We start from the raw sequence: 72,089 nt of genomic DNA on the forward strand, positions 1-72,089 counted from the left end.
ATTGTAAAACTATTTTACATTGTAAAACTATTTTACATTGTAAAACTATTTTACATTGTAAAACTATTTTACATTGTAAAACTATTTTACATTGTAAAACTATTTTACATTGTAAAACTATTTTACATTGTAAAATTATTTTAAATTGTAAAACTATTTTACATTGTAAAACTATTTATCATTGTAAAATTATTTTACACTGTAAAACTATTTTGCATTGTAAAACTATTTTACATTTTAAAACTATTTTACATTGTAAAACTATTTTACATTTTAATACTATTTTTTTATTGTAAAACCATTTTTCATTGTAAAATTATTTTACATTGTAAAACTTTTTTACATTGTAAAACTACTTTACATTGTAAAACTATTTTAATTTGTAAAACTATTTTACATTGTAAAACAATTTTACATTGTAAAACTATTTTACATTGTAAAACTACTTTACATTGTAAAACTAATTTACATAAAAAAACTATTTTCTATTGTAAAACTATTTTACATTGTAAAACTATTTTTTATTGTAAAACTATTTTTTATTGTAAAACTATTTTATATTGTAAATCTATTTTACATTGTAAAACTAATTTTAATTTTTAAAATATTTTCATTGTAAAACTATTTTACATTATAAAAGTACATTACATTGTAAAACTATTTTACATTGTAGAACTGTTTTACATAATAAAACTATTTTAATTGTAAAACTATTTTTTATTGTAAAACTATTTTTATTGTATATCTATTTGACATTAAAATACTAATTTTAATTGTAAAACTATTTTACATTGTAAAACTATTTCACATTGTGAAACTATTTTACATTATAAAACTATTTTACATTGTAAAACTTTTTTACATTTTAAAACTATTTTACATTGTAAAACTTTTTTACATTGTAAAACTATTTTACATTGTAAAACCATTTTACATTGTATAACTACTTTACATTGTAAAACTATTTTACATTGTAAAACAACTTCACATTGTAAAACTATTTTTATTGTAAAACTATTTTACATTGTAAAACTATTTTACATTGTAAAACTATTTTTTATGGTAAAACTATTTTTTATTGTAAAACTATTTTTTATTGTAAATCTTTTTTACATTGTAAAACTAATTTACATTGTAAAACTGATTTATATTGTAAAACTATTTTACATTGTAAAAATACTTAACATTGTAAAACTATTTTACATTGTAAAACTATTTTACATTGTAAAACTATTTTATTGTAAAACTATTTTTCATTGTAAAACTATTTTTATTGTAAATGTATTTTACATTGTAATACTAATTTACATTGTAAAACTATTTTACATTGTAAAACTGTTTTACATTGTAAAACTATTTTACATTGTAAAACTATTTTACATTGTAAAACTATTTTACATCGGAAAACTAATTTACATTGTAAAACTATTTTAATTGTAAAACTATTTTTCATTGTAAAACTATTTTTATTGTAAATCTATTTTTTGTTGTAATACTAATTTACATTGTAAAACTATTTTACATTGTAAAACTGTTTTACATTGTAAAACTATTTTACATTGTAAAACTATTTTACATTGTAAAACTATTTTTTATGGTAAAACTATTTTTTATTGTAAAACTATTTTTTATTGTAAATCTTTTTTACATTGTAAAACTAATTTACATTGTAAAACTATTTTATATTGTAAAACTATTTTACATTGTAAAAATACTTAACATTGTAAAACTATTTTACATTGTAAAACTATTTTACATTGTAAAACTATTTTACATTGTAAAACTATTATAATTGTAAAACTATTTTTCATTGTAAAACTATTTTTATTGTAAATCTATTTTACATTGTAATACTAATTTACATTGTAAAACTATTTTACATTGTAAAACTGTTTTACATTGTAAAACTATTTTACATTGTAAAACTATTTTACATTGTAAAACTATTTTACATTGTAAAACTATTTTACATTGTAAAACTACTTATATTGTAAAACTATTTTACATTGTAAAACTATTTTACTCTGTAAAACTATTTTTTATTGTAAAACTATTTTACATTGTAAAAATACTTTACATTTTAAACTATTTTACATTGTAGAACTATATTACATTGTAAAACTATTTTTTATTGTAAAACTAATTTTTATTGTAAAACTATTTTTTATTGTAAATCTATTTTACAATGTAAAACTATTTTACATTGTAAAACTATTTTAAATTGTAAAACTATTTTACATTGTAAAGCTATTTTACATTGTAAAACTACTTAACATTGTAAAACTATTTTACATTGTAAAACTACTTTACATTGTAAAACTATTTTACATTAAAAAACTATTTTGTATTGTAAAACTAATTTACATTGTAAAACTAATTTACATTGTAAAAATATTTTACATTGTAAAACTATTTTACATTGTAAAACTAATTTACATTGTGAAACTATTTTACATTGTAAAACTATTTTTATTGTAAAACTATTTTTTATTGTATATCTGTTTTACATTGTAAAACTATTTTACATTGTAAAACTAATTTACATTGAAAAACTATGTTTACATTGTAAAACCATTTTACATTGTGAAACTATTTTACATTGTAAAACTATTTTGCATTGTAAAACTAATTTACATTGTAAAACTAATTTATATTGTAAAACTACTTTAAATTGTAAAACTATTTTGCATTGTAAAACTATTTTGCATTGTAAAACTAATTTACATTGTAGAACGAAATTACATTGTTAAACTATTTTACATTGTAAACCTATTTTACATTGTAAAACTATTCTACATTATAAAACTATATTACACTGTTAAACTATTTTACATAGTAAAACTATTTTTTATTGTAAAACTATTTTTCATTGTAAAACTATTTTTTGTGGTATATCTATTTTACATTGTAAAACTAATTTACATTGTAAAACTATTATACATTCTACAACTATTTTACATTGTAAAATTATTTTACATTGTAAAACTATTTTACATTGTTAAACTATTTTACATTGTAAAATAACTTTACATTGTAAAACTATTTTACATTGTAAAACTATTCTGCATTGTAAAACTAATTTACATTGTGGAACTAATTTACATTGTAAAATTATTTGTTATTGTAAAACTATTTTTTATTGTAAATCTATTTTACATTGTAATACTATTTTCATTGTAAAACTAGTTTACATTGTAAAACCATTTTACATTGTAAAATTATTTTACATTGTAAAACTATTTTACATTGTAAAACTATTTAACATTGTAAAACTATTTAACATTGTAAAACTATTTTACATTGTTAAACTATTTTACATTGTAAAACTACTTTACATTGTAAAACTATTTTGCATTGTAAAACTATTTTGCATTGTAAAACTAATTTACATTGTAGAACTAATTTACATTGTAAAACTATTTTACATTGTAAAACTATATAACATTGTAAAAATATTTTACATTGTAAAACTATTTTACATTGTAAAACTATTTTACATTGTAAAACTATTTTAAATTGTAAAACTATTTTACATTGTAAAGCTATTTTACATTGTAAAACTACTTAACATTGTAAAACTATTTTACATTGTAAAACTATATTGCATTGTAAAACTAATTTACATTATGGAACTAACTTACATTGTAAAACTACTCAACATTGTAAAATCATTTTACATTTTTAAACTATTTTACATTGTAAATCTATTTTACATTTTAAAACTATTTTACACTGTAAAACTATTTTTCATAGTAAAACTATTTTTAATTCAAAACTATTTTTTATTGTAAATCTGTTTTACATTGTAAAACTATTTTACATTGTAAAACTACTTTGCATTGTAAAACTATTTTACATTAAAAAACTATTTTGTATTGTAAAACTAATTTACATTGTAAAACTAATTTACATTGTAAAACTATTTTACATTGTAAAACTATTTTACATTGTAAAACTAATTTACATTGTAAAACTATTTTACATTGTAAAACTATTTTTATTGTAAAACTATTTTTTATTGTATATCTGTTTTACATTGTAAAACTATTTTACATTGTAAAACTAATTTACATTGAAAAACTATTTTACATTGTAAAACCATTTTACATTGTGAAACTATTTTACATTGTAAAACTATTTTGCATTGTAAAACTAATTTACATTGTAAAACTAATTTATATTGTAAAACTACTTTAAATTGTAAAACTATTTTGCATTGTAAAACTATTTTGCATTGTAAAACTAATTTACATTGTAGAACGAAATTACATTGTTAAACTATTTTACATTGTAAACCTATTTTACATTGTAAAACTATTCTACATTATAAAACTATATTACACTGTTAAACTATTTTACATAGTAAAACTATTTTTTATTGTAAAACTATTTTTCATTGTAAAACTATTTTTTGTGGTATATCTATTTTACATTGTAAAACTAATTTACATTGTAAAACTATTATACATTCTACAACTATTTTACATTGTAAAATTATTTTACATTGTAAAACTATTTTACATTGTTAAACTATTTTACATTGTAAAATAACTTTACATTGTAAAACTATTTTACATTGTAAAACTATTCTGCATTGTAAAACTAATTTACATTGTGGAACTAATTTACATTGTAAAATTATTTGTTATTGTAAAACTATTTTTTATCGTAAATCTATTTTACATTGTAATACTATTTTCATTGTAAAACTAGTTTACATTGTAAAACCATTTTACATTGTAAAATTATTTTACATTGTAAAACTATTTTACATTGTAAAACTATTTAACATTGTAAAACTATTTAACATTGTAAAACTATTTTACATTGTTAAACTATTTTACATTGTAAAACTACTTTACATTGTAAAACTATTTTGCATTGTAAAACTATTTTGCATTGTAAAACTAATTTACATTGTAGAACTAATTTACATTGTAAAACTATTTTACATTGTAAAACTATATAACATTGTAAAAATATTTTACATTGTAAAACTATTTTACATTGTAAAACTATTTTACATTGTAAAACTATTTTACATTGTAAAACTACTTTACATTGTAAAACTATTTTACATTGTAAAACTATTTTGCATTGTAAAACTAATTTTGATTGTAGAACTAATTTACATTGTAAAACTATTTTACATTGTAAAACTATTTTACATTGTAAAACTATTTTACATTGTAAAACTATTTTACATTGTAAAACTATTTTACATATTTTAAACTATTTTACATTGTAAAACTATTTTTTATTGTAAAACTATTTTTTATTGTAAAACTATTTTTTATTGTTAATCTATTTTACATTGTAAAGCTATTTTGCATTGTAAAACTATTATTTATTGTAAAACTAATTTACATTGTGGAACTAATTTACATTGTAAAACTATTTTACATTGTAAAACTATTTTACATTGTAAAACTATTTTACATTGTAAAACTATTTTACATTGTAAAACTATTTTACATTGTAGAACTATTTTACATTGTAAATTATTTTTTATTGTAAATAAATTTTTTATTGAAAACTTTTTTTTATTGTAAATCTATTTTACATCGTAAAACTAATTTACATTGTAAAACTATTTTACATTGTAAAACTATTTTACATATTGTAACAATACTTAAATCAGCTATACCACTTTTTTATTCACAGCCATCTAAACTATGCTAAATTTGATTTTGGTAGTGTTAGCAAAACTAAATTATAACCACTTTATTGTTAACAGAAACATGTTGCACGACATAATATTTTTCGTCGTCATTTTTATGATGATATTCTTCTTTTAAATGAAATAAATAGTCTTAATAAAGCAGCCTAATATTTTTAGTTTGTTGTGTTCTTACGTAAGTCTCGCACACAAACAATATCTTTTCACAATTTGAATTTTATAAAATTAAAGAATAAATCAATATGCGTAATAAAAACGTCATTCTTAAACCAGAATAAAAACTAAGTTTAGTCAAGGAATATGTTCAATTTACGTTCAATTTTGACACTTTTTATTTTTATTTTAGAAAGGCTCAAGGATTTTAAAAAACAATATAAAACTACACTTTTCAGCTTAAAAATTATTTTGAACTCAAAAAATATATTTTATATACATATATATATACATATATATATGTTTGTATATATATATATATATATATATATATTTATATATATATATAGTTATATATATATATATATATATATATAGATATATATATATAAGGTAAGTATGGGTATTAAGGCCCACCTAAAAAAATGAAAATGTAAAGAAATGCTGATTTTTTTTTGCTGCCAGTGATAAAACCAGATAACTCTAATATTTTAATGTCGAAAAAAAGTTTCACAATTTATTTTTCCCTAAGTTTGGATTAGTGGGCCTTATTACCCGCCGGGCCTTAATACCCACACTTACCTTATAGTTATATATATATATATATATATATATATATATATATATATATATATATATATATATATATATATATATATATCTATATATAGTTAAATATATATATACATATATATACATATATATATACATATATATATATATATATATATATATATATATATATTTCGTTAGATCGACTTAAAGTGGCCTTTTCATTAGTAAAAACTTAACTTAAAGTGGACTTTCACTTAAAGTGGACTTTTTTGAGTCCACTTTACGTTTTCGATTAGTTTTTAGACTAAGTTATAGCTGTTAAGAAGTTAATAGCAAGTTTTTCTAATCAGACTATTGATACTATAAAGGTTGGCGGATAGAGAGTTTTGATTTAAAAACATAATTTTCAGTTTAAGTGATTGTTATTTTGATCATGTATATTTCGTCACTGTACAAAACAGCACTTAAAGTGGATCTACATTTTGAGATTAGGTTTTGTGTATAAATCTTTACAATATTTAATCGAGTTTTTTTGTTCCATAAGACATCATACACCTAATACTAATAAAACTAAAATGAAATGTAAAATCTTTCTTTCTAATGATATAGCATAAAAAATGCATTTAATGAGGTCGCAAATGCACAGATTTTGATCCAAAAAAAAAATTTAATTATAAGTTTTAAATCAAATGATATTGTTTATCAAGGTAATGTAAAAGTTATTTTGCTGTAAGAAAGTAATAAAACAATTTGTAAACTTAAATTTAAAGCAATCCTTACACGTCTTTTTACAATTATTTTCAAATCCATTTAACGCAAACTTTTCAACATGTTTTGTATAAATCCACTTTAAGCGAAGTTTTAAACATGTTTTATATAAATCCACTTTAAGCGAAGTTTCAAACATATTTTAAATAAATCCACTTTAGGCGAACTTTCAAACGTTTTTTAAATAAATCAACTACTAGTTTATTTTTAAACATGTTTTAAGCAAACTTTCAAACATTTAATATATATTTTCACTTTAGGTAGATTTTTTCAACTAAAATCTACTTAAAGTGAAGTTTTAAACATGTTTTAGAAAACTGCTTTTAACAGCCTTAAAAAAGCTACAAACATATAACTTTTTTTTTGTGTGTAAAAGTATTCCAAAAACGTTGTTTAAAGTTTTACTAAAACCCTATTGAAAATTTAGTTCAACAAGAAATGTTATTAAAACAACTATTTTGTAACTCGAGTCTTGTGCTTTTAAGTATTTGAATTTGAACAAAAAGAACGAACAATGCAAAGGTATCATTGACGTTTTATCTAGTACTAAAATTAAAATTTTTTTACTATAAACAATTGCGAATTTTAAGGCTTTTTCTAAATAAATAAAGGAAAGTACCAATTCGTAGAGGTGTTATTGAATCTTAAACAGAGAGATTATAGTGAGAAAATTTAAAAACAAACGTTACTGCAAATGGTATCTTAATAAAAATTTTCCTTTTAATTTATTGGAAAAACTTACAAATGAAAATAAAAATATTATGCTTATGGGTGACTTCAACATTAATCTTCTTAATTATGAAAACTCGCCTGAAATATCATTTTTCATTAATAATATGTGCTCAAATACTTTTTTTCCTTACATTTCAATGCCAACGAGAGTCAATGTAAATTCAAAAACTTTTATAAGATAACATTTTCATTAGTTTTCAATCTAACAACATTATATCAGGTAACCTAATAATTTCCATCTCAGATTATTTAGCACAATTTGTACAAATCCCAAGTTTTCACTCCAAATATACAACAGATATACAGAAGGTGTTATCAATAGGTTCAACAATGATGCTTTTTTTAGATGATATTAGGAGTATTCCTTGTTCCCAATTAATGAAAGAAGAACACGACCCTAATCAATCTGTTAAATTATTCATGCAAATTTTTGAAAATATTCCTAATATACATGCGCCATTAAAACCTCTCACAAAAAGACAAATTAAATGTAAAAGTAAGCCGTGAATAACTCAAGGCATTTTGAAGTCAATTAAAATAAAAGATAAACTTTACACAAAATTTCTCATTCGTCAACTATAATAAATAAAAGTACATTTAATTTATTTAAAGCATACATAGAAATAAAAAAAAGCATTTACAATTAAAAACAATTTACACAGTATGAAAAATACATGGAAAGGAATAAGAGAAATAATTAATATTAACTATAGTTTCACACAAAATCAGTCTATTAAACTTATGATCAATAACAACCTAATTATCGATAATAAAACTCTTGCTAATTCATTTAATGATTGTTTTTAAATATAAAATCAGTGAATATTTCCGAAAAAATTGAACCTTCAAATAATAAATTTAACGATTTTTTTAAAATCCCAAACTTTAACTCATTTTTCCTTTCACCTGTAACTAAAGTAGAAATTGAAACAATTATTTCCGCAATGAATAATAGGAAAAGCATTGGCCCTAATAGTGTTCCGACTTCATTTCTTAAACTATCTTCAAAAATTATATCTGAACCAATCTCAACAATGGTTAATAACTCATTTAAAAAATGAATTTTTCGTGACGTTTTTAAGATTGCTAACATTATTTCAATTCACAAAAATGGGTCGAAGCTTGAACTATCTAAATACAGAACTATTTCTTTGTTATCCAACATTGGAAAAATATTTGAAAAAACTATACAACACAAAAGACTGAAAACTTTTTTGATACCTTTAATTGCTTTCATAATTACATTACGGATTTAGACGTAACCATTCTACTACAAATGCACTAATTGATTTTACAGAAACTTTAAGAAATAACCTGCAAAAAACATTCGACACAGTATATCCTGATTTTCTTCTTTCTTTGAAACAAAGCCCTTAAAATTATTCACTTTTAAAATTTCCTATTTGACAATGTTTCTCTGCTGTATAAATTATCAAAAGTTCTTAGGCTGAACGACAATATTACTTTTTGTAAATTATTTATTTGTATAGTATTATCCTCATGATAAACATCCGAATTTCTTCAAAACTTTTTCCTTCAAATATGTAACAAACATTCTCACTTCCTAAGATCTACTTCATGCGACAAGATCTTTGTAGAACATACTAGGACACTAAAATTTGGCAGCGAATCAATTAAACATCATGCACCAATACATGGAACAATCTTCCTCATTCTTTTAAAACTGATGAGATTGGAAAGAAGTGGGACACGTGAAATTTTTTTAGGGTATTTGCAATATCTTTTTTATTAGGTTAGGTTTCCAACCAATTATAACTAAGTATATAAACTTTTGCTTTTAGAGAAACCGTGCCATTGGGGTAAAGTGGGACAAGTGTGAGTATAAGTGGGACAAATAAATTTAAAACAACACTTTGACGCAAATATTAAATAGAAACTGATAATATCATAAAATCATCTAATCGACATAAAAATGTTCAAGAGCTTTCACCAATCGAAATAATTAAATGACGACGGGAAGAAGCAGCATAAATATTCCTTTTTTCTGCCCCACTTTACCCCGATATAAACACTTTTTAAAGGTACATTTCAAAATTAGGGCTTCTAGCACACGCAGGTAAACAAAGCAATTTCTGCTAAATAGAGGGGAAGAAATTTAATTGTTCACATTAAATAACAGTATTTAGGCACAACTCCTAATTAGAAATTTCAGGTTGTCCCACTTTTCCCCCGTCCCACTACTCCCCACTCTCCCCTATGTATGTATGTATGTATGTATGTATGTATGTATGTATGTATGTATGTATGTATGTATGTATGTATGTATGTATGTATGTATGTATGTATGTATGTATGTATGTATGTATGTATGTATGTATGTATGTATGTATGTATGTATGTATGTATATAAATGTATGTATGTATATATAAAAAAATGTATGTATGTATGTATGTATGTATGTATGTATGTATGTATGTATGTATGTATGTATGTATGTATGTATGTATGTATGTATGTATGTATGTATGTATGTATGTATGTATGTATGTATGTATGTATGTATGTATGTATGTATGTATGTATGTATGTATGTATGTATGTATGTATGTATGTATTTATTTATGTATGTATGTATGTATGTATGTATGTATGTATGTATTTATGTATGTATGTATTTATGTGTTCATGTATAAGTATATATATATATATATTTAAATATACCATTGTTATAATTATCAATGTTATATTTAAGGTTATTATTATTAATACCTTTATTTTTATTAATATCATTATTTTTATTAATACCATTATTTTTAATAATACCATTATTTTTATTGTTAATAATACTATTTTTATTATTATAGTTATGATTTTTAGAGTTGTTATTATTTTATTATTATGTTATTTTTCATTATTATTAGGTGTTTACGCATCATTAGTAATTATACTATTTGTAAACATCCTTGAATTGTAAAATCATGTAATTTAGAATATATCGATTGATTGATTTATTGATTTATATCTAGAAATCACCAATAATTGGCAAAGTATGTATCAAGCAACATCAAATTAATAAATTGTATTAAAAAAACACAAAAAACGCACACACAAAAAAAACAACAAAATTGACTATAAAAAAACAATTAAAGTAAGTAATTGATAACAGTTGCGTATTGAGATGGGGGTCAAAAGAACTTCTACCCAGGCCGCAAACAATTTATGGAGCGTCATAAAAAGAAAGAGCAAAAAAAAACTCGTTTTTTTTTAAAATGGCTTATTTTCTAATCAAAAAAATATATTTTACTATATAAAAATGCCTTTTTTCTATTTTGGTCGCAAGTCTTAATGATCCTCGCTTCGCCACTGATTTCTGCAATACGATTTGCGTGTGCGTTTCGTTTTATTTTTACTTTTTAAAGAAATGCTAAATTGTTTAAATTATTTATCCAAATACTATTTCGTCCTGCTTGTTTAAAAACTCACAATAATGAATCGCACAAGTTATAAAGAACAAAATTAAATAAGACTTCGTTTTTTGCTTTTTTCTTTTGTTTTTTTATCAAATTATGGAGGTAATTGGAAAAAAGGAGGTAATTGGAAAAAAAAGCTTATACAGAAATTTACTTCCTCTAAATCTTAAATTTAATAACAAACAAATTGTAAATAAATCCTTAGTCGCTGAAACACTTAACCAGTTTTTTGTAAATATAGGTCCTACTTTATCATCTAATATAGCAACTACTCAATCACACTTTAGTTCGTACTTAACCTCAACCAACCTTAATGTTATGTCTAATTATAAACTTACAGAAAAAGAATTATTAGACGCAGTCTCTTTATTAAAACCCAATAAAAGTTTAGGATTTGATGATATAAGTAGTAATGTCATTATCAAATCAATAAAACAAATTACAATTCCATTACTACATATTTTTAATTTATCTCTAAAACAAGGCGTTTTTCCAGATAACCTAAAAATTGCAAAAGTCATTCCAGTGTTAAAATCAGGTGATCCTTCCGATGTTACGAATTATAGACCAATCTCAATTCTTTCTTGTCTTTCTAAAATATTAGAGCGGGTTATGTATAATAGACTATATTCCTTTTTAAATGTTAATAATATTCTTTTTCATAAACAGTTTGGATTTAAATCTGGTCATTCAACTGATCATGCAATCACTCACCTTGTTCATGATATATTTAAAGGGTTTGATGAAGACAAATATACCCTAGGTGTATTTATCGATTTAAGTAAAGCTTTTGACACTGTCAATCATCAAATCCTTCTATCCAAACTGAAAAGTTATGGTATAATAAATACTAATTTGTCCTGGTTTGATAGTTACTTGACTAATAGAAAGCAGTTTATTTCATATGATAGCGGAAAAACAGAATATAAGTCAATCACCTGTGGTGTTCCTCAAGGATCAATTTTAGGACCTCTTTTATTTCTCGTTTATATTAACGACTTATATAAATTTTCTAACATTTTAAACTTAATTTTGTTTGCAGATGATACAAACTTGTTTTATTCTAGTAAAGATATCAGTAAATTATTTCAAACAGTAAACAAAGAACTTGAAAAATTAACCCAATGGTTCAAATCAAACAAACTATCTTTGAACATCAATAAATCCAAATACACTTTGTTCCATCGTCTTCATAAAAAACAAGATATTCCATTAAAACTTCCTGATCTTTTTATTGATAACGCATTATTAAAAAGAGAGCAATCAATAAAATTTTTAGGTGTGGTTCTGGATGAAAATTTAACCTGGAGGGACCACATAGGTCTAATTGAAAATAAAATATCAAAAAATATAGGTGTTATGTATAAAGCCAAGCAGTTTTTAAATCTATCTTGTTTAAAAAACTTATATTTTTCTTTAATTCATTGCTACTTAAATTATGCAAACGTTGCTTGGTGCAGCACAAACGCAACAAAAGTAAAAAAACTGTTTAGTAAACAAAAACAGGCTATAAGGATAATTACAAACGTAGACCGTTTCTCTCACACTCAAACATTATTTAATAAACTTAATATTCTAAATGTATATAAACTAAACCTTTACCATATTCTTATCTTCATGTTTAAACTTGATAAAAAAATATCACCAATGTTATTTAATTCACTATTTGAAAAAATAAACCACATATACCCTACCAGATTTTCAAAAAACAATTACATTCAATCCAAAACACATTATTCAGCAACCAAATTCTCAATTGCTAACCGAGGTCCTAAGCTGTGGAATACAATATTAAATAATGAGCTGAAATCTAATTATTCTTTAAACCAGTTTAAAACAAAACTTAAGCTATTACTGATGATACATGAAAATGAATTAAAGTTCTTCTAAAAAGCTTTTTAAACTAGCAAACAAAAACAAAAATTAACCTACTAATTACTCTTTAATATTATATTTAATATTCTTAACAATAGTCTGCTATTGTAAGTGTATTTCTTATCTTATAAGTTTTGAATTTACAAACGATTTTTTTAAGTTTTATTATTTGAAATACTAATTACTAAAAATATTGTAAAAGTTTATAATTTCAATTTTTATTAAAAAAAGTTATTGTAAATTCTTTTTGTAATAATAATACTTATATATCATCTTATTTTACTAATCAGTTCTTGAATATAAATACTCTTTGAATTACTAACTATTTTAAACGTTATATATTTTATTTTTTGCATTTTGTTAAAACATTTATTTGATGAATATGCATTTTTTTGGGGGGGGGGCTTAATGATAAGATGAATTTTGTCTTCTTCAAGCCCCAGTCATGTAAATATTTGTTTTTATAAATTACGAGTGTAAATTATTTTCAATCGGCAAATACAATTGTTTTGTTTCAAAAAATTATAATTGCTCTTTTTGTTTTAGACATTTGTTTGAAATTTTTTTAATTTATTTAAAAATAGAAATGAAAAAATCAAATTATGTAAAAACATTTTTCTTTTAAGATAAGTAACAGAGAATTACTCAAATTCTCTGTAGATAATTCTTAAAGCTCTCTTATGGATTCGATTTATGCGCTTATTTAGTATCTTACTGTGAAACATCCGTATAAATGGGAAGTATGAAGAATTTGAAGTTATAAATGCAGAAAGTATAAGTTTACATTGGTCGAAAGACATATATGATGCGATTCTTGAAAGTGCGTTTACTTTTCTGCTGGCATATTTGCATAAAGTGTTCATATGCTCTTCGAAAAAAAGTTTGTTGTTGAGTTTTATTTCAAGTAATTTAACATTTTCGGATGTTATATTACATTTTAAGATAAAATCTCAAAATATAACAAAACAAACATAATCTACTTTTTAAATTTTTCCCTGATCCACAGATTTTTTAAAATACTAACAAATGTTAAATTAAATAAAATGAATCAGCATAATAAGAACAGATATTTTTTGAATAAAATAACACTGCATTGCAAAATTTAAAAGAATTATTTAAGTTTAATTTAGATAACAATGGGTTTTGCAATGGGTTTTTTTAAAAATTATTTTATTTTTAAAACTATTTTATTTTTCCTGTCTTATTCAAGAGTATTTGTTTAATAAAAATAGAAAAAAGCATTAATAAAATTGGGGGAAAATGCTAAAGATCACAGATGGGGCAAAGTGTAAAAACTGACTGTAAACTGTTTAGAAAATATGATAAAAGTAGAATGGAAGTATATGTATGTTATTCGTATATATTTGATATGCTAACTTAAACTTAGTCGCAAGAGTTTGAAAAAAAAAAATTTTTTTTTACTATTTTAAATTCTTTCATACGCTGAGCTATAGGTTGAAAACTGAGTTATAAAAGTGTATTATAAGACTCTATCTTATCTACCCAAGACAGCTTGCTGAACAATTTCGAGACTTTTTGAATTTAATTATTTATTTTCACTGTCGAGCGCGCAAGCGCACAGCAGCAGTTCTAACATAAGTGCGAAACAGTTGCGAAAACTCTCATAAGTGCGAATCCGCATTAGTGCGAAATAGCCTAAGTGCTCCAATAAAATTTGCAAACATTGGCATAAGTGTGAACTTTCATAAGCGCAGAGCAGTTTTAAAAACAGGCATAGGTGCATACTGGCATAAGTGCTAATTGGCATAAGTGCACCGAAAGAATTTCTTTTAGCGCACTTATGCCAATTTTTTCGACGCAAATAAACCAGTTAACGCATATTGTAGAAAAAAATAATACAGTATTTATGAGTTTGTAAAAAGGTTAACACACCAAACTCAAAAAAATTTATTGCAAACAAAAACATGCTTGAAGGATAATATTTGTAACAAGGCTCGATGATAAGACAAGTCTGTCTTCTTCTTGCTCCGGCCAGGGTTTTCTATTATTGTAATTTCTTTTTTGTAATTTTTAACAAACGGCAAAATGAAAAAAGAAAAAGAAGATTTTTGGAGAGCAGTTGTAAAAGAATTCATTTTGTTTTGCTTGCATTTAATGTTAACTTGTTCATTTAAACCATTTATGTTATGTTTATGTTTGTTTTAGTCATACTTTTAAAATAAAAGTTTAGGGTAAAAAAAGGGGGAGAAATGGTCAGATAAGTATGTTTTTAAGGTACCTTTCTTTAAGTCAATGTTAAAAAATATTAGTTGTTAGGATGTTATTAATTAGAGTAGCTGATTTTGGTAGGGCAATTTATCAAAGGGATGGCTTCCATTTCAAAAATTCACTTACAAAACTTTTTAAACTTTACAATCCGTAGAACAGCGGAGGCAATTCATATTAAAGTCCCCTACAATAAAATTCTTTTTCTTTTCAAGGATGCCTTTTCAAAAAGATTTTGTTCAAAATACATCCTCATATTCCTGGCTTCGAATCAAAGCATTATTTTATTGAAATGAGAATTCTAATTATATATGAGTTAAATGTATTTAATATTTTATGCTTTGTATATATATGGATAAATAACTTATCCCTAGCCGTTTTCAAATTTCTTTTTACTTTTAAATCAGTAAATACATTTTGAGAAATATTAACTTTTTAAATGAACCTTTTTGTCAAACAAACTTTAATCAATTTTGTATTACCTATCGAGCACTTTTGGAATAAAACTATTTTGCCAAATTTTAATTTTGAAGTACCTATTACTTTTTGCCTTTTTAAAAATAAACTGAAAAACCTCATTCTTTCATTAGATAATAGATTGAGTTATTATTAGTTATAAAAATTAAAAATATATTTTGGTCTACTTTTTTATTGCTTATATATCTGTTTACGTTTATAGAAGTTTATTCCTACTTTTTTTATTTATTGTTCTTATACTTTTTAATTTATAAGTTAAAAATTATAAGTTTAATTTATAAGTTTATAAGTTATAAATTTATAAACTTATAAATTTATATTTATAATACTCCTGTATAAAATTCTGATGAGAAGATCCTCTTGATCTTGTTTCAGATACATAGACTATTTATCTTGCAATTTTGTAAAAGTTTATTTATATTTTGTTTATTTTCCTTGTTAAATGATTATTTAAGGTTCTGACCACAAGACCCTCGCGATCATCTTTCAGCTACCTTGTTTATATTTGTTCTATTTTCTATCATTGTAAGTTTATATTATTATTTTTATTATTGGTTATATAAAGCTGTACAATAACCAACAAATATGAAAAAAAAAATTTTTTTGGCCATTGATTGTTTAGAAATTCAAGAATTGAAATTTATTTGTCGACGTCAGAAATACTTTAATCATTCTTAATATTACGCGCAATACTTTTTTTTGCATAAATTAGAACTCCCGCGTTTATTGATCTCTTGAGAATCTCTCTTGAGAAATTAAATCAAAGTAAGTAAGATTTAAATACGAATATTTAAATCTTTTTTAGTTATTTAGTTAAACAAATGATATTAAAAAAATATTAGTTTCTTCTAAAAAATTAAGAAGATTTTCTAAATTACTAAGTTTAAGTTTCTGATATATATATGAAGAATTCTCAGTTGATCACAATTATTGTTTTTCGCATTTTTATAAAACAATTTTTTTTATTTTTTTGGTTAGTAATATGAACAATCCGTAGTTATACCATTGAAATAATATTACCTGGATATAAGTTTTCATCAAATCAGAATTGCCTCCTTTCCGAAAAATTCATAATCATTTATTTCATTTAAAATCATTTATTTCAGACATTTTGACTGTGTTACAAATTACTAGTGTTACATAAAAAAAAATCTTAATTTCAATAAACTAAAAACGACAAAGAATTTTAATTTCTTATATATCTGTTGATTAAAATTCTTTAGGTTTATTTATTTGTAAGTATTTATGAAACTGAAATGAAAAAGTAAAAAAACTGTTTTATTTTTATTAACGAAATATATTTGATAGCCCTAAGTTACATTTACAGTTACAATTCTACTGAATCGCCAAAGTTTTGAAGCTACTCCACGGAATAAGGGTGTCTAAGTATATAACAATCATTTTTATGTAGAAAAGAAACCGTTATAATGAAAATTTTATATTTTTCATTCAGAATTGTATTTATTCAATATAGTTAAAAAGATGAATATTCCAAAACGCATAGCGTTGCAAATGACCGGTGTTTTGAAAAATTAGTGATTCGCTATTAAAAGGCGATTACCTGAAATAAAGTAAAAAAAACTAATAAAAACAAGAAGTTCACAAAAATTATATAAATAAAATAAAATATAAATATAAAATATGAGCATATAATTAATTTATTTTCACATTTACATTACGATCTTATATTTACGATTTCATATTTACTTTAACTATCAAAATGATCGTCTTGTAAATGTGATCGTAAAACGTATATAAAGAAGCTATTAGTCTTATTAGTACTAATTATTTTTGTTAATTATGGTATAAAAATGAAATCAATTATTTTTATTTGAATTAATACTATTAACTTAAATGAGAGCGTAAATCAATTAATTTCAAGTTAAAATTAATTCTAGATTGTACTAGAATTGTTCCGTACAACGGTAACATAGTTGCATTACAGAAAGTTTTTAATTACTTCATCATTAGTAATGGTTTTATGTATTGATGTCATACGTTTTATTTTTCTCTTTGGAATTTAATTCCATAGGTGCGGTTTTTTGAATAAGATAGAAAAGTCATATTTTTAATATAAAATCATCTTAATTTTAAAATTGTATTTAGTTGAATATTTGTGATCAATTACAAAAAATTGCTTTTCAAAATATTTTAGGAGCGTGCTATTTTTTTGCATTAATCCTAAGTTTTGAAAGTGGTTTAATAAATGAGCATCAAACACTTCAACTTGCATGAATAAAGGTGTGGCGTATTTATTATCAAAATTGTATACTATACCACACGCTTGCTTTTATATTATGTATATTCTTTAGGGCATGTGCTTGTGAGCATGTGCTTACTTAACTGATATTATAATAGGTAGTGTAACAGTGAATGAATAATCGATAAATTTTAGATAAGTTTTGACGTGTGTGCTTTATGAGTCGATTTTCTTGAAGATTTTATTTGTAACAAGTAATACGAATCTTTTGTATAAAAGACTGCTTTATTAACCAATTGATACCTATTCTCTGTTGAAAATAATTTTAGAGCATCTAGCTTGATATCGCATCAATTCTTTTGTTTGAGTTAGGTGTGTGTATCATTTATTTCCCGAAGGACCGATTCTGACTCTCACAACCCAAGAAAATGCAAAAACTAAAATGATTGCAATGCAACAAAGGTACCTCAGCATTTGAACTAGTACATTTGTTTTCTGATTGCGTTTTCTCGAGTTGTGGGAGTCGTCCTGACTTCAACAACCCGAGAAAACCCAAAAACTAAAATAATTACAAAACAACCAACGTACCTCAACATTTGACCTAGTACATCTGTTTTTTTTTCATTAAATGCTCCTTAGCTATTGGATTTTTGAGTAATTTTTTTTTTCACAACACTATTTGCACTATATCATGTTTCGATTATGCGCTTGACAGCGACGGAAGTCAAAACTTCCTAGCATGGATTAAGGAAAAAAAAAAAAGTGAAACTGCTCCATAATTCCAAATAAATGTAACAGAATTCACAACACCTGATGAAGTTTATATAATTTTTGATATTTAACTTTCAGACTCTTGTAAATTAATAAGTCAACGTAAACTAGGGTGGCTTTGGCTGATTTTACACATTAACGTCGAGTGCATAAAAACCACAAAAGTTATTTCCTCAAACACCGAGCACCGTTAGAAGTGCATAGATATGATAATTAAAACTATCTGTATCATAACTGAAAATTAACCACTTTAAGTATTTTTTAGAGGGTTTAAATGGTGGGCAAAACTCACCTCGCGTGTTAATGTGACTTTGCCTTAACCCAGTAAAAAGGAACTAAACGATGCATTGAATCTATAAAAATAGCAATGCTAAGGTTAAAAAAAAAAATTCAAAATTTTGTACATTTTCAAAACTTTAGTAAATTCAAAGGTTAACTAAAAGGTTTTAAGAATGATTTTGTGACAAAACTTACATAAAATTATAAATTTTTTTTATAATTTTTATGTAAGTTTTTACAAATTCAACAAGTTCATTTTGTCTAAATAGTATTTTGCTATACGTCTAAAGTCGTATGATTCCACAGAAAAGCCGTGGAATTATTTATATCAAAAGAAAAACATTTTTTTTTTGTAGATATAAATGGCTATCCATCATGCTTTTTGAGATATGCGTGTTTAACCTTATCTTTGATACTAATATGGATATTTTGTATTTTGAAGCTGGTTGTTTTTGATTTAATAAACAGTTTTTTAATTTTTAATGCGTTATGGTGTACCTGTTATAAAGTACAGGTTACAGACTTTCTGCTTACCTGATTTTTTTTATTAAATTCTTGGCATATTCAAACTAAGAACTGATATAATTTTTACAATAATACGGATTTAGTATTGAGCTTCTAATACGAAATATGAATTTTTATTATGACAAAACATAAACTATCCTAATCTTTACAAATAATCATTAAAATTATTATATAACATTTTTTTAATACTACATTTGGTATTTTAGGCCTGGGAAAAGTTAGCCCAGGTAGTAGGCCAAAGGCATCCTATTTTTTTTGAGCTCCAGTTACAAAAATAGTATAAGCCTTAAAGCTTCCAAAACATGATAGAATAAAGACTCATAATTAAAAATTATTTTTTTGAATACTTTTGAAATACTTTTACTAGGTATTAATAGGGGCGTAAAAGTTTGCACGACTAGAATAATACGAATTTTAGGTGGTCGTAACAAAGTGCTGTTTATAAGAATATCATGAAGAATTATAAGTTATAAATAAGACTAAATAACCGAAATACCTTAGGGTACTAAGTATATTATTGAAACAAAATATTCAACTTGGGCCAAAGTCCCAATTTTACGGTATGTTCTATTCTCTTTTTTTACTTATACAAATTTTGACTTTGTGTTTAATTTCGGTTAGATAAAAAGACAAATGCAATTTGCAAAGTAGTTGCAGTTTAAAAAATAAATTGAAGATTTATATTTCGCTTTATATTAACTAGTTTGATGCTTTTTAAAACAAAATGTCAAATACTGAGTTGTGGTTTTCGGGTCGGGATGCGAAACAAATATGTTTTAAAATATTTAAAAAAAATGTGCTGCCTTTAAAATAGAGCCGCCCAATCACTCCACCGTTGCCAGGCCACTGATTATACCTTATACTTGTTAGTTTTTAATTTAGATGATATTAGTTTGTAATTTCTACGTTTGAATTGATTCTACATAATTTGTCAGAAAACTCTTAAACTGCTCTCCTAATGATTTCATGAAAAAGAGATTAAAAGTATGACTACTAATTTGAAGTTGCTAAGAAACTTATACTGAATAAGTAATTACATTCGACATAATGTTTTAGTTTATCTATGTTGGTATTACATTTCTTATGATTATATATTGTATAATATTTTTTATATTTAGTATAATATTTTATTTTTTGTTGCTTGTTTGTTCGTTTGTTCTTCATTACATTTTAAAACATTTTTTTAATTTTTCATCAAAACTTAAAAGCTAAAATATAATAGTATAAATAATTACGAGTAAAGATATATATATAAGATAACTTATTAACAAAAAAATGCGAAAAAAAGAAATAATCTACCGTAAAGTTATTTTTAAAGGGACAACTACCCTTAAATACTAAAATAACACATATAACCAAAATAAAAAACTAAATAGTAAATGTTATAACTGACATTAACAATAAAGAAGATATGTAAAATGGTAGCTATGGTAACAAATGAAAACAGCTTTTTGCTTGTTTATTTTTTATTATAATCCTACTTTGATGATATTAATGAAAAATTAACAAGCAAGAAGTTAATGATAATACAACTATTATTAATAGTTGTAGTCATCATAAATAAAAAAATAAGAGTATATTTTAACTATTAGGTAAAAATCATGCCAATAAGTTGGAACAAAGCTGTTCTCATAATTTTTTTAAATTGATTTTTCTTTAGGAATAAGAAAAGACGATAAAGGTGTTTGAAGTTGTAGTTTTTGAATGAGCAAAGAAGTTATGTAACTTTGCAAAACTGTTCCAAATGTGTAAATTTAAATTACCGCCTTTTGATAAATGTTGAAATCGAAAAAACCCTAAAACTTTTATGTCTTAAATAGTGATATCTTTTTATCTATTTTGTATTATTTACTAATTTCTTGTTTATAATAAAAACCAGCTAAAGTAAAATGATCTGGTGCCATTTTAAGTTTTTAATAAATTTAAACTACAGGCTTCATACCAATATAAATAATGCGGTTTCAATAAACACTCAAATATGATTTTTCACATTTTTATTTACGTTGCTCTATAATAAAGATTTAATAAATTACAAAAAAATCGTATGTCTGCATATAAAAGAAACACAATATTAGGTGGCAATTAGTATATAAATCCTAATCTTGAAACAGTAATTCTGAAAAACAACACAAAATGTACATACTCGATATTGCTACACCCGTTGCTATGAACATTTTTTTAAAACTGTTTCAAAATGAAAATATTATGCAAAAACTTTTTAAGAAACTTATTATTAATGCAAATTAGAAACCTGCATCAAATTTTGAGCTGTATTAGTTGAAAAAAAAATTTAATTTTTGAAAAATTAAGAACTCAGTTTGTCTGTCTTTAATTTGCTTTTAAAAGTCTAGTTTTCAAAAAATTATCAACTAAATTTTAAAAAAAGTTAAAAATCTGCATCAGAAAAGAATTTAGAACACATTTTGATTTGAAAACATTAGAATGTAGTTTATAAAAATTAAAAAATTGGTGTAGTCGTTTGTTAAAAAATTAAAGAGTGAGTATAAAATCCGCCGATAACAAAAATTTTTGGTTTTACGTTAAAATGTGACTATTATAATAGTCAAAAAAACAAAAAATTAATTAGTTTAAATACAAAATAATTTTTTTATTATTCAGAACATTACATTAAAAAAAAATTTTTTCATGCTTGAAACTTAAATGAACTTAAGGACTTCACCGTAAACTTAAAATCCTTTTCACATTCATTCCAATTTAGGTCCTCGATAAGATATACAGTATTCTGAGAGTTTGTTACATTTCCGAGGCAATTTATAGTTAATGTTTCTATTTAATCTTAGATAATACTATTCATTTAGCTTTATTTCGAACTTATCATCTAAATTTAATGGTAAAAAATTGTTGTAGTATCTATACATAAAAATTTGATGCTGGAAGATATTTATTTCAAATATATCCATCATATTCATATCTTTAATAAGAGGTTTTGCATGTTCACGTTTATGTTTAGAGTATATGATTCGGCAAGCGTGTTTTTGTAGCTTATAAATTTTTTCAAGTTTCGTTTTATGTGTACTTGCCCATGATATATTAGCATAGTTAATAAAACAGTGAATCAGCCCAAAACATATCAATTTGAGACTTGAATTATTCACATATATTGGCGGACTCGATACATTACAGTTCTGGCAATTTTTGATTGAATATAGTTTATCTGTTGAATATAGTTTATCTTAGTCTTCCACATAACAATGTTCCACAACAAGATTGATAAATAATCATAACTAAATATTAAAGCTCAAAATGTTTAAATTATGAACATTACATAAAATTCAAAAAAAAAAAGGAGATGGACTGCTTAAACGACATCATTATTTAAAAAGGAACTCTTGAAAAACTTTTTTTCAAAAAAAATTTATTTTAACAATAAAAGTCGTTATAAAGAGTCTGCATGTTTACTTCGATTTCATTTTAGCAGTAGAACAGCATTTTATTGCAGGCAAGAGATTAGATAAATTATAAATATAGTTTCTAGAAAGAATTTCCGAAAAAGGTATAGATTTTTTTAAAAGATCTATTATCCACAGATAAAACAAATTAGTTGTAAGCTGAAATAATAAGACTGAAGTAAGCACTCGTTTTACTGACATCATAAATTTAAAACTTCTAGATATTACTTTTAAGAATAAAGAGCGATGACGTCATGAATTTTAAAAGGAAACTTCTAGATATTCCTTTGAGGAAGAATGTGGCGAAGATGACATTATAAATACGACAAGGAAACTTCTAGATAATATTACAAGAAAAATTCGAACTTCGAAGATTTTGCGCCGTTCTAGATAAATAGTTGCTTGTGCGAAAACTTCATTTAAAGTCGAGAATTAAAAGTTCATTCATTTAAAGAAAAGAATCACTCTTCATCGCAAGGTAAAAATTGTTTGCAGTATACATTTGATTATACATATTATTTTAATATCTTTAGAAATTATTTATGACTCCACAATCTTATGATTTTTTTTCAATACGCTTTAGAGAACGACTCAACTACGTAAATACTAGTTTATGATTTAATCTTTGATAAAATTATAAACTATTACAATTTTAACTATTACAATTATAAACTATTTACAATTTTACCTTCGATAAAATTATAACTCATGCGGCTATTTTATACAGCTCGAGTTACACGGTGAAAAGCAGTTTGATATAAATTTTTGACCTTGGATTTTAGACGGAAATTTATTACAAACGCTCTTACAAGCGAATTTTACAAGTTAATTTATCAAATAATCTTACAAGTTTATTTATCAATTAGTCAAGCAAAAAATAATTTTGGCTAAACAGCATGCGGCTTTAGCGAAAAAGCGTTTGTATAAAATGTCAGAGGTCCCTGAGTTTAACAAGGCAACTTTAATTTAATTCAGGTTTAATTTTACAAAAAAAAATTAGTTTGAACTCAATTTCATTTCTAATAAATATTAACAGTAATAATAAAAATCTTTGTGATAAAATGTTATTAATTTTGCATATAAGTCTGGGAGAACATTAATAACATAATTAACTGTAGTTGGCTATCTGTTTCAAATGATTAGTAATTGATGAATAACAAATAAAGTGTGAAATATATAATACAAAAGAAGCTAATGTAATTTTGTTTATTTGTGCTTTTATATGTAGGTAATAGCGTTAGAATTAATAGCAGACACCATGACAAAGTGCGCCCAAAAACAGCCAAACCTAAATAAATAAAAAACATTTTCAAATTCTAATTCTTTTAATTAAACATAACATATTAGCTATTACTTTTCTAAGCCTTATAATAATCTTATTATTTTAGGAGCAATAATTACAAAGCACTCCTTACATTGTTACATATCTTTAATTTATATAAACATCTTTTTTATTATTACTAATACTTTCTAACATTACTAATATCAATGTGCATTAAGTACATTTTATTTAATGACTTTTCTTTTTCTTATTTATTATAAGTTACAAAATAAATTGTATGTACTGCATAAAAAATTAAATATTTATAAAGTTTATAAATAACACAAAAAAGTTCTTTTGCTTAATATTAATTAAGTAACTTTAAACCCCAACTTTAAAAATTAAGTAACTTAAAAGTAATTTTGCTTAATAACAACACTTTTTTGCGACATAAATGTAATAATATAAGGCAAACACAAAATTTAGGTAAACACAATAAAACAAAAAAGACACTCGTTAAAAAACCAGTGCAGAAATATGAATAGATTATTCTTACAGCTGTTTATAGTTTTTCTATACAGCTTATACTTATATATGAGACAAATATATATCAATATTGTTATGGCAAGTTTTGATAACTTATTATAATACCATTTGAGTAAAAAGTTGTTTCATTATAAACATTAAAAAAAAAAAATTTGAAACCAAAAAAAAACTTTTATTTACAACTTCACAACCCTGAACCCAACAAAGAAATTTTTTTTAAATTGAAAGCCATACCCAGACTAAACCCTGAGCCTAACTCTAAGGGGCAGGGTTTTATTATTTGTTTTGTTAAAGACCTCTTTACAGACTTACTATTAAGAGCTTGAAATACAGATCTGCCATTAGTTCTAAGAAGTCTAAAAAATTTTGTAACAAAAATACTGAAGCACTAGTAACTTTATTTACAGTACTAAAAAGTCAAATCTTTTTAAATGCTTAATAACAAAAATATTGACAAAATCTCAGAGTGTTTGCTGATACCTAAAAATGATTTTTTTTATCATTTACAAGATCTCCCTAATTAAAGTTACTAAAACTTTAATTAGGGGATGTTAGACAATATTTTAAGGTGTGCTTCCCTGATCACCTGATTTAAATTTAAGTTATCAAAACTCAACTTTAGAAAAAATCATACTTCAATTCCTTTAGAAAAATGCTTTTCAATTACAACTTATGTAGTCAAATGTAAGTCAAGAGAAGTTCATAAAACAATGTGTATGACTTACAACTTAATTAAGTTATGTAAGTTCAATGGAGTGCCATATTCCCTAATTTTTTTAAAATTCAATTCAATTTCCTTAACTCTTCCTTGATTTTAAAATAATCTGGCAAAGACGCTGTATCAGAAGGATTAAAAAAAAAAGTCAAACAAATAAAATTACAATAATGGTTTTCAATCCTAATAGAATAGACAATATGTACAAGTTACTTTGTTAGAGCAATTTACAATGATTTTCTGAATATCTGAATTTTTTTGTTAACATTCTCTAATTCTTTAATAAATTCTCTAATAAGGCAGACATTCCGCTTAAATTGATCCTCTAAAATGATAATAAAAACACTTTAAATTAAATAACCAAGAATAAAAAATATTACTTCAATGCTTAACTATTACTAAATTACTAAAATTTACAATAATTTAACTGAATAATAATGATGAATCGGTATTTATCTGAATCTGAAATAAATAATATAAATACCTGAATCGGTATTTATATTATTTATTTCTTACTAAAATATTATGCTTGAAATTTAAGTAGTAATTACTTATGTATAAATATATAATCCGAAAAACTATGGTTTAAAAAAGTTATAATCAATTAAAAAAAGTATAAAGGCATTGCTTACTAAAATCTAATTGACCTGTTACATCTAATTTGTTTCAATTGATGTTATAAATTTTAAAGAAAAGCCAACGTATGTTTACTATAACAATATAAATATAACAATGTAACTATAACAATATATAATCACTTGATTTTAAGTTGTTAACCCTTTAATAATCTTAATATTTAATCCTATTAAGTTATAATCAAAATATATAATAACTTTTACAACTATATAAAAAAACAAACTGCAAAAAGTAATAACGGCAAATAAGTATTGCAATTAACTTCTCGACAACTTAGCGATTAAAAACAAATATTAAAATAGTTAATTAACTGATTAACTTTATGGTTCAAAAATATAATAACAGATACGAACCTTTGCTATAAGCAAAACTAAAACAATCAGAATGCGAACGATTCAAAAGATTAAGTCAGATACGTCTACTGATACTACTCGCTCCTTGTCGTAAATTTAACATAAGGCTATATAATAAAGCCAGATTGCGCACTGTTTAGAAAAAATCTATTTTACAGAATGACATAAAAATGACGTAAAGAAACGGTAAATGTTGAACTTCAGTTAAGAAACCGTTCATAAATTACGCAATGCTAAATTTGTTTGAAAAAAAGAAGAGAACTTAAGCTCTTTTACAAGGCAATTTATATTAAATTAAACGCTATTTTGATTTTTTATTTAACTTAAATCTCTGGGAGAAAAAACTTTTGATTTTTTTGAAAACCTTCGCCCCTCCCCACTCCATTAGTGCATGACGTAGTTTATAGACGATTCTTACGTCGAATTAAAAAACTGAAAAATTTGTAAAAACTTTATAAAAATTGTAAAAACCTTATATTTGACAATCTGTAATTTATGTTTTAAATAAAATGAAATAAATAAAAACTTATCTTTGCTTTATACAAATAGATTTAATACAACTCTTCTTCTTATTGGATTTTAAATTAAAATTTCTTCGAGCTTTTTTTTATTTATACAGAATTTAGGAGTAACATTTTGAACTTCTTTAGGATTTTGCTCAATCGAATTGTTTTAAATAAAATTAAAAAACGTCCTTAATTTAGACGTGATAATATATCAAAAAGCTAGAACTTTTACAAAGTGCTTAAACTATAAATATCTAAAAAAACATGTTTTACAAAGTGCTTAAACTATAAATATCTAAAAAAACATGTTTTTTTCGATCAAATTTAAAATGTTTTCCACATCATAAGAAAAGTAAAAAAGACGCACACGTGGTTATTATAAAAAGAATTTAAATACGTCATCAATAAATAGAATAAAACTTTTAAGTTTGTTTTTAAAGATCGGGAAAAAAGTATTGGATATATCAAAAATAGTTATATGGTGCTCGAAATGTAGTGCAAAAATAGTTAAACTTTGTTCTACAAATTGGTTCATATACAAAATTTTTGTTTCTAAGTATACTGGGTTTAGAGAAATAAAATTTTAAAGATAGGTAAAGTTAAATTGTTTTTCCACATGTAAGTAAAGCATAACACGTTATAAACATTGTGCTCGTAAATATTAAATAAGTTTATCTCCATAAATAACAATTTGGAATAAGTAAAACAAACCGTAAAATTAATAAAGCGGATAGCATGCTTCTGACCAGTGGCGGAATTTCAAATTTTGGACCCCCTCGCAAAATACTATTTACCACAAAAAAAAGTAATAATTTTTATCTAAATTTATTTATTGAAAAAACTGTTACACAACTGAAATTAAACAAATAAATTGCAGTTTATTTAAAATTGCAAATCAATGCTCCTTGATTTTAAATTGGCAAAATCTGTAATCACGTATTTGATTTCCATGGTGTTGGCTGTTTTTGCTTCGATTTCTAATATAGATAGGTTATGCAAATGTTCTTTGTCTGTAGAACTGCGTAAATAATTTTTTATTATCTTGTCCTCTACATTTGTTTAATGTCTTGATATTCTTTTCAAGCAGATTTAATGTTTCTTTATAATATAAAGAACCATTAAATCAGGGATGCGGAGTCCCAAAAAGGACTCCGGATATGAAAGTCACAAAAAGATTACTTCATTTTTATTTTTGGTATCCAGTAGCTATAAAAATATAAATAAGTTTATGAACTACTAATAGAAAAAAAATTAAGACTTTCAGGTTAGAGGAACAATCATTTTGTGAACCTGGAGTCCTTAGGTACAATGGCAGCATCGACTCCGGGCTTAAAAACAATAAGTTTTAAACCATTAAATCTCATGAATATTTTTCTTATAGCAGATCATAAGTCAACAAACATGTTTAGAGCCTCTAGACACTACAGACTTGGAAAAAGTAGATATATAAAGCCGGAGTCCTTTTGGGACTCCACATCCCTGCTTTATATAATCCAAGAGCTGTGTAGTTGTGTACTTTTGCAAAACCCAAAAAAACTTCCCTAATTTCAATTATTGTTGGTTCATCTTTTTCATTTTTTATTATTTCAATATATCTAAGTACTTGATTTAGTTAGTCTTTTTTTTTGTCTAGCGTGGTATCAATGTATAAAAAGAGGCATTGTTAATACAGTTGGTTAGCATTGTCTTTAAACGTGTAGCAATACAATGAATAAATTCATTCTGAATTTAATAGATTAAAAATTTAGCAGTTCCATGGGCGTGCTCAAAAATTTAAAATGGATAATAAATAATATATAAAATTTTGGATCTCCTACAGCTTAGGGCTCCCTCGCATTGCGGGTTTTACGATATGTTAGTTTCCCCACTGCTTCTGACGGCAATAAAGGCATTGTAAAATTTTTTTTTGGTGCTAAATTAGCATAATTTATGTGAGTGTGAAAAAATGAGTAATAAAGTTGGGTTAGGGTTCTTTTTGTTTAAATATAATCTGGATTTATATAAGACTCCATTACTTTTAGATATTTTTGAGCAAATATAGTCAATATGTGGTTTTCATGTAAAGTTCTCATCGAGAACCACTCCTAAAAATTTAGTAACAAAATCTTTTTTGATTTTAACTTTGTCAATAAATATTTTAGGCAAATTTTGAGATAAATAGCTTTTTTAGAAAGCGAATGTAAAAAGATTCGTTTGGTTTTATTAATTATCTTGCAGATCAGATATTTTACAAAAATATCTTGATTGTTTAAACTTATAGTTATTTTAAAATATAAAAATAAGTATAAATAAATATAAAAAAATGTTGGCTTTCAAACTAGAGTATTGAAGCGAACTTGCTGTTTTATTCAGAGTTTAAACATCTAATAAAGTTCATATGTCAATTAACTCTATTATATTTTAAGAAATAAATAATTATAAAAGTTGCCAAATATATGTCGTAATAAGGAAGTTAGTATGAGATTAGGAAAATAATTAAAGAGATAAAAATTTTATTAGTATTATTTCAATTATAGGTAATGGCTACATTCTCTTTAAAATCATTGTCAGAACTAGAAAATAAAGTAAAAGATTTTTCAACAGATATTTCACTGATTTTTTGTACAAAAATAGGTGAAGGGACATCTGCATCTATTTTTAAATATGAGCTAAAAGGTGATCCGGTGGCTGTAAAAATCTTTAAACATTCTTTATCTAAGAAGAAAACACTACAGGTTGCAGATAAACTACGCAAACTAGTTTGCCCTCACCTCGTAGTGTTTAGAGGATACTCATTGCGACCATCAGCTTTAATATTTGACTTCTGCGGAGTAAATGTTGGAGATGAATGTGTAAACAATGTATCCCAAATGATAAAAATTTTTAATGAAAATGATCATTATGTATTAAACGAGAGATTAGACATTATCAAACAAGCTACCTTAGGTTTAAAAACTTTACATCATTTTGGAATTGTACACACAGACTTTAAACCATCTAATCTTTTGGTCACTGGAACTTTAAACAAACTATGCGTCAAATTAACTGATTTTGATGACCTATCCTTAATACAAGAAACTATTCATGCCACCCTGACAAATAAACCTTTTTTATTAGGAATGACTTTAGCTTATACAGCACCTGAAATCTGCAAACAAGAAGTTAAATCTCCATCTTTTAAGTCAGACATTTATTCCTGGTCAATGTCAGCTTACGAAGTTCTTTCTGGATATGAAAGCCCTTGGGTAAAAATAATACCTATACTCAATGATTCTCTCCTAATAGAAGCTCTGAGTCGAGATAAACGACCTAATATAAATGACTTAAACCAGTTTTACACATTTAATGATGAAACTTGGGTTTTTAAAATGATTTGCAATGCCTGGGACAAAAATCCAGAAGTCAGAAAAGATATTGATAAGGTAAGTCGAGTATCAAGTAATATCAAAATTTCAATAGATTTAACATTTAAAGATGAAAATAAAATAACTTTTTTTTTTCAGATTTTAAAAACCCTAAATAAAGATAGAAGAAGCAAACAAGCAATAAAACCAAAACAAGAAGCAAAAAACTATCCACTCAACGAACGTAGGCAGGTATGAAAAAAAGGTAATATTAGTAAAACAGCTATTTTAACCATCATATTTTTTCATGAGCAATATTTTTGGAAATATTTAAACTTGAATTCACGAAAATAATGTTTAAAAAAATTTGATTATTATTTAAAAATAAGACTTCATTCTTGGAACAAAACTGTAATAAAGAAAAGTATTCCTTTTTAACTGGAATTAAAAAAAGATTTCATTTTTTTTAACTGGAATTCATAGCCCAACTTGATTCAAAAAAAAAGGGAGTTTTATTTCAAAATAAAATGACATTAGCATAAACTATAGAACTTTAAACGTTTGCAATATTAAAACTTTGACTACTTTCTTATCTTTTATTATTAACTAGAAGCAATACCCAGTGGGCACGGGACGTAAAAAAGATTTCTTTTAAACATGTTTTGAAAGTCTGTTGAACGTTTCAGACGTTTTTTGAACGCTCAATAAACGTATTTTTTAGAACCCGTGTAATAAAAAAATATATATATATAATTAACAAAACAATTTTTTTCAATAACAAGGTTAAAATGAATAACAAAATAGTATGGAACAATTTTTCTTTATTTAAAGAAAGTTAACTCATATGTGTTGGGTATTTTTAAATTCTATTTAAGTTTTATTTGAAATTAGTCTGAAAATTTGGATTCATCAAAGAAAGTAAATGCTTATATATATGCTTTAAGTTTATATGCTATATATGCTTTAAGTTACTTGATTACTCTTTTAAAAAACAGCAAAATAAAATTAGTACGCGATTTTGTAAAACAAAGAAGTAATAACTAGATATAATTAATAATATAGATTAAAATATATTTATTTTTTAATAAGTTGTGTTTTTGTTTGTTAAAGTTAACTCAGAAAAAGACACGCTGCTTTCAAAATGAAAAAGCAGAAAAGTTTTACCAGAGTAAATCTGACCCTGAAAATCTTGAAAAAAAAATTATAAATGATTACAAAGGTAAGCTTGCGAAGAAAGCTATATATTTGATTTATGAAATAACAATATAATTCTTTGGAGTATAATACATATTTTTCTAATTAAACTACTAATAATTATCATCGATATAAATTTATTTTAAAACTATTTCTAAAAATACGCATTTTTACAAAAAAATTAGGGTTTGGAGTATTTACAACAACAGAAATAGGCAAGGGTGAATTTGTTGCTGTTTACCAAGGAGTCTTAAAAAAAAAGAATGAAATGAAAGAGCTTGAAGAAATTTATGAAAATGAAGGCTTTGGGTCGTATGTATTTAGTTTCAAGCACAACAATGAAGCATATTGGTAAAATTTGTTTAGTAACAAATACAACTTACGTATAATATTTTGGTTTTAGTTTGTTGACTTAACTAAAAGATATTTATTTACTTTAAATATCAACATTGGCCCAAATATATGGAGATTTTTATAGTCATCTAAAATAAAACTAATCAAACTCGAATTTATTAAATTTTTTTTTAATCTTAAAATATTTAGTATTGATGCAACCAAAGATGATGGTTCTTTTGGTAGGCTAGTTAATGATTCTAAATACTTTCCTAACTGTAAAATGGAAAAGTTAACCATAAAGAATGTCCCATTTCTTTGCCTCTTCTCAATAAGAAAAATAGAAAAATTTGAAGAAATAACCTATTGTTACGGAGAAAATAACCTTGACTGGCACTCAGATGTAAGTTAATTTTTTTTGTATTAGTTTATTTTGTACTATTTAAATAGAACTTTATTCTATAAAATTCTATAATATAATATTTATAATTTTCAGATAAAATACATTTAATATAAATAGTTTGATTTACATTTGATTTATGAAATAGCGTTATTTTCTTAAAGCATACTTTGTAGTCAAGTTGATAGAAATTTTATAACAGTTAACTTTTTTATTTTATGAAGGAAAAGATATTGTACCAGAAGTTTAAAGAAGAAAAAAGAAAAAGTTAGTTTACAAAAATTGAATTTAAGTTATATATAGTTTACAAAAATTGAATTTATAAAAGTTATATATAGTTTACAAAAATTGAATTTAAGTTATATATAGAAATTCTAAATCTTGCTTTTGTTTGCAAATATATTTTTTGTAAATATCTACTTTTAGTTTTCAGAATGTGCATCATTTAAGAAAACTTTTTATTTTTTAAAACTATAAAATTCAAATTTCTTGTTCGCTTAAATAAGATTTAATCGAATAAGAAATTTGAAAAGTTTTAACTATATTTTAAACAATAAATTAACATGAAATTTTCATCATGATATATTTTGGCTGCCAATGTAAATTTTTAATATCGTATATAACCGAAAATATATGTCTCAACCTGATTAAAATTTGACAAAAAGTAGTAAATACATTTAAATTAACTTAATGCGACTTACCCAAGTATTTTGCAGAAAAATATTTTCAGATTTGAAAACTCATTTACAAATGACTACCAAATAAAAATTTATATTAAACCAGTTTTACTCAGGAATATTTTAAAGAAAGCTTTATTAAAATAAAAAGTTTTCAACATTATGATATAAATTAAAAATACTTTTTACTTCCGCACCAAAAACTTCGTTCTGTATGATCCTTAAAGTTTTTAATTTAAAACATGCATAAATATAAAGGGTTCACAAGAGCTTTAGATGAAAAACAACTCATTTGTCTTTGACTCACTATCCACGGCAATGATTAATTGAAATATTGCAAAAATCTTCGTAAAACAAATTTGTTTAGTTATTATTTTAAGTTATTAAAAATTTTATTAAGGTAATATTATTATGTATAAAAAATTCCGTTGGTATCTGAAATTATTATTATTACTTTTTTTGTTTATAATCATAAGACGAATGGTTACTTTAACACCAAGCCTCTAACCACGGCGATTTAAGCCTGTTATTTTATTGTGAGCATGCGCATAAGTTACGTTTGATAAAGTTACAAAAAAAATGGCGATTAGATTTTTCGGCAAATAATGAAAATTTGTTTTTTTATTTGTTATTAATGAGGTACAAATTTCACATGAATAAGTAAGCACAACAAATTTTTGGAATTTTATATCCTTAAGTGTTTAACCTAAATCGTGAAAATAAATAAGAATGTTTGTAAACAAAGAAAATATCTCAGTTCAAAATTAAAGGTTTTTTAAGTTTAAAAACTAAACATCTGTCATACAACCTATAGAATATCTTTTGTTTGAAAATTTTTTGGCCAAAAAGTTTAATTGATTCAAATTCTGTAATAAAAGCAAAAAAAATCTGTATGCTCTGTTTTAACCGATCATTTTTTTAACTAAAATAAAATGATTTTACGGCAAGCTATGTATATATTCTATACCTTTTTGTGCGTTCTGAAAAAATTTCTTACCACTATAAAAACCTAAAATTGTACAAAGTCTGGTGTTGTATTATTCAATTCTAACTAAGTAATTATAAACATGTTAAGAGATACATGTATTTATAATTTATGAGATAACACTTGTAATCATTTACTTTAAAATGTGTAAGAGATTCCACAGTTATGGAAATTCTAATGTTTGCCCTTAACTTGTAGACATAGGTAATGTCATATTTTATTGAGTAACAACTTATAAGATTTATGATATTCAAGATATTAACTAGAAAATTTACGTTTAATTGTGTAACGTATTAATTAAACTATAAATATGCAAGACTTAGTGTTGTAATGCATAGAAAATATTGATTTAAAAATACTTAAACTTCATGCAACATTTTTCTATTGTAATTTTTCATTAAAAAACTAAAAAATGTCCCTCCGATAACTTTTAAACACAAATATAAATACGAACCTTGTTAAGTCGGACTCTCAAGGGAAATAGATGAAGTTCGATAATAGATAATAGTCCGACTTAGCGAATGTCCTTAAACGAAGCTCTCAGTATTTATAGAATGTTCAAAGGAAATTAAATATCTGACTTATCCAGGTCTGAATTTAAGGGGTTCGACTTATCCAGGGTCTGAATTTAAGGGGTTCTACGGTAGTTTCTACTGATAATACATTTCTTATGCACAATGCTACCTTATAAACTATTTGATTATAAATCCGGGAAATTTTCAACAGCAGTATTAATTATATCAATATATACTTCCATACTATAAAACTTAAAGTACAATTATTTTTTTTTAGTTTTCGGTAATGGTGCAGAATAGGGAGCCATTATTATTATTTTTAAATAATAATACATTTCTGAATTATATACTCCTTAGAAAACCTTTTTTTTAAAAGATTGGATTTTCAATACAAATTTGTATACAATAAAATTTAAGATCTAAACATTTTTTTTTCTTTTTTTTATTTCTGGTTTCATAGCTTTAGCTTTCGGATGGTTTGAGATAATGTTCTTTCAGCGTGCTTTTTAAACGACTACAGCCTTTCATATGCCAAAACAAACGATTAAGGTTGTTAAATTCGGCATGTAAACTTTCGCCGCCTTGTTCCCCATAAACGCCAATGCCTAATCCCCATTTCTGAATAAATTGAATTACATGGGATTCAAGCAAATGCATCTTTGGAGTTACAGATGCACTTGGCCAAGTCAACCGATAATACTCCATAAGCGTACGGATTGCTAAGTCTAAAATTAAATAATTTGAGTACTGAAAATCTTTTACACAACTTCCTTTAAATATACTAATCAAATATCTACCTAAAAGCAATCAAGACAATCATGCTCGTTTGCAAAATTTACTTTTCAATAAGCTCAAAAATGTGTTAAACTCAATCATCAATCTGCTTAAAAAGAAAACCTACCTAATTCTTGAATATCATTCTCTTGAAAAGATTGCGAGCTGTTCATGAGCTTATGACATTTTGAATAATAATGAAATAACTGCCTAAAATTCTGGCTCACTTTAACAGATAATAAATGAATATCGGTGCCAATAAAACCAAGAGTTGAGATTAGTTTTGGAATGGAATTGCACAAATCTAACAATGGCTGAGGCTAAAAAAATATTTATAAAATTAAATAATTTTTCAATATTTTACAACAACAAAAAAAACACTTTTGCATGAGATTAAACTGATTTCTGCGGATTTTTGATCAATTCTAATAACTTTTGTTTTTGTCGACAAGCATTAGTTTTTTTCTTGCAATAACCAATTTACTTTTTCTGCTTAATTGTAGTGGATGTAATAAGCAGGGGTGTCTCTAACCCCTCTAATTTGCGAGGATCGGGTAGTTCAAAACAAAAAATTAGAAAAAAATTAAAGGTTTTATATGAACAATTCGAAAGCCACTTTAGGATTTTTCCCAGTGACCTAATGTTTTTCAATTGCTGCTTTTCAGAACAACTGTTCCTAATAAAAAAACACATAAAAATTTAAATAATATATACTATTAAATAAAAACCTTAAGCATTATGTGAACATGGTTTCCAACAAAGCATTTTCCATGATAAGCCTGTCTTTCTACTTTATTAGCCTTCAACACTTCATCAAGTTGCTGAATGCAGGGACCTGAAGTTTTATCAAGTACGTTTGCTTCATTTAATGAACTTAATTCTTTTATCTAGAAAAATATATATTTAAAGTTTTAAAATATAAGCATACATATATAAATTTTTAATAACATTTTTATTTAACAAAAATTTCATTTTAAACTTAATTAAACATTTTTGAAAACATAGTTTCATAATAATAAATACCTTGTCGTTTTTTATTAAATCATAGTAAACTATTCTTGGTGTATATATGTTCCTAATTTCTTCTGTTTTATCTGGCTCACATATAACCTTTAGAGAAATTGTGTCTTGTAGAAGTGCAATTTTATTGTCACAGTCTTCAATAACACATTTTACAAAATTGGATTGAACATGCATGTTAACATATTTGTCAAAATCAGCTTTACCAATTATATTATTCTTTAAAGCAAGTTCTCCAGCAAGCTTTATATCTATTAAGTGGCATTCGTCTTCAAACATGTTGAAAAACTTTAAATAGGTACCCAAAGATATATGTAAAGCAGGTACAGCAACCTAACAAAATTTCAAAGGTTTATTAGACTACCAATACTAAACTCATGATTGAACCAACAAAGAGTACTAAAAAGATTAAAAAACAGAAGTGCTAAATTATATTACCTGGTCTAGAGGAATATTAAATAAAGTTTCATTAATCACATTGTTGAATAATTTAGCATTTTTCAAATTTCCTCCATTACTTTGAAAACGATGAAAGTCATTGTTTAAGGAGTTTAAAGACCTTTGTGAAACAACATGCTCTCTACATAATGGAGCTAGTTGGACATCTTTTTTGGTGATGTCACAAAAAAGACAGCAATGCCGACCTATGCATAACAGAAATGGTATCAGTATAGTAAGGTTTTCATTGATTTTTGATGTTTTTAAAGTCCTTAAGTTTTCTTGATAAGATTTATTTACTTTCTAAAAAAAATGGTTTTTTGTATAAGTGTAATAAAAGCAGAGCAAACTTACCAATAGCTCCTGTAACTCCATATACGCTGCAAAGAAAATCATAATCACCAAACATAAAGACACGAACATTGCAATTTCTAAATATTAATAACTGATAAATAACAATTGAATTGTTAATTATCAGTTATTAATATTTAGAGAAGCATAAAAAAATAACAATTTAAATAAATAAAAAGATTATAATTTTGTATAAACTATAATTGCTTTTATCATTGGCATTATAACTTACTGCCATATCATGTTTTGTATCTCATCAACTTGCAATGTGTAACGAGACAGTCCTACTATAAGGTTAGTTCGATAGTCTTTGGCTTCAAATGTGCTGAACACAATACTATTTGATTTTGAGTTTGGTTGATCTTGGTTAACTATTTGATAACTCATTTTAAATGAACCACCTCCATAATCTCCACCAATTTTTATGTGGATTTCATCACACTTTATTCCATTTTGTTTTATTAACCTGAAACTTAAAATTAAAAAAAAAACAATAAAAAAAGAATAATAGCTTCGACTCTTTATATGTTTAAGTAAAAAATATATTAAACTTTATAACCTTTGCAAATATATTAAACTTTATACCTTTGAAGAACATTTAGCCGGTTTTCAATATTTGAAGGTAGATTTTCTATGTATGCCCAGGGAGCATGTTTGATTTCAAGAGTAGACTTATTATTTTCATTTTGAAATGTAAAATTCTCATCCAACACAATAAGATCATTACCTGCCCAGGTATTTGCAACAACTCTTTGTTTACTGTTAGAAGCAGTCTGGACATTTCTTGAATTCAACCATCTACAATATTTTGTAAGTAAACTTTTTCCTCAAATTAATTTTTTTTATTATAAAAGCATTAATAAGACATTATTAAAAATTCACTTTAACACATCTTTACATACATTTATGTGTAAACTTTTTTAATAATTGAAATTTCTTTAACTAATTGAAAAAATATTTTACCTAGACATTGTTTTTAGTTTATTCCATGGTATCCCCACATCAGCTTTAAAGGCAACCAATTCTTCTGCAGAAAATTCAACAACTCCAACGTTAGCATTTTCCAAAATTTTTCTCTTTTGATTATAATCAAATGATTTTAGCATAACTGCAGTTTGCATTACTTGTGAATCTTTAGAAATTCCAATCTGATGACTAACCTCCTCCATTAGAAGTCTGTTTCTTTTTTTAAGCGTACTTGTACTGCATGATGCACTTTCCTTGTAAGCTTTAGGTGTTACAGTTAAGCAAAGAGGCTTTAAAAAAAGTATATATTTATACATTAAAAATATCATAACAATAATCTATATTATTATGTTTATTTTAAACTTTAGACTAATTCATTTTTTCCTTAAAATTTTGCATAACGAATTTAATTTTTTTTTGAATACTTACTCTTGGCCCACCAGATGGAAATTCTATTGTAGTTGTTTTCGAATGCTCAAGTTTGTGCTTAATGACCTGCACGACTGCAGCTTCAATATTTCGAGAGATATCACTTGATTTATTGACTTTATAGAAATCATCAATGATTGTACTATGCTCTCTCTTTAAATGATCGTTTTGGCAATCATGACATTCATATTTGTCTTTAAAAAGAATTTTTTTTTCACAAAATTTGCATGCTATATATGAATGTTTTATCATTTCTGATACATGCACAGAACTGCAAAGGTTATTAACCATGATACAGGTTGAACATATAGGACATTTTGCTTCATTTTCTAGTTTACCTTTAATAAGCAATGCAATGCATCGGCTACAAAAAGAATGCTGACAATCTTTAATCATAACTGGTTGATGCATTATTTTTTCACAAACTTTACAAATACATGTTAAATGAGGATTAAGCTCAAGATTTAATTCAGAATACTGATCTTGGTTCAAAGGTAAGGGTAAGGATTTTAGAAACAGATTAAGGTTTATTTGCGTCCATCTTTTAAATGCTCCTGGTCTTCCTACATTTGGCTTTGGTTTTCGACCAGCTTTACCAAATACACAATTACACTCATTTGCTTGACATTTTAACCAAATTTTTGGTATAACATTGAAAGTTTTATTACCTCGGTTTTCATAATTCACCATAGTTGCATTGCATTTCAAACACATTTGTGCTGGATGAACATCTAAACAATCTTCAGCAATATTTATTTTAAAAATATTATAAATTCTATCACGCCTACTGATGGTTTTTATAGAGTCTTTTCCAGTCAAATTTCCACAAATTCTGCATACTCTCAGTAATTTTTGTTGATGTTTTTCAGCCATCATCAAAATGAAGATTTTATAAAAACCTCTTGACTAAAAAATGAAAATATATTTCATAAAAAAATGATCGGTTATAGAAACTAAAATTTTTTGAGAGACGATTAACAATATTTTTATTAAAAACTAACCCAAATACCATAAAAATTTTATTTCGTCAATAATTAGCATCTATGACATAGACTATGTAAAGTGTTAGTTTAGGTAATATTCCAGTTAAAAGTTAATTAATTAAAGTGGATGTTTAAATATATTTTTCACATTGATTTTATGCTTAAACTAACTCACTTACGTAAAATTTCATTTTATGAGTCAAAATATTAGCAACCATTAAAATATTGTCTTTAAAAACAGAAAACAAGGTTGAATTATGATATACAAATTGAACACGCAAAATATAAAATTAGATAGCAGAGTATTTGTAACAGACGCATGCGCATAATAAAATCCCAAGCTTTCATAAGTATTGAATCACCGTGTAACATTCCGTAAATAATATTATTTTACATAAATTATTTTTTTCTAGTTGCTATCTAAATCCATTTAAAAATTTAAATAAAGAAAATCTCATTTTTATTTATCATAATTTTTTTTTAGCAGGAAAATAATGCAAATAATTCAAATTTGGTTTTAACGGAAACGAGTGATGCGGTTGACTTTGTTGTCAGCACTTTTGTTCAGGTATTTTTTGTTTAATTGTTTTATATAAGTGCCATTTATTTTAAATTTTGTTTTTAGTATAATTGTTTCAATATTTAAAACAAAATGATCTTTTTAAATTTTGTTGTTATTTCAGGATTTTATCAATAGTTCAACAAACATTATATTAACCCCTGTTAGCAGTACTGTTAATGGCTTATCGGCTGAACCTCAGGTTAAAAATTATACTAGCATTTTAGGGAATTAATGTTATTACGTCACTCTAAGTTTTTATTTTTTCACTAGCATTATTCAAAAAGTTTTTCAACTTACTAAAAAAAAAGTTTGTTGTTATTATAGAATACGGTTAATAGATCTTCATACCCTGAATTATGTGAAGCGAGTAGTATCATTAATGGTGATTCGGATGATGCTCAGGTAGAAAATGGAATTAATTGTTCGTTAAAAGGCAAACTTTATCTTAAGTTTTCTCGTTCTTTAACCAATATCAACTTATAAATGTTTGTTTTAATTTAGAACTTTATCAACACTTTAACAAATTCCGGGTCGAGTCACATAAGCAGAACCGGTAATTCTATATCGGAATCTCAGGTAAAAAATAAAATAAATTTTTATCGTTGTAGGATTTTTTAAATTTTTTTTTGAGATATTAGTTTGACTTTTAAACATATTTGTAAACATGTTTTTCCTACTTGATAAAACTCTTTTACTAATTTTTCTATAGAACTCAATAAAAGATCCTGAAACCTTTTTGTCTTCAACACTGAGTGACCAAAATTTATGCTTTACCAACTTGAATGAAAAAAACGAACTAAATAACGAAGAGAAAGTAAATAAAAGTAATCATAAAGTAAAAAAAGTAAGTTTAATAATGCTAGCAAACTGATTATGGTTTTACAAATGAATACAATCTGATATCAATTTTTTATTTATTTTCTAGGGTTCAATTAGAATACTTAAAAGATTATGTTTTATCTGTGGTAAATCATTTCGAAGACTTTCAAGACATATCGCAAAAAAACACAAAACTAACGAAAAAGTAAAAACTGCTTTGCTAAAACCCAAAATAGAGCGTAACAGGCTGTTTCAATGTTTTAAAAAAGATGGTATTCGCAATTTTAATTTGAAACAAATTGATTTAAAAGTTCCTCACTTCGAAAGAGAGCGGAGTCAACGAAAGTGTGAAAATCTAGTTATGTGTTCATTGTGTCATGGTTTTTATTCAAAATCTTATTACTCTCGTCATATGAATGTATGTGGAAAAGATTCTTCTTATTCAAAATGTGCAGTACCGGTTGAAATCTTTACTGATAAATCACAAGAAGGATTAACTCAAAATTTCAAAAATGAAATTTTGCAAGTAATTAGAGATGATCCTATTGGCATTATTGCGAAGAGTGACCGAACAATTTTGATGATTGGGTCACTACTTTACGAGAAAGTGAGAAGAAAACTTAGCAAAAAAAGTGAAGTTCAAAATTCTGTTCGAAATGATATGAGACGATTAAGCCATCTATACTCGCATTTTAAACTACGATGTAAAACCAATTTATTGCAATGCAGCCGATATGTTTCTTCGACAAAATTTTAGTTCTTTGAAGCTTGCAATTGAAGCATATACAGATACGTATTCTGAAAATCAAAAATCAAGGTTAAAAGCTGCCTTATATTATTTAATTTCTAGCAGTGCAAAAAAATGTATCGGAAACTTTTTGGCTCAAGATAATGATGATTCAGCTAAATCAATATCTGATTTTTTAGTACTTCTACAACTTCGTAAAGAAGAAATATTTGGGGATGCAACATGATTTAAATGAACGCAGAAACATTAGTTTAAAGAAACCATCAAAATTACCAATTGAATCAGATGTTCAAATGATACGTGATTATTCCATATCTATTATGAAAAAGTACAAAGAGGATAACTTTGTCTTATGGGATCTTCACGCTTACGTTGAACTGCGTGATGCTGCATGTACAAGGCTTGTTTTATTTAATGGTAGACGAGGCGGTGAGCCTGCCCGTCTTTTGTTACGCGAGTGGTTTGAAGCAGCAAAGGATGCATGGTTAGATGAACAACGTGCTGAAGATTTAACAGAGATAAATGAAACAAACATGAAAATAACTTACCAAAGTGGCAAAGGTTCAAATCATCTTGTCCCTGTTTTAATTCCCGAAGATACTGTCCGTGCTATGGAAATTAACGAGCTTACGAAAAAAAAGAACAGAAGAACTTAATATTTAAATATTTGTGATTTGTGTTTGTTTAAATCACTATAAAAGTTGTTAAGTAACCATTTGATAAATAAATAAATCGAATAAATCTTATGAGTTAAAATTTATTATAAATCCGCCTCAATTTTGTTGTATGCCTTGTGACAAAATGTTTTTAAAAGCAATATTTAAATTTCCGCCTCAATTTGTTATATGTTTTTAGTAAATTTAATATATTCATATTAAGTTCACTAAAAACAAGATAATTTTTGATATAATAAATATAAAAATAAACAAAATTGTTTTGATAAATAAATTTTAATTTTTTTAAGTTGTAATAACTGGAGAATTTCTGACTATAAAACTGTAATCTTTTATAGTGAGTTATGTATAATTTTAATAGAAATAATTGTTTAACTAAATAATTTAAGCTTGCGTTGTTTTAGCTACTCTAAGTAGCTGTAGTTCAAGCTATAATTAGATTTGTATTTATTTCCTTCATAAAATCCTTATTAAATCCTTCATAAAATCCTATATAAAATCCTACTCTCTTAACTTCAAATAGTTTAAATAGTATTTTAATGAAAATCTTATGAAGGATTATAACATACTTTATTTAACGCCAAGCCTGAAAACTTTATAGTAATAAGCAAAGCATTACAACTGTTTTTTAACAGCACTCCAATAACCAGCACATAAACAATCAATATTAAGAAACTGTAATAATTAATATATTAAACGCTAAAAGTATTTCGAAAAGCCGGACAGTGCTCAAACGATGTAAAAGCTTAAAGTTATTCAATCACCCAGGGGCACAGTGGAAAAAAGCAAAAAAATTACATTCTCAAAAATTAAATTATTATACACCATTTTATAGCTTAAACTTTCAGCTTTTATATAATTTATATATTTTTGTATAATTATCATGTAATATGCTTTTACGCTGTAAAATAAAAGCCTTTTTTTAAATTTGATAAAATTTTGTGTGTTACTAACTAGGGTAAAACATCTAGTGTTCGTCACTTTCGTGAATTTAGTCCGATATAAATATTCATTTCTCGCTCTTATTTTTATAAGTTATAAATCTTTTAGTCTTAGCCTATAGATCGAGAGTTGGTCTTTACGGTGCTCAAAGAACAAATGACCTCCAATAATAAGTTTTATATACATTATTTTTCACTTTCATTACAAATAAACTAGAAATCTCCGGTCATATCATTGCGTGTCATTTAAAAAATAAGAGCAAATAACATTAATAAATATTATGTTTTTATCTATTTTTTTATTAATTTAATAAAACAACAGCTCAATCATAGAGTAGTCACTTTGAAGTTGTTTTTACCTGAATAAAATGCTGTTTTAAACTTTTTTCTTTAGTTTGCATTGGCTTAGTATGCATAACTTTTTTTTTTACTGGGGGTTTTGATTTCTTTGCCGACTCAGTTGCCGAGCGTTTATTCATTCTTTCAATCTTTGCGCTCTTGGTGTTTCTTTTTCTCTTCCACTCCCGCCAGAATAGATACAACTTGATCTGACGTCACAACAGATGGTGATTGAAGCTTTTGCGCAACAGTGCGAACTTTAGCTAACAGTTTATAATTGTACGATAAAAAAAAATGTTTTTATGACCATACATATCACTAAGTTCAAAATAACATAAGATCAATATTAAAATAAAATTAAAAAATGCCCATGACTAACCTAGAGCTTTTTTGGCGAAGGAAACCATCTATGGTTGATCATGACAGAAATAATACTAGACCTCTCTTGTTTGAAAGGAGATATCATTTGTTGAATTATCAGAAGAAGAATAATGTTGATTAATTCCACTAGTAGAGGGTTGGCTCTTGGGAGAACTTGAATTTGTAGATGTGCTGGTTTGTGTCTCCAATCGCCTATTTCGTTCAAACGCAAAATCAAACCAGTCTCTTTGTTTGCTTGTTTTAAACACGTCAAATCTGAGACAATCCATTACAAAATCTGAGACAACCCAATACAAAACTTTTTAAAATTCTGCATAAATATTTAAAAAAATAGTTTTAGCAGGGGCTTTAGATGTTACAATGTGTTAAACCAATTAATTAAAGAGCATATAATAAATGTTTACAAAAATTATTTATCACTTACAGGGGTATGTATGACACAGATGCATGTGCTTTAGTGAAACCTATTTGAAGAAGTATCTTACTTGTCAATATTATATTTGAATGTACTTACATTCAGATATAATATTGACAAGTGAGTACTTACATTCAGATATAATATTGGTTCTACTTGGGTTGAAACTTCAACAAAGCCATTGACATCCTCAATAAGGCGTTCATCCCCAGCATGTTACTCTTGTAAGGTTAACTTTGTGTAATCAATAACATCAGGATAAAGTGGCTGTAATCCACATTTCTTAAAATTACTTTTAATCTTCACCCCAGTCATTGATTTTGAATACATTGAAAGAAAAAGACTAGCGAACGTTTCTTTTGTAACATAGGAGTTGCATTTTGTTTTATGACCCTCTGCAACCTTTAACCATGTTTCATGTTTAAGTACTTTATGAGAGCCTTTATCTCGTTACAAATTCTATTAAATATTTATATAGTAAAACCGTTTGACCCGATATCTACTAAATTACAATCCTCAATAGTTATTATTATAAATTGTATAAACACATTGACAATTAATAACCATATAAACACGTTAACAATAATTATTGATTAAAAACCAATTACCCTAAACCACTTGACGTCATGGAACATTCTAGTATTTACTTTAATAGATTTACAGTATACGAAAAAAGGTGGAAAAATAAATTTCTGGGTAGAAGACCTAATAACTGTTTCTATAAGCTGAAAACTTACGTCATATTTAATGATATAACTGGAAAAAGTATCTAAATTAAAATATAATTATTCATATATGTTCTGAAAAAGACAAAAAGGTAAGGTATAAATAGTTAAAATTATAAATTATCAAAATTAGCAACTAATAGAAAGTGAGTTTTGCGAAGACTGGAAAATATTTAACTGCTTATTACACAGTTATTTTTAAATAAAACTAAACCATACGCATACTGACAAGTGTGCAATTGTTCATATTTTACAATAAAGAAAAAAAAAATTTAAACTTTTTTTGGTGGTGAATACTAGCTAGGGGGTTATTTTTCTTCCAGTGTTCGCCACCACCAATCCACGCCAACCCGTTCAAATTCATCCACTAATTCTTTGTTTATAATATATTTCTGCATCCTAATAACAGTGTGAGAAAAAAATATGCAAAAAAATTATAGATAATATGTTTTTTGAGTGATTATCCTAAAGCTTATCTAAAATTTGTCGTTAAGCATTAAGTATTTTTGGGCAAAGTTTTTTTTGCAATAGGATCCTGTACCTTTTATTTTTAAAGCAATGATCGTTAATTTTTGTCAGTTATAAAGAGATGATCCGAGTTTTTTTTAGATACGATTTTGACATTTTCCAGCAATTAGCTTTAGCTCTGCATATTTTTAGTGACCAAGAGGTGAAGACTAGATCGCATGGCGAACACTTGGTATTTTACTCTGATATTAATTTTTAAACCTCTCTTTTTATTGCGTAATTTATTTAAATCAACTATTATCTTTCAAATGAGCTATTGCAGCATTATTTTGCACGTAAGTTATGTCGAATAAAATGATTTCAAATGACGGCGTATTTGAAGTACTTTTTTCAGTTAAAATTTCACTTCTCTAGTTGAATTCTTTTGTGGTCAAAGGTGGTCCAATAATTTAAGACTTAAAATACATTGTTCAATATATACGTTATCAATAAATATTTGGTTTATAATCCGCAGATGTCCGCATGAATGTTGCAGTAATGGTTTTTACAAGATGATTTATTCGATTTTATGTAACGAAAAATTATATGTATTTTATTCTAAACGGTTTGTAATATTTGATTTCAGTGAGACTAGATTAGTGTTACAAACTTGTTTTAGTATCAATACATCTTAAAATACCTATTATAAAACTTTGTAAATGTAATTCATATTTTTGTATAGTTAAAACATAAAAAAAATTTGATATTTGTTCATATTTAATACAAGAAAACTTGAAGTTAGCTTAATCTTATATTTTAGATTTCGTTGTAAATGACATGAACTTAACTGAAACAATAACTTGTCTAATTTCATAAAGCATCTTTGACATAAGGTGGCATATATGCAAGAGCTTTAAAATTCGTTTTAAAGAAAATAACAAACAATCGTTAAAAATGAATCAATATTGGTTCAAATTGTAATTGATAACAAGAATGTTCTTCTAACTACTTCAATTGATAGAGATAACTCTGCTCTTCTCCGACTTTATTATCTGAAATTTAAAATTGACTGACTTTAAAATCTGAAAGACCCCAGGTGAATTTTAATACTTTAACTAGTAAAATATTTAGGTGTTGTTCTGTTTTGTTCTTAAAAGGGATTTCATCTTTTATGTTTAATTTAATGTTTGATTCTTAACATTATCGTGGTAAATTTTTTTATATCAACTTAATGCCAAATGGATTTATTGATAACAAAAATGTTCTTCTAACTCCTTTAACTTTTTTTTTTTAGTTGCCCCAAGAAGTCCTAACCCAGATAGCACAAGTTTATTGGACCATTATTGGGCAAATATTGGGGAGCGCAAATTGGGCCTTTATTGGGCAAATATCGGCAGATTACTGGATAAACCATGGCTCCAATATTGGACCAATATAGGTTTAAAATGGCTAATCACGGCCCAATAAATGTCCAACACTGGCCAAACCTTGGCATAATATTGGAGAACGGCAAATTATTGATTATTCATAATCTGCATGCCATGCAGAAATATCTTATTTTAAATATCAAAATATCTTATTTTATAATTACATATATATCTATATATGACATGAAAGTCATAATTATGACTTTTATGGTTTTTATTATTTATTTCAAACATATTGACATTCCATTTTATTTTAAAAAGATTTTTATGAAAATTTTATGAAAAGATCACTATATATAGTCGCTAAATATATCACTATAGTGATATATTTTTTAAATAGATTTTAAACAGATTTTTATGAAAAAATCGCTTTAGTGATTAGAACACATTCTCACTATTATTCTTCAACTACATGTTTATAAACTCATTACAAATCGGAAGTATAAATAATAATTTTTATTAATCTATTCTCAACAGCTTCTAATTGAAAAATAAACAATTTAAACATGAAGATAAACACTTTAATGAAAACAAACATTACATTTTATATAATTAATTATTATGAAAAAGAAAATTAAATGTCTTCTCCAGGAATTTCTAAACTTCTACGTCTCTCCTCGCGAATTTTTTTGAGGCCATCCCTGTCAATTGAACCTGACAGCCATTTTGACAGGATCTTTTCCAGTTGACTAATCGTCGCTGTGTGATAATTTTTTCTAACTGCATCTGCATAAAAAAAATACCAAGAATCAATAGAGGTGAACAGAAAATGAAAAAACAAAAACATCTAAATAAAACTCCAATCCACAACCATTTTACAAGAACATAGGTGTCCTGTCATAAACACAGGTATCCTCTCAGTTTAAATTAAATTTTTAAATTTGGTTAGAGCTTTTGTTTTATTAAATAAAAACTTTGACAAATGACAACAAATTAAAAAATCTTCATAAATTTTATTAAATGACAACTTAATATACATTCTGAAAGCTATTGTTTGTCTAAATAATTAAGTAAAATAAAGCTAACTATAAAAATATACCAACAGAAAAAAATTTAAAATCAATATATATATATATATATAATAAAATTTTTTGGAATGTCCTAAGTATTTCGGGCAAATGGCTTATCTATGAAATTTCTAGACTTACCATATCTTTCACCCCAACTAGGGCACCAAACTCTAGCTTTCCTTTTCTTCCTGTAAAGTTGTATAACTTCGACAGTTGTGCTGTCAAAATTCTTTTCAATATTTTTCTCATAGAGTCTTCCAGGCTACTCCCACCAATGCGAGCCAAATAGTTTATCTAAGGAAAAAAACATATACGCTATGATAGATCATCTGCAAATGGAATGGAAAACCTGCCACCAAACACAATTAAGTAAAAGTTAAAAATTTTTTAATTATTCATTTCAACTGAAATGCATGATTGGAATTTTTTTAGCATTTATAACTAAAAGGGAAACCCTAGGGCTTTAAATATTAAAATAGGGCAATAAATATTAGGGTTCCTTCGCAAATTACGTCACACATATAGGGGATAGGTAGATCATGGATTTTGTATAACTTTATGACAGGGGGGGGGGGCAGGTAGGCATATGAATTGAATATTTAAACAGTTTAATGGTCAACTTATTGTGAAACATTAGCCGCACAAAAGGACAGGCAAATTTTTCAATTAAATCTATAACTGTGTATTTATATGTTATTCTATAAACGCTTGTTAGAAAGAAAATATATAATTATTATTTCTTAAAATATATGACATTATATAAAAAAATATGAAACAATTTAGTAAAATGGAGATATAAAATATCGCAAATTAATAAAAAATAGCAGACTGTTTTTGATTTCTGCTCAGAATCTTCCATAAGAATTCGGTTAAATTCCAGAAGATCATATATTTCTTGGAGTGGAAAGGTCAGAGCCTCTGGAAGATTTGCAGTCATTGTTTGTCCAATGGGAGCTTGTTTCTGTCCCTGCTCTTTAATTTCAGCTTTCAGCTCCTCCAGTTGCTTGAACACACTTTGGAAAAATGGTCGAACAGCCTCAGCCACGGCATGCTTTACAATATCAGGAACTAAAGACAAAACAAATATATTTATGTTAAATGCTAATGGTGTGTATTTTAAAACATAGAACCAAAAGAAGTAGTATGGTGGGCTTTGAATTATTTAAGAGTTGAAGAATGGCTGGTGACAGTTATCATGGCTATGTTAGTTCAACATCAATAAAAACAAAAGATGAGGAGAGTGATAGTTTTGAAGTAAAGGTTGGTGTGCATCAGGGTTCAGTACTCAGTCCCTTGGTTTTTATTATTGTCTTGGAAGCTCTCTCTAAAGAGTTCAGAGTTGGTTTACCGTGGGAGTTATTCTATGCAGTTGATTTGTGTCTGATAGCAGTGACAGATTAGAAAAACTAATACAAAGAGTTGTTGGAAAGATGGAATGGAAGCAAAACGGTTGAGGATAAACATGAATAAGACTAAAGTTATGCATTGTAAAGTCAAGAATGAGCAAGCAGAAAATACTGGGAAGTGGCAATGTGAAGTGTGTAGAAAGGGAGTTTGAGCAAACTCGACTGTTTGTACAGTTTGTAAACAATAGGTTCATAAGAGATGTAGTGGTATACAAGGTTCACTTAAGATTGTTGGTTTTGAGTGTAGAAAATGTACTCTTAGTGAATACAAAGAAGAAGTCAAAAAATAAATTAAACGAATAGTGGAGTAAAGATTGACTGAAGGCATTTTTTCAGACTTTTTTGAGGCATGATTGTTAAATTTATTGATTAATATATTGCTCATCTAAGTTTTCAGTTAAAAAATACAAATTAGATTAAAAAAAAAACTGTACAAAGTCACTCATAATTTGTGTTTACGCCAATCGCTGCAGAGTATTACTATTGTAAAGCAAAAATAATCAAAATCCTTAAAAATCTAGCCTTATACAATCGGCTTCCAGTCACGATGTCAAGGCCTGTATTTCTAGAACGCCATGGTACAGAGTGTTATGATGTATGACAAGTGATACATGGGCAACAAAGATTGATGATATTCAGTGCTATGAAAGGACAGAAAAGAAGATTATCAGATGAATGTGTGGTGTGACTGTAAAAGACAAGAAAAGAAGTGATGATCCTAAACGTAGATTAGGAATAATGATTGTATCTGATTGGGTTTGTCAGGGAAAATTGAGATGGTTTTATAAAAGTAAAACTTACGAGTTGTGGAAGCAGAACGTTGACCAAACACTTGAGGAGATAGAGGTACATTTAGACGTGGACATGGTGGTAGAGGAAATGATTTATGCATCACAGTTTTTGATGGCTGTAGTTCTTCTTCTGAACTTGAGCTGGAACACTGACGACTCCTCTTCAACAATTTTCTGGATTGTATTTCAGATCCAAATTCAGGATCCCTGGAAAATTAGAAACAAAATAATTATTTCAGGTGTGTAAATAATACACTGAAAAAAATTACCCTTGATTGTTGAAACCAATTAAAGGGAATTTAAAAATTTACAAAATAACCTTATTATATATACTTACCTATAGGGCTGTAAATCCTGGCTCGTGTTCATGAACGACTTGGTGATCAGCTCGACAAGAGCTCGTTATGTTCGGCTCGAATGGTAAATGAGCCGGGCTTGAACAAAAAATTAGGCTCGTTTATTAAACGAGCTGAGCTTGAACATCATAGGCTCGTTCATATAGGCTCGATTAAAGCTCGAATATATATATATATATATTTATTTATCCAATGCAATGAGAGCAAGACTTATATTTGTGAAAATGTAATTTCAACTATTAGTGCAGTGTTTAATAGGAATTATTATGTTTGTGAGAGTTTACATAATGTTTGAACTTTGAACATTAAGTTTGAACATTGAACTATTAGTTTTAACTTTTATTTTGAACTATTAGATTTGTGGGATCTTATTTCATTATGTTGTTTATTTGCATGTTTAATAGACTGTAGGATTGTTTATGTTGTTTGTTGATTTGGACTTGCATTATTTACAGACGAGCCTTTAATGAACAACTTTTTTTCACTAAACAAGCTTTAAACTAACAGGTTACAATAATTATTTCGAGTTTTAAACCAGTCGAGCTTGAGCAACATGTAAAACAAGCCGAGCCCAAACAATACTAATCCATAACGAGCCGAGCTTGAACAAAGAAACTCATGTTCGAAACGAGCTCGAGCCGAGCCTGAACACTCTTAATATGTAAACGAGCCAAGCCGAGCCCTGGCAAGCTTGGCTCGTTCGGCTCGATTTACAGGCCTACTTACCTATAGCATATATACCTAATGTTTATATTACTTTTTTAAAATAAATAAATTGTCTTTAAATAGCCGAGTGAAGTAAAACACAAAATAATAATATCACAATTGCACACTACAAGTAATTGTTAATTAGAGCAACAATATATCATAGCAACAATATATCATACCATTGCTGTTTAGGCATTCTTTCTTCTTTTCTGGCTCATTTACTTGTTCAGAACAACTTGAAGAAATTTCAGTGTTATCCAAGGACTTAACTTCCGCCCTTTTCATCTTTTCATAATCTGTGACAAGTAAATTTTAGAATTCATTTTTTTTAATCATGGTAAAAAAGAGGTAAAAAAGAATGCTACCTAATGTGTTTGCTTTTTTGGCATATCCATTAAAAAATGTAAGAATACATGGCACTTTATAATTATAGAATTAATACCAATTTACTTACCTCCACTTTTCAATATAAGCAAATATGGATAGATAGGCCAGTCTTTATGATTTAATATTGGTGCTTTTCCTATTTTTGCCAATTGTGTAGCACCTATTCCCTGAGGCCAACAGCTAGCGGATTCCTGCAATAACCAACATTGTGGAACTACTGCCACTCCCTCCTGAAATTCTAGTAGATGAAACATGGTATGCTGTAAGAAAAAACGTAAAGAGGTATATATAACCAAAAATATGCCAAAACTCAATATATTCTTGCTCACTTGTAAGGGCTTTGCTGGTAAAAAGGCATATTATATATAGGATCAAAATACCCAAGTACCCGTACATCTTTTGAGATCACATATAAAGTTAACAAAATTGCTAAATGCAAATCCACCTTCCGGTCAAGTTTACTTTTTAGCTCGGTTTCTATTAGAATTATTTTACTGGCTTATGCTAAAAAAATTTTATAAACTAACAGTATAATTAAAAGACAGAAAAATTAAAAGATCTGCCTTTTAATTCAAATTCATTATTTGATATGGTAAAAAAAGCAATTACATAACATCTAAAAAACACCAAAACATAAAAAAAGGACCTGTATGAGATATAGTGAAATAAAAAATGAGAGCACAGTCGTTTTAAGATATTATTTATAATTATAATTTGATACAAGCTACTTAGACAGAGAAATCAGAATAAATTTAGTCTTGTATGGTAACATCACATATTTCTTTTGAATTCCATCCACTCTTGCAGTTTTATAATATCTAGACAAATTAGATGCCTTCACAATATCAAAATTTTCCAAAGAATTGGCTGGATAATTGAAAAAGGGCTCAATAGTTAAAAAAAGTTTATAAACAATACCATGTTTTTCATCACTATCCAACTTTAAAATATTTTGAATCAAACAAAACTCATTATTTAATTTTACGCAATTCCGTCTGATGTAGAGTAAAAGAAACCATTTACGAAAATTTCTTTAAACTGTAAACAATTAGAATGTTCTCTAAATATAACAGGGCCTTGGTCATGTAGCTTTCTGGGAATACCTTCTTCCATAGATTTTTTTAAATTTCTTATTAATGATCCTTTTTTTTTCTAATCTACGTCTAATAACCTGTTGAAGAGGTAATTGTGGTTTGCGTATCAAATGCTTTAAATGTCCCAGGAAGTTTTCCAATGGAAATGCAGTGTAGTTATCAAGTGATCCAAATTTTTTTACATCTTCTGCTATATGTATCAGGCCATGTACATTATGAGGCCATGTACATACAGGCCATTGTAGCTAATAAATCCTCTACCATAAATTTCCATAGCATTTTCAACAATAGCACATAGGAGAGTTGCTGCATAATCTGCATGACTTGCACACAGATCTGGACTAGCTAAACAGTGAATCCCTACAAAAAACAAAAGAAAATTTTTATACAAGGTATTTGACAGATGTCCTTTAAGCGCAACAAATCCACTATGTAATAAAAATTGTCTAAATTCAACTGCTTTCCATCTTTCAATGTCACTTAAAGGTCAACATTTTCTGGAAAACTCTTGGGGAATAAAAGCTCTAAATTCAATTAGCCTTTTTGAAATGCCATTAATGGATGCTTGCCCTAATCTAATTCCTTCCCTAACAGGACTTTTCAGTAAAAACATTAAAATCCTCCTCATTACTCCGAGGCACACCAAGTGCATGTAATCAAGTGGAAACTGTGTCACCATGCCAATAGATAAAGTTTTTAAAGGAGTAACTCCTATGTGATGTTCAAAATCAGCCATCTGATTAAAAGCTTGATCAGTCCTAAGTGGAGCATTAGTGCTTGGAAATGTAACCTTGTTGTGCCATTCCCCTTTTTGTGTACACTTATCACATCCATAATATCCAGTATGATCTTTGATTTGTTTCACTTATGCTCTTACAGGGGTGTCACAAATAAAACAGGATAGATTTATATTAGCAGAGTAATTTTTACCATCTACGTACAAATTTACAGGGCCTTTTTCTAATTCAAGCATTTCGTCAATAAAATCTTTTAAATATTCATCTATGTGTACTGGTTTTCCTCATGCCACAAAACAAGCCTATTAAAAAAGGATCACTATTAAATGGATTTGATACCTTAGCTAGTATTGGCCAAAATTGCTGTGTAGTGGACTTGTGCAAAGGTAATCCATCAAAATTAATTTGCAGAGAAATCACAGGAACTTCTGAAGAAGCATTTTTGAAGAAATGTATTAAATGGCTTAGGTGCTGCAATGAGTTTACAATACCAGAGTGAAAATAAGAACCACCTTAAACTTCTCTGACATTGCTTACACAAGGTGTCTTCAGTAAAGTTCTTGGATCTTTTGGAAGTGATGGGTGAGATATTCTCAGTATAGACAAAAGAGAAGAAATGGCAACCATAGAAATAGAAAAAGATGCTGCCCACATTTTTAATTCAAATGCTAAACATTTTTCATTATTTTTAATTTCATCTGGATCCTCAGTTTCACTTTCAACAGAATCATTCTCTGATAATGATTCAGCATCACAACCTTCAATTTCATCCTGCTGCATATACCTTTCCCATTCATATCCATAATTGATTTCGTTATCATTCGATAAAGTTTGAACATATCCAGGTGCAATTTCATAACTTTCTTCAACTATTACATTTAAACTATTGTTTAATTCAGATTCCTTGTCATAATCTAACACATTTTGATTTTTAGAAGATTTTGAATCAACACAATTACTTTTTTCTCCATGCCCAGTGTCTGTATTCCCATTGTCATTGAAAATAGATATCTCAAAATGTTGGTTGAAAGGTATAGTATTACAGCTGTCATATTCTTTATTAATAGCAGTCATAATTTTATTTACTGACTTCATAATTTTTTTTCTCTTTGACCAGAATGAAGGCACAGTATGCATTCTAGTAATATAGATCGATACAAATTTATATAATCTGATCATATTATGGCAACTGAATAGGCAGTTCTAGCAAATTAAAACAATAAAGGTCAATATATTAATATAAAAACAATAGGGAAGTGCCAGAGGTATGATTATAAAATAAAAATATACATCTAGATCTATATCTTTTACAGTTTATACAGATCTGTATTTAGATTTTATTATAAACTTATGAAAGAGATATACATTAAAAAAATAAAAAATAAAACAGTAACAGGGTTCCCACCCAAAAAAATATTTGAAATTCCAAGACTTTCCAGGACTATTTTTCTATTTTTCCAGGACGTTTGCTTCAATATTTTCAGGACTTTTCAAGGATTTACAAAAAAAAAGTTGTAAATCCCAGGACTTTCTAGGATTTTTTTCGATAGCTCAAAATAACACAAAATATTAGCAATGATACATATAATGACTATATACACATATAATATACATATAAAAAACTTTTTTATATGTATATTATATGTATATAATTATAAATTTATATGCATATATATATGTATATTATAATATAATATTAATTAAATTAATTAAATATATTATAATATAATATAACATATAATTTATATGTATATAAATATTTATGTTTTTACTTAAAAAAAACAATAAATTTAGAAATATTATGCCATTTTAAAGGACTTTTCCAGGATTTTACAGAATAGTTAGAAAAATCCAGAACTTTCTAGGACTGGTGGGAACCCTGAATAAACAGACTAGAGCTCTAGTTTATTGTTGTTTTTTTTTTACTTTAGATCTGTTTATTTATGCCATTAGAGCCTATGGGACTAAATAAACAGATCTAAAGTCAAAACGAAACTCTAAAGTGAATTTTATATAACGTGAATATACGAGCTGTGCTTTATAATTAAATACTAAATTAAATCTACTAACTTTAGAAGATAAAAAAAAAAATTTAGATAGAAATCGATGTCGTTGTAGTTACAAATTATCATTTTCGGTTATTTGGCATTTGAATCGCGCAGGCGCGAATATATTGGCCAATATTAGCAAATATATTGGCCCGTCTATGTAAAGATAGGCCCAATCACTTCCCAATGTAGTCTGCATATCGTCAGCCCGGAATACAAGTGTCGTATTCGACATTTTTGAAAAAAAATGACTTATATATGCGAACTATGTATTTTTTGTGGACTTATTTTTAAAAAAATTATCCGATAGCTCAATTAAAATTTTTTCCAATATATTTCAGTAGGTCATTTGTCGTAAATGAACTTTTCATACGAAACGCTCGAGTTACATTTGTTGTACTTCGCGTAGACCAATAGTAGCGTTCTATTTGCTCACGTGACTTTAGATTAATACGTATATTCATTCACTTGTTTACTTTTAAACATTTGTTTTTTGTAAATAAAAAGTAATGCATTCCATTTGTTTTTTAATATTGAAATGTTTTTTTCAATATTAAAAAACAAAAGAAAATTAAATTGTTATAATTTCATTGAATAACAAAACTTATTGTGCACTTTGGAATGAATCTATGGCTGGTAGAGGTGCAAATGAACTTGCAAGTTGTCTGTATAAACTATTAAAGTTAATTATTCAAGACTGCCCTAATATATCAATTAATAAAATTATTTTGTGGTCTGATTCATGTGTTCCCCATGATAAGAACTCAATTGTGTCTATGGCAATAAAAAATTTTCAAAATGAAAGCAGAATACCACTCATTGAACAGAAGTATAGTGAACCTGGTCATAGTTCAGTACAGAATATTGACACTGCGCATAGTGTGATTGAGAAAAAATTAAGACATTTTGAGATTTACAGTCCTCCTACCTTATTCAAGTTACTGTCATCTATTGAAAAAACTTCTGGAGTAGAGTTGAAACTCATACAAATGTACAAAGATGACTTCAAAAACTTCAAACTTGCTTCCAAGTCTTTATATTTTCATAAAGTGCCTTTTGCAAAGTAAAACTAATGTGTCATGAAAAACATCTACCTTTTCATATTAAATTCAAAAAATCGTTCTCTGGTCCGTTAATTGAAGAAAGATTGGTTAAAGGTACCCCTCAGAGAAAGAATAAACAGATACTTAAAGTTCTGAAAGAATTTCCTCCATTAAAAACTGATTCAACACGTTTTTTGCTCTCAGATAAAAAAATTAATGACCTTAAGTCAATGATAAAATACTTTGATGGTGATGATCTTGAATTTTATAATACTCTTTTTAAGTCACAAAGTCTGAACAATTAAATATATCACTTTGTAAAATGTTTTAATAAACGTATAAATTTATTTCTTTATTGTAAAAAAAAGGAACAATAATAAAAATGGTTGTTTTTTATATTTAAGGTCTAAGTTATTTATATCATTTTTCACAGACAAATTAAAAGATGTGTGATAAATTAGTTATTTTATTTTTAATTATTCGAAAATAAATAATATTAATAAAAATTGCTTAATGTAAAAAAAAAAGTATAAAAAGCTTTAAATTTCTATATAAGAAGCTTGAAGATTAAAAACTGTATATTTCTGAATATAATGCCGATAAATTGGTTACCGAGAAAGAATTAAAGGAAAAAAATGCGAAGGACAGTGAAAATAAAATTATACTAAAATTATAAGTCATTGTTAGTAACAACATAAAAAAATTTAACCTTAATTCACCTACTATCAAATTAATTGCATCTATGACAATTGTATTCCGACATAATGTTCTGATTTCGAAATACATTTGTTGTATTTGAAAAACAGTGCTCTTAGTTACGGGAAAAGTTTTTATTTTTTTTATTTTTTTAACAATTTAAACAACAACTTATATTGATTTTAGTCAACTTTGTTAAATTTCAACATGTAACTAAATTTACATAAAAAGATTTTGTACTTTAAACTTTGAATGTAAATTTCTCAATTTAAACACAGTGTCGTATACGACACTTGTATTCCGGGCTGACGATATATACACGCTCCGATATCGGCTGCGCGAGCAAGCAAGCAAACGCCAAGGCTCCGCAAACCTTGCGAAGGGATGGCTTTTGATGGCCCAAATTGGGTTTCTCATTTCCCGTAAATTTGGCATCCCAGGATTCCCGGTGTGTAACTTATTTATCCCGGGATTTCCCGGCATTATTTTTAATAAAAAAACAAGTGGGTTTTGACTAATTTATCTTAGCAAGTTAATCTATATTACTATATAAAATAAAATATTGTTTTAAAAATTATAAGCAATCAATTGATTTGTCACTTAATTGTGAACGAATTTTTCCCATAAATAGACCCGCGGCAGAAAAAGCTCTTTCTGATTCAATTTATGTCGGCTTGATGGTCATTAATGTGGAATATACTCTTTCTAAACTTTCGCTACGTTTTTCAGTTGACTCAAAAAGTTTGATTTCGTTTGTGAGGTTTTTTAAATTGCTAATGTCTTCTAGAGCTGCTTTTTCTACTTGTTTGGCATTACAAATAGTCGCATCCAATTTTTGTTCAAGTGTCAAAATACTTTTGCCTAATAAATTTGGAGCAACAGGTTGAGATATTGACGGGTCAGAAACCATGCTTTCATTATCACGACTCACTTCAACTATTTCATTATTTGATGAACTAGTGCTAGCATCCTCTATGTACAACCTGGCATAAATTTTTTTTGCTGTTGCTTTTAATGCATGTTTGTAAGAGTAAGTTTGGAGTTGATATTTAATTCCTGATTATAACTAATTGGGTTGTTTGAAAATTTTAGTAGTCCAATTAAATTGGCATTTCTGCATTCTTTAATTCTCTGCTGCACAGATTGAAGCAGTTTATGAGCTATCAAATTTTTTTCTCCACCAAATCATCCAAGATGAATCATTACACCTTCCGCGTCAAGTAGAGTAGCATTATTTCTACCAAGTCTTTCTATTCCAACTTTTAAGAGATGATTTACGGAACATTCGAACCACTTTTCGATCCTTCTGAATTGTTAAGGCTATATTTACGCTATTTTGTAAATCATCAATAAACGTAACGCCTGTTAAGCTGTATGACTCATCATTACAGTCAAATACATCATCAAACTTATCGTAATTACTCAAACTTTCATCGGAATCTTCCAACTGTGATTCTATATATTTTTTGCTGAAGAGTCTGACTTTTTGTAAAGAACATCACATACTGCCAAATAAAGTCCGTGGGCATAACACAGCTGATGTTCAATACCTCTTAGTCGTCCAAATTTTTTCATTACGGATGCGTCAGTGACACTAGCTATGATGATGCCATTTTCATTACGGATCCGTCAGTGACACTAGCTATGATGTGCTTTTTAATTGATAAATTGAAATCTGACAGTTTATTTTCAACCAGATCAACAATTTTTTCTGCAGGAAGTGATCCAGCTATCGGAGTCAATCCCAGGTTCCAAAACTTTGTTAGTAAGTGTAAATTTACATTTAAATAACGTCGATTTTTTAAAGACGTATATTCGTCTAAGGATAAAGAAAATAGCGACCCGCTAGATATTTTTTTTGTTATCTCTAAAACCACAGTTTGTTTAGCTAAATCATATTGTTTTTTTATCATACTCATAACATAAGATGGATTTTTTGGTAATAGCATGCCTTTTTCAGACAATGATTTCTAATAAATTCACTTTTTGTTATGGCATTTATTAAGAAGCAATCCACCGTTGCTAGCTTTGACACAATTTGCTCGATTGCCTGCTGTTTAACAAACATTGCGATTTTCTTTTGCAATATTTTAATTTCCGAACCAGTATCTTCATGTTGACGCTTCATATTTAAATCCAAATCTTTATGTGCATTTTTTAAATGACGAAGGAGCCCACTTGTCGAAAATCCTTTGCACATTATCTTTACATTGCACTTTTTGCAAATTGCAGATTCGCCAGATTTTTTTTTACAAAAATACTGCCATGCTTTCGATCCATTTACAATTGACATGGTATAACTAAATTGAATCGTAAAACAACTAAAGGTAAAGTTATAAATATTTCCTACATATGTATGATATCTTACGTATCACTTTATATGTATTTGTTTGCCGTTTTTTAAATACAAAAATTATTAAATATTTCAATACAGAAAAAGTTTAACTTTTCAATAACTTAGAAGTTTAAAAATTAAACTTACTGTTTTCGTCACTAGAAATCTTTTTTATATTTTACTCATATTTTATAATAACGAGAAAAAAGAAAACATTCCTTGAATTAGATAGTTTAAGATAGTTTCAATAACATTTCTTGTTGTGCTAGGTTTTAATATAAGATAAGAACACATAAAAATGCAACTAAATGCAATAATATTTTCTTATTTTTGGTCGAATTAGTTCAAACAGTTATCATATGTAAAATTATGTTCCGGGATAAAACAGTGATTTCCCGGGAAATCCCGCTGCCACTTTTATCCCCGGGATCCCGGGAAAACGGGATCCCGTTTGAGAAACCCTAGGCCCAATATAGCCGTTGGAAAACTTTATTGGGCCAATAATGAGCGACCATTCGGTGTTGTCTGGGAACGGTCTTGTCACAGAGCACTGCGGAAGTGCATTTAACCAGGAAGTTCACGCCTCCTTCCTTACCGTGACGCGTAAATATGTCCAGAGCTCGTTTCGAACCTAGATCTCCTGCTTATAAAGCAAGCGCTCTAATCACTGCGCCACGGTCGCATAATTGAGATAACTCTGCTTTTATGCGACTTTATTATCAGGCAGAACCCCAGGTGAATTTTGATACTTTAACTTGTAAAACATTTAGGTGTTGTTCTGTTTTGTTCTTAATATGGATTTTATCTTTTATGTTTAATTTAATGTTTGATTCTTTACATTATCGTGGTAAATTACTTTACATCGACTTTATACCAAATGGATTTGTTGTTAAGTTCAAAAACAACTGAAAAAGAAAATCAGTTTTAGTAAGCATCAGAGGTAAAAAAAAACATTTTTATATCACGTAAAAAATTATTGTAACATTGTTATTAATCGTATCTAAATGAAAGGCAGTAACGGATCCAGCATTTTTTGGTGTTTGAGATTTCCAGACGTGGAACAAACTCTAAACATGTGTATGTTTATTCTTATGTCAAATAATGATGCTTTACAAAAAAATGCGATGATTAGAGGCTGGGAACAAAAAACCCCTTGTATTTCATCTCTACCCCAAACGTAACGAACAAGTAAGTAAATAAGTTAATAAAATATTTTTTGTACTATTCTCAACTAGACTTATATTCATCGATAAGTTTTAAGTTTCATACTATTATCTCTCAGCTTTCAAAGTTCTTATCTTATTTATAAATGAATACATATAAATATATTAAAGTTAAATGTACGTAAAATATATAGTGACGAAGTAAATTAAAAAAAAAAGGGTTTGGTATTTCTTTAATTGAAAATAAAATACAAACTTTTACATCTAAACGATTTTTATTATTTAAAGCTTAGATAATAAAATCCGTTTCGACATAAAAGTTTGTACTTTATTTATTAATAAAAGAAAAACACAACTCTGATGAAAATATAACTTTTTATACAATTAGATTTTAAACGCATAAAATGTTCTTTTTATTAAGCTTAAGAAAATTCGATTTACCTTGAAGATTAATGTAGAAGTTTGTATTATATTTGCTTTTTCGTTATGAAGAAAATACGGAACGTCGATGCTTATTTTTTAGAAAAACTTTTTTAACATTTAACATATTTAATAGTAGAATACTTATAACAAATTCGATTATTAAAAGCTAAAAGAATCAATTTTTTATTAAAAAAATATTTTTCTGTGAAGAGTTATTAAAAAGACTTTTCAACTTATTTTAAAGCAAACCTAAAACTTTTTTTTTTACACTGATTTTCTTATACACTTTTAGTAAAATTTTAAACATGTTTTAAAATGATCCTTTTTAAGCGAACTTTTAAACATGTTTAAGGTAAATGCACTTTAAGTTTACATTCAGTCATGTTTTAAATAAAATTACTTTAAGAAGAGTCTTCAAGCGTGATTTCAATAAATCCACTTTAAGTGAAGTTTTCATACATATATTTAAATAAATCCACTTTAAGAGAAGTTTCAAACATCTCTTAAATAAATCCACTTTAAGCTAAGTTTTAATCATGTTTTAAAGGAGTCTACCTTAAGCAAATTTTTTAAAATAATTTAAATAAAATCTACTTTAAACAAATTTTTAAACATGTAAAATTAAAAAAAATTTGATGAATGAATGAATTTTTAAAAACATAAAATTAAAAAAAATCTCTTAAATAAATCCACTTTTAGCTAAGTTTCATATATCTTTAAAAAAAATTTAAATAAGGCGAATTCTCAAACATGTTTTTAATAAATCCATTTAAGCAAACTTTCGCACATGTTTTATATAAATCCACTTTAAGCAAAGTTTCAAACACTTTTAAATAAATACACTTTAGGCGAAGTTTCAAACATCTCTTTAAGCAAATCCGCTTTATACTAAGTCGCAAACATGTTTTTAAAATATCTACTTTAGACGAGTTTCAAACATGTTTTTAATAAATAAACTTTAGACGAAGTTTCAAAAAAGTTTTCAATAAATCCACTTTAGGCGAAGTTTCAAACATCTTTAAAATAAATCCACTTTTAGGCTAAATTTCATACATGTTTAAAAAAAATTTACTTTAAGCGAGTTTTAAACATGTTTTAAATAAACCCACTTTAGTCAAAGTTTGAGTTATGTTTTCAATAAATTTATTTTAATAGAATTTTCAAATACGCTTTTAAGAAATCCACTATAAATGAAGTTTCAAACATTAAAAAAAAAATCCACTTTAGGCGAAGTTTCAAACATGTTGTCAATAAACCTTACCATAAACAAATTTTCGCACCCAGTCTCCTTTTCATACAAACATTAAAACTCCAACGTTAATTTATTTTAAAAATTTTGATGTATTTCACGTTCGAAAATTTATTACTATTCGATTATTATATAAAATATTAGGTAAATGTGGAATAGTCCACTTTAAGTTGATCTAACGTTATTATTTTCGTTAAGTGGAACCTTAATTGATAAAAAAACGCTATGTGGACTTTTTTTTTTTTTTTTCAATTTTTTTGGCATACAATACTCTCGTTCGCTTAACATCCATTTCAGATTACTTTTCAACATGATTTCATTTAATAAAAGCACTTTTATTGAAAAATTTCGGAAGTTTTGTAAAATGCCACTTTCAGTAAAGTTTTTGACAAAAGGCCACTTTAAGTCAATCTAGCGTTATATATATATATATATATATATATATATATATATATATATATATATATATATTTATATATATATATATATATATATATATATATATATATATATATATATATATATATATATATATATATATATATATATATATATATATATATATATATATATATATATATAGTTATATATATATATATATATATCTATATATAGTTAAATATATATATATATATATGTATAAATATATATATATATATATATATATATATATATATATTTATATATATATATATAGTTATATATTTATATATATAAATATATATATATATATATATATATATATGTATATATATATATATATATATATATATATATATATATATATATATATATATATATATATATATATATATATACATATATATATATATATATATATATATAGTTATATATATACATAACTATGACGCCAAGCTGATCGGGTTTAAATTTTTTTTTAAATAACGATAAAGACGCGAATGACTCGTTGGTACAAAAATCTAAACACTATCGGCTTTGCGTGGATATGGGCCAAAGGGTGTTGAAGTAGGACATACTCTTTGAATTTCATTTAAAGAAGCATTTTCATTGAAAAAAGTATTATTAAAACTTTTTAATTTTTCTCAAAACGGAAGTTTTTCTTATTTAAAAAAAGTAAAACTTAATTCTTCTCTTATGTTATCTGTAAAATTATTATGCATATCTGCCATTAGAATAAATTTACGAGTTTTCTAAAACTGTTTGTTTTTCTGCGACGGGCACAACTTGGACAAAATAATTGTTTAGTACGCTTTTGTCAGTGTTGTTTTGCGAGTGTTCATATCTGTCCCTTTAAGCAATACGTTTTAAACTTTTTTAATCTTGCAGTATATATTTTTATCAAGAAAACAAATTCATATCAAAATTGACTTATAATTGTAAAAATTACCCCTAACTTATTCTGTTTTTAAAATTAAATTAAAAGATCTCATTCTCTCTATTGAAAATATCTTAGAATATTTTTAATTTGTCTTATGATATATAATAATTTTGAAATGTATGTTCAATCTTTGTTTTATACTTGTTGACAATTTGTTTCTATTTATCTAAGTACTATTTTAATATTTTTATGTTAATTTTTTACGTTCTCTTATTGTAAAAAGGCGTTTTTATAATACTTTATGTACTCTGTTTTGTAAAAGGCTCCTGACGATAAGATCATTTGATCTTCTTTAAGAAGCCTTGTTTGTATTTGAAAAAAATATGTAATTTATATATATTACGTCAAATGTAAACAAAAACTTACGAAAAAAAAAAAAAAAAAAAAAAAAATGAAGTATTAAAGTTTTTGCTAGCTACATATATATAATTTTCTTTTCCCTCTAGTCCAGCACAGTAAAAGGTATACTATAAGACTTGATTTATGCTTTAACATCGTATAAATAGAAATTTATATAAACTAGATATTTGAATCACAAACGTTCACATACTCTTACAAAAATACTGGCACTACTTTTCTCACCATTACCACGGCTGCCAAAAGTGCCAAATCAATAGGGCATTACTTCAGCATTGATATAAATAGATAATATAAAGTTTATATTATAAACGCACTTACACAGCAATTGTTACCTAAAAGGCGTGCTCTTAAGGTATTAAATTGTACGGAAGGCGCCGCTGGGCGTAATTCGGACGACCAGACGTCCAAGATGCCTCGACGCACGTTCTCCGGAAGTCCACATGTCTTAAAGACGTCGACAAACGTTCCCCGGACGTTCAGACGTCCGAAATGCGTTTCTACGACCACGCATGCTCACGAGTATATTTATAAGAACTATATACTGAAAAAAAAAATTATTTTAGGTAAACCAACGGCAGAAGGACTTTTATTTAAATTGTTTATAAAGCGCAATCAATGCAATATTAAAAAATATTTTACCAGAGTTATACCTTACAAAAAGAAGTAATGAATGATTGTTTCACTTGTAATCTACGAAAACTTTTTTATTACTTTATCGTTCAAAAAACTTATAAAAAATACTTGTGCTTTAGACTAATAGAACTTTTAGAAATATCCGTAATGTGCAGAGGCTAAATTATTGCAAACCATTTATACTATTTTTAGTGGCATAATAGTTATTACTTATATGTAACTTATTTTTATTTTCGATTTTTATTACGATTTATATTTATAATAATATATATCTCTAAATTAACTACTTTCGGATCAGTGTAAAAAAACCATTTTATACATGTGTACTTATCATACAATCTACAATAAATTGCTCAAAAAAAAAATTCGTGATGGAAAAAAAATATTCAAATCAAAACAAATTAATGCATTACGGTTATACTTTAACAAAAAGTAATGACATAATAGTTTAAAGTATAAAATATATGAGAAGTAATAAGCTACATGCTCAACTTTTTTTTTTTGATTCTAACAAAGTTTACAAAATAAGTTTTTACACTTTGTGCAATATGTAATAAAACAATATCTACAATTAGATGTCTTGACCACATGTTTGCAAAATTAATATTAAATTAGGTCAAATATAATATTAAGTTTGTTTAACACCCAACTTGAGTAAGATAAAAAGCCTCATCCAGAATAACTATGACCAATATCTAAAAAAACAAAAGCAAAAATATGTTAGAGTTTATTTTTATGTTTCATTTTTTTTTTAAATAAAATTTACAAAATAATTTTGTGCATATAATTCTGAATATAAATATTTGTTTGCAGTTGAGAAATTTACGCAAAAATATTTTAACTTTTTTTTTTGCATTTTTTCATAAGATATTTTCCAAAAAGTTTTTCCAAAATAATTTAAAAACAATTTTTTTCCAAATTAGCTTTCAATTTACCTCTTTGATTTACACCTTCAATAAAAGCTCATCATTGGATATAATAAAAGATGAGATTTTTCATGTGTCAATATTCATCAAATTTTATTGAATTGATAAAACGTTGCTTTTTGATATATGCAAGGTCTTATAAAGATTAGTTTTATTTTCTGACTGCGGAATCAGAACATTTTTGTTTAATTTTTATATATTCTCTGACTCTAGCGTCTGTATTGCAATTAATATTGCTCACTTTTTTTTACTAAATAAAATTTACAATATCTTATTGAACATATTTTTCAAAGATTATTAACAGTTTGTTTCAATTTTACTGTGCTGCAAGGCTATGACAGATCAATCTCCAACTTTTGTTAATACATTATATAAGAATGAACTATGGAGCACAAACAATGTCAAGAAACTGTATTGTACTTTCTCTTTATAAACTATTTTGTAATGATCCATAATCAAGTCAAAACTGTAAGAATTTGTTAAAGCACTTACTCTTTTTAAGTATTTCACTAATGTCAAAGACATTAGTGAAATACTTAAAAAGAGAAAGAAAACCTTCAAGCCATGTTCAATGTGATCTGAAATTAAAAAAAAACAAGTGAAAGAACTGGTATAATTAGTTTCTTAAACATAAAAGGCTGTTTTCGTAGTCAAATAACAGTTTATATTGCATTTATATATATATATATATATATATATATATATATATATATATATATATATATATATATACATATATATATATATATATATATAAATTACTATTTCATTACTTTGATTGGTTTAGTTATGACTTTTAGGTAAAATGCTCCAATTGCAGAATTAGTTACAATATTCAAGTATATATAAGTGGATTATTCAAAAGCGTACAAATGGATGGAGTGTTAGCTATGAAAAAAATGCGCCTTAGTTTGTATATAATTGCTACAATAAATGACAAATATTATTCTTCAGTTTTTGTGCTCCTTATTTAACTAATTAACTATTTTTGTTTCTGGTTTTATTTTTTATTATTACCAACTGTTAGAATTAGCTCAACGTTGGACGTAAATTTGAATTGACTTTTAATTCCTTTTATTTTGATAATTTTTCAATACTCTCATTACATTGAACATTGTGATTTTATAGCATTAATATTGCAATTAAAATTCCTTATCGATGGAGTATTTATAATGCGAATCTATCCGAAAAATCAAAATAAACACCACCTTCATGTTAAACTTTGAATTAATGCTCTGTAATATGCAAACCTTTTTTGTGATGATTTGTGAAAAACTATGCATTATTCTAGCTGTCATTAAAACTTTCTTCTCGTAAATCTGTAGATTCTTTTTACAATTTATTATTCTAGTAATTCTATCAACCGACAAACTCTTTTACTAATTTATAAAATGTTAGAAAGTGGCTTATATATTAACCATTGTTCTTTACATTTGAACAATCAAAAAGCATGTTCACCACAGTGACAGATCGAGGATTTTTTGGTGTGGAGGGAGTGGGGAGGAAGTTGAAGTATTTGTAGGTTTTAGATCACATTTGCATTTCCTAAAAAACAAAATGCCCCCCATTTCTGAGGTCGTTTAGGACTTTGTGGTGGTGGTGGGAGAAGGGGGATAAAAATCTTATTTTCTTCCCCGGTCCTTCCTAATAAAACCATCACTGATCCACCATAAATAAAAAAGTATGTTTAACTTAAATACAATTTTAGCCTTTTTTTTTTTTTTAACGCATACTTACGCTTAAGGATATTAGAAAACAAAATTAAACTGCACTTAACAACTATATATATATATATATATATATATATATATATATATATATATATATATATATATATATATATATATATATATATATATATATATATATATATATATATATATATATATATATATATATATATATATAGCCCTACAGTCAAGCCCAATATAATATAATATAGCCCTAATATAAAGCCCTACAATCATATATAAGCCCTACAATCAAGCATCTAATATTTGCAACCTTTGTCTCCGCGAGAAATTTCATATATTGTCATATAATAGAGAAAACTTACTAAATAAAAGATATAAAATAGTATCAAAGTGCCGGCATTCAAAGAAATTTTTTTTACCCTTATTCAACACCGGGGACTAAAAGCCTTTAATGTTTTATTGTTTTTGTTGTGTTTTGTTTTTGTAACGTTAGAATTCGTTCCACCGTAATTTTAATTTGTAAATTTTAAACGGTTTTTAAGTGACGAAATATACAATGTATGATAATTGCCGAGAGGTATGAAACTCAGAGTTCCATCAAAAGTTGTTTTTATTCATTTTATATATACATATATATATATATATATATATATATATATATATATATATATATATATATATATATATATATATATATATATATATATATATATATATAGTATATATATATATATATATATATATATTTTATATATATATATATATATATATATATATATATATATATACATATATATAATATATATATATATATATATATATATATATATATATATGTATATATATATATATATATATATATATATATATATATATATATATATATATATGTATATATATATATATATATATTTATATATATATATATATATATATATATATTTATATATATATGTATATATATATATATATATATATATATATATGTATATATATATATATATATATTTTTATATATAATTATATATATTTATATATATTTATATATATTTATACATATTTATGTATTTATATATATATATATATATATATATATTTATATATTTACATATATTTATACATAATACCAGAGCTGATCGTGTTCAGATATTTTGATAAATAATCCTTATTACACTAACGATTCTTTTTGTTTTTATTTAGCTGCCCCAAGGAGACCTAACGCTCTTGTCACAGAACACCGCGGAAGTGCATTTAACTAGGATGTTTACGCCTCCTTCCTTACTGTGACGCGAAAATTTGTCTAAAGGTCGTTTCGAACCTGGATCTTCTGCTCATAAAGCAAGAGCTCTAACCACTGCGCCAAGGTTGCATTAGCTGGATTTCCTACTTCTAACTTATATAAGCGCTCTAACCACTGCGCCACGGCCGATTCGTTGGTGTAAAAATCTAAACACGATCAACTTGGCGTGGTTATGGGCAAAAAGATATCAAAGTCAAACTGCAGAAAGGACATACTCCTTTTCGCAGTTTTGGCTGTCTATGGCAACAGTTAAATAATATGACTTTGGTGCCATTATAAATATTCTGTAGATCAAGCTTTTCTGGAATATATTTTTTTGTCCATTATGTCTTTTTAAAGTTAAACAATTAGATATATAATTTTACCAACTTTTAGTATAAAAAACACAATTATTGAACAAACTCAATTGTCTATATATCTTGATGCGCTTCTTGATGAGAATTTATTATGAAACCCTCACATAAAAGTCGTTAATACAAAAAATTCAAAAAACATTGACTTCTACTTTATAAAGCATGACCTTATCTATTGTTTGAAAAATTTAAAATTCAAAATATTTTTTTTATATATACACAGCCATCTATCATACACAAAAATAGCATGAACAAGTACTTATAAAACAAAATTAGGCTCTCTCTACCTACGGCAGAAACTTGCTTCAAGAATTATATTTCATGACGACAAACTTATTCATTTAAACCAATTACTAAAACAGATGAGTACTTTAAACATTTACTAAATCGATATATATCAAAATATTTTGTTTATGCTCAAACCTAACATGAGAACTGTTCCAAGTCAATTTATAAAAATTTTTAAAAACTAATATAAATAGATTTAGATCTAGAGTAACTGAAAACTATATAGTGCACATGACAAAATGAAAAATAAACCAATTCTCTTAAGCATATCGTGGTCCTTACCTGTATAACATATTAATACCAAAAATTCTTCAATATGCCTTCTGAAAAATATATTATCTTTAAAAATATTCTTAAAAAACTAATTTTAGATAAAAAACAATTGTATGGAAATTTTCTATTATCTTATTAGTAATTAAAATATCAAAACGAAATATGTCGAAAACAAAGATTCAAAACTTAAATGTTTAAGCAAGTATGTATAAGCATATGTATTTATGTTACGTTTCTGTCTAGCTTCATGCTTAATAACACGACTAAAAGTATTTAATAATAAAATGAGTCATGAAAAAATAGTTAGTTTCTCATGAAGTTTTACAAAAAAAGTGCTCGCGATGAAAAGACTTTACACAGTTTTCTGCGAGTTTCCTTTGACTATATAGCTAAAGGTTTATTTTTCTTTGTTGTAGACTTATCCTCTCTGCTCAAAATATAAATTGTAATACTATTTAACTTTATTACATTACTTTGTTTATCACAATTATCTTGATATTGTTTCAGTTACCGTATATACTCGCGTATAAGTCGAGAAATTTTGGACGAAATATTTACTCTAAAACAGCAATTCGAATTATATGCGGGTCAGAAAAAAAACAATTTATTCCTAGAAATTTTTTTCGTATTTCTTATTTTTTGATTAAAAAATGTTTTATTTAATATTGATTTTGTATTAAGAATGTTTTTTATTAAATTATTAAATTAAAATATGTTTTATTATTTACATTACAAATATGCTTTTGAATGAATATTTTTTAGAATGTTTTTTAGAATGTTTTTTAGAATGTTTTTTAGAATGTTTTGAAGAATGTTTTGAAGAATGTTTTGAAGAATGTTTTTTAGAATGTTTTTTAGAATGTTTTGAAGAATGTTTTGAAGAATGTTTTGAAGAATGTTTTGAAGAATGTTTTGAAGAATGTTTTTTATTAAATTATCAAATTAAAATGTGTTTTATATTTACAATAAATGTTTTTATTTTATATTTACAATAAATGTGTTTAAATTTGTATGTGTTTATATTTACAAAAAATGTTTTAAATAATATTTTTGACCGCGAATTTTTATTTTGAATACGCTAGTTTTCAATTTTGGACAAAACTTTCACTCTGAATTCCCACTTCAACTTATACGCGGGTTTCCAATTTTGGACCAAATTTTCAACCTAAATTCTCACTTTGACTTATACGCGGATCGACTTAAAGGCGAGTATATACGGTATTTATGAAGCATTGTGATTGCATTTGTAATAAAAGTATATATTGTTAAACTATATAGTTATAAAAATATATATAAAAAAATTAAAAAATATAAATTGCAATGCATATCAAACAATTTACACCAGGATATGAACAAAATTAAAACAAAACATAAGAATAACAACAATTGTAGTTGTAAGCAATTGCTTGCAATAAAATTGCAAGGAAAAGGTTACGAAAACAATTTTTCTGTGCACATTATTGGAAGTCGTTTTTTTAGTTATTTATTGGTCAACTAATATTTTTTTAAATATTCGTCTCTCACTTACTATAGATTATACTACTTAAAAGGTTGCAGTATTACCTTGTTGAAAAAAGTGTCGACTTTGTATTGAGTTTGTTAATAGCTACACTACTGCCATGTTCAGTTACCAAAGTATTATAATGCTCTTGTTTATAAATCTACAATAAGTAGTATTGCAACGACATAGATTTTTTATGAAGTTGTAGTTAAATACATTATACAATTTGTATCTTAAAACATTGTTAAATATTAAACTACAATGCGGCCATTTTTCTGTTATATAAATGTATTTAAGTTACTTGCAAAACTAAAACACTCTGTATTATATTAGAAACAACAACACAAGTTGATTTTTTTTAATGTACAAACAAATCACTTTAAAACTGTAATAATGTTAGCTAGTAACTTGCTAACTTCACCTGGTACTAGATAAAGACCAGGCTAAACGCTGGACTACGAAAAAAGAAACAAGTTTTCCCTTTAAGAACCTTCCTTCTTTTAAAACGCTATTTAGATATTTAAGAAAAACAGTTATTTAAAAAAAGCTATTTGAAAAGCATCCATGTCACATCAATGTCAGTTAAAAATTAAAAAAGTGATATACACGACTAATTTTTCAAAATAAACAATAAAAAAATATTAATCTACCTTATACTAAAATTAATTTTACTTACTCTATAGTATGTATTACAACATTAAAATTTTTATTGATATTTCGACTCATGTAAAGTTTAGCAATCTAAATTAAAAATAAATTCAAAATATAATAGCTCAAAAGCTATATTATACTAATGTACTAATATTATATAGTCATAAATTTTTTACAACTTATAACTGAATTAAAAAAAAAATGAATTTCTTACAGCATCATGTATTTTTACAATAATTTCTTTGGGTTGAAATTTCCAATCATTATAATCTTCATCAATAAAATTAACAGCCATATTCAGATTTACAACTTTAAAGTTAAAATAAAACATTTTTATA

The 72,089-nt window shown here is 25.9% G+C and overlaps 5 protein-coding genes and 1 long non-coding RNA gene across 6 annotated transcripts in view; 2 read left to right on the forward strand and 4 right to left on the reverse strand.

Annotated features, from left to right (window-relative positions):
• Positions 1-22,260: 22,260 nt before the first annotated feature.
• Positions 22,261-26,730, reverse strand: LOC136080008 (uncharacterized). The gene is made up of 2 exons (XR_010638376.1): positions 26,595-26,730; positions 22,261-24,371 (listed from the first exon to the last, which is right to left on the reverse strand). It is a non-coding gene; the product is annotated as an uncharacterized LOC136080008 (long non-coding RNA).
• A 2,889-nt stretch (positions 26,731-29,619) lies between these two features.
• Positions 29,620-31,692, forward strand: LOC136080256 (probable serine/threonine-protein kinase DDB_G0272254). The gene is made up of 3 exons (XM_065796871.1): positions 29,620-30,501; positions 30,583-30,675; positions 31,534-31,692. The coding sequence occupies exons 1-3, from the start codon at positions 29,620-29,622 to the stop codon at positions 31,690-31,692; spliced, it is 1,134 nt and encodes a 377-aa protein (XP_065652943.1).
• Positions 31,693-34,924: 3,232 nt separating this feature from the next.
• On the reverse strand, positions 34,925-39,534 carry LOC136080693 (uncharacterized). The gene is made up of 10 exons (XM_065797669.1): positions 38,506-39,534; positions 38,074-38,366; positions 37,696-37,908; positions 37,343-37,582; positions 37,114-37,190; positions 36,760-36,965; positions 36,325-36,654; positions 36,030-36,188; positions 35,429-35,621; positions 34,925-35,252 (listed from the first exon to the last, which is right to left on the reverse strand). Exons 1-10 carry the CDS (start codon positions 39,379-39,381, stop codon positions 34,990-34,992), a joined length of 2,850 nt encoding a protein of 949 aa, XP_065653741.1. The 5' UTR covers positions 39,382-39,534; the 3' UTR covers positions 34,925-34,989.
• A 1,229-nt stretch (positions 39,535-40,763) lies between these two features.
• On the forward strand, positions 40,764-42,230 carry LOC136080009 (uncharacterized). The gene is made up of 2 exons (XM_065796650.1): positions 40,764-40,894; positions 40,976-42,230. The coding sequence occupies exon 2, from the start codon at positions 41,231-41,233 to the stop codon at positions 41,624-41,626; it is 396 nt and encodes a 131-aa protein (XP_065652722.1). The 5' UTR covers positions 40,764-40,894; positions 40,976-41,230; the 3' UTR covers positions 41,627-42,230.
• Positions 42,231-47,934: 5,704 nt separating this feature from the next.
• Positions 47,935-51,527, reverse strand: LOC136080257 (uncharacterized). The gene is made up of 5 exons (XM_065796872.1): positions 51,417-51,527; positions 50,184-50,380; positions 48,806-49,044; positions 48,115-48,270; positions 47,935-47,964 (listed from the first exon to the last, which is right to left on the reverse strand). The coding sequence occupies exons 1-5, from the start codon at positions 51,431-51,433 to the stop codon at positions 47,935-47,937; spliced, it is 639 nt and encodes a 212-aa protein (XP_065652944.1). The 5' UTR covers positions 51,434-51,527.
• Positions 51,528-65,039: 13,512 nt separating this feature from the next.
• Positions 65,040-72,089, reverse strand: part of LOC136080694 (uncharacterized) — a 214,868-nt gene continuing 207,818 nt past the window's right edge. Inside the window, exons 14-16 of the mRNA XM_065797670.1 lie at positions 71,966-72,060; positions 71,777-71,841; positions 65,040-65,460 (exon numbers count right to left, since the gene is read on the reverse strand). Of these exons, the coding sequence (XP_065653742.1) occupies positions 65,448-65,460; positions 71,777-71,841; positions 71,966-72,060 (173 nt within the window). The 3' untranslated portion in view covers positions 65,040-65,447. The remainder of the gene's footprint in view (positions 65,461-71,776; positions 71,842-71,965; positions 72,061-72,089) is intronic.

The sequence above is a fragment of the Hydra vulgaris genome, chromosome 05, assembly GCF_038396675.1.
Source record: "Hydra vulgaris chromosome 05, alternate assembly HydraT2T_AEP".
NCBI lineage: Eukaryota > Metazoa > Cnidaria > Hydrozoa > Anthoathecata > Hydridae > Hydra > Hydra vulgaris.

Coding starts and splice junctions, on each gene's coding strand:
- LOC136080256 (XM_065796871.1), top strand. CDS start 29,620: ATGGCTACATTCTCTTTAAAATCATTGTCAGAACTAGAAAATAAAGTA. Junction 30,502..30,582: donor TCAGAAAAGATATTGATAAG/GTAAGTCGAGTA, acceptor TTTTTTTTTCAG/ATTTTAAAAACCCTAAATAA. Junction 30,676..31,533: donor CACTCAACGAACGTAGGCAG/GTATGAAAAAAA, acceptor TGTTTGTTAAAG/TTAACTCAGAAAAAGACACG.
- LOC136080693 (XM_065797669.1), bottom strand. CDS start 39,381: ATGATGGCTGAAAAACATCAACAAAAATTACTGAGAGTATGCAGAATT. Junction 36,966..37,113: donor TGGAGTTACAGGAGCTATTG/GTAAGTTTGCTC, acceptor TGTTATGCATAG/GTCGGCATTGCTGTCTTTTT. Junction 35,253..35,428: donor GAATGATATTCAAGAATTAG/GTAGGTTTTCTT, acceptor ATTTAATTTTAG/ACTTAGCAATCCGTACGCTT.
- LOC136080009 (XM_065796650.1), top strand. CDS start 41,231: ATGTGTTCATTGTGTCATGGTTTTTATTCAAAATCTTATTACTCTCGT.
- LOC136080257 (XM_065796872.1), bottom strand. Junction 48,271..48,805: donor CTGAGCAGAAATCAAAAACA/GTCTGCTATTTT, acceptor TTTTTTCCTTAG/ATAAACTATTTGGCTCGCAT. Junction 47,965..48,114: donor TAGTTGGGGTGAAAGATATG/GTAAGTCTAGAA, acceptor TTAATTATTTAG/ACAAACAATAGCTTTCAGAA.